This window comes from Dendrobates tinctorius, unplaced genomic scaffold (assembly GCF_039654945.1).
Source record: "Dendrobates tinctorius isolate UK_male_01 unplaced genomic scaffold, ASM3965494v1 ptg000058l, whole genome shotgun sequence".
NCBI classification, from domain to species: domain Eukaryota; kingdom Metazoa; phylum Chordata; class Amphibia; order Anura; family Dendrobatidae; genus Dendrobates; species Dendrobates tinctorius.
Window position 1 is genome coordinate 19541088 of NW_027361726.1, and position 72089 is coordinate 19613176.

The 72089-nt window shown below is 44.0% G+C and overlaps 1 protein-coding gene across 1 annotated transcript; it reads left to right on the forward strand.

Annotated features, from left to right (window-relative positions):
• The first annotated feature begins 13946 nt into the window (after positions 1-13946).
• LOC141092140 (alpha-1-antitrypsin-like) lies at positions 13947-29902 on the forward strand. Its single transcript, XM_073578076.1, has 5 exons — positions 13947-14102; positions 18487-19128; positions 19824-20094; positions 29176-29323; positions 29662-29902. The coding sequence occupies exons 1-5, from the start codon at positions 13991-13993 to the stop codon at positions 29851-29853; spliced, it is 1365 nt and encodes a 454-aa protein (XP_073434177.1). The 5' UTR covers positions 13947-13990; the 3' UTR covers positions 29854-29902.
• Positions 29903-72089: the final 42187 nt, after the last annotated feature.

Sequence of the window (72089 nt, forward strand, 5' to 3'; positions counted from 1 at the left end):
AGGAATGTATTTTTACGTTCATGTCCATATATGAACGTTTGTATAGAATGCTGAGTGAGAATGTCAAAACACCGTCCCTCATAAGGAGTTTTGTAAGCAAATTTTGGTTTCTAAATCCTGCATCTCGTGTTATTGCGTCACAAAAAGATTCTTTGTTTGAATGTGCGCAATCCCTTGATTTTGCCAGAAAACACGAGAATCGTGAGAGGAAAGTAAATTGTGCTAATTTTGTAAAGACAGGCAGAGTAAAATCTTATCAGAAGCCTGTATTAGCAAAGCCTTCTAAAATGAGTTTTCCCCAAAATCAAATCTACGAAGAAAGAAAAAGAAAATCACATGTTTGTTATAAGCCATATGGAATGATGCAAAGGAACACCGAAAAGACACAAATGGAATTAAGAAAAATGATGAGTTCTGATTTTCTTTCTGTAACAAAGATGGCCGAATTTAACAGACAGAAACAGGTGGTGAGTGACATCATGGCCTGTAAACTGAATACTCTGCTCCAAGAATCTATCAGCTTTAAAATGGCAAGAACCTTTCAGGATATTTTTTGCAGACAAATAAGTATGGGTGTAGGAATTGGTTAGAAAAAGTAATATATATTGTGTAACAGTGTTATACAATTAGTGAGTTATATGTAATTATTTTATAGAGTATAATCCTGTAGTTTTATGGTTTGTGGATATATACATAGTCATACAGTATATATAGAGTGTTTGTAGAAGTAGAAATAGTAGAACTGTATTTTTTAATGAAAATTAAAATCTACATCAGTAATAATATTTAGAATTATATGATATTAACCTTATTTTTTATGTTTCCTTAGAATTTTCATTTCAAAGCAGGACTTAATCGGGAAAAATTCTATTCCAAGGATTTATGCCTTTATTTACACAGGAAGTTGCAATAATTGCATGATTTTATATATCTAACCCTTAAAAGGAAATAACTAATTGCATTTCAAAATGTGTTCTGGGTGTGTGCTTTTCTGCATGGTTCGAATGACAACCACAGCAGGGAAATTTGAACCTTGTTCTAATAATACAAGTATACCAGTATACTATGTCCCTGTTCCTTAGGGAAAGAATTTTTAAGGGGGTCTCAACTTTTGCAAACCAATGGAATTTTTTTCTAGGCCTAAATGTCAAGTATAGCTATACATACAACATATATTTATGTCATGTGGAGGAATATTCAAAGAAATATTAAGACTAAATTGAAATAGTTTACAATGCATTGATGATTAGGATAATTTGGGTTAAAACACGTGTATTCATCACACCTTCGTATGTGAGGTATTTGGTTTAAACTACACAGTCTGAGTGACAGTGACTGAGTGTATGAGCAGCTGCTGAGCGAGTAATGTGATACGTTTGTGAGGCCTCAGGATCCTGAATGCATGAGAGAAAGGAAAAAAACCCCAAAAGCTTTTATCTTTAGGAGGAAATATGCAGATCAGTTAAATTATTAGAATATTAAGATACATAATGAAATATTATCTATGCAACATATATTTCTATATTTCTATAGTAATTATTATTTCTTGATTTAGTTAATAGTGGATAAGTGCAAAGTGCAATCGCACATCAAAATGGTTTAAGCAAATTAATTTTTCCAAAGGATAATTTTATGATATTCAAATTAATTTTAATGGTTACACATCTTCAGACAAATAATGGTATAAGCAAGTATAATATTTACACAATTTATAAATTAATTATTTTTAATTTTGGTTTTGATAAATGAATTATTTCATGAAACAATATTTTTTGGTATTAAGGGGGAAAATATGTTTTTGATCCTGACTACATCATCACATTTGATTAATACCTCTTCTTCACACATTTTAATAGGAAAAAAAAATATTAATAAGGTACAATGGTATAAGTATTGGGTATAATAATAAGTATTATAAAGAGTCATTTCCTTACAGTAAGAGGAATATTACATGCAAAGTTGCATGATTTGAATATTTTGATAACACAAGTTTATGACAATTATGAAATAATCCAGATCATGGAAATATTAAGGGTATATGTTACTGAAGACATAACTACTCTGCATCAACATAAAGGCCTTATTCTTATTTTTATTTTTATTCTTATTTTTCATTATTTTTAATTCTTTCACCAATATTTAGTAAAGTAATATCTACTGAGAATATTGCTTCATTAAATATAGCAATTATATGGTTCTATTACTAAGGAAAATGTTTCACTTCTGAGTTATATGCAACAATTCTTTTATTCATTCATTCGCTCACTCATATATTCTTATTTTGGTTCATGGCTATACATTCCTACATATTATTAGTATAATAAATATATTCCTTATTAATAAAGATGAAAACACTGGTTACATAAAACACAGTGACACCTATGGGTTGAAAAAGGTAATTACACCCATGACATAAAAATGTTCTATCACATGAAAAAAATGGATAATAATGTATTATCACTTATTATTGGTTTATTATTTCAAATATTGAAATCCATATACGGTACAAATTCTGATAATAATTATATGGATATTACTGATTGCTATGGTACGCTGTGATATTATAGGATAGGGAAATTACCAGATTTGGTATAGAATAGGGAATGAAGACTTCAAGCAAGATACTGAAATTACGTTAATAAAGACTTTTCATATTAAAATTGATTCTTATCAGTTGCAAGAAGAAGAATGCCGCGATCCGGAAGTCCCAGAAGGTAACAAAGCTATGACTTCTGAGAAATGAACTGTGTTAATTACAAGTGCAGTATCCACCACTGACAGTCACAAGTGCAGTATCCACCACTGACAGTCACGATTAAAGTGTCTAACCTGACAACCAGAGGACGATGATCCTACGATGCTGATGTGAACGGTGTTATCTCGTTCTTATCAAGTTCCAGAAGTTTTCAATCACCTGTAAAGCTTCGATGTAAAGCTGGTGAACAATAAGGTAATTGTCAGGAAGCTACAACCCTGACATATGTCCTGTGCATTAGGACAAGGACTGGTTATGGTGCTATGTTTAGCAAGGAAGAGTCATTTTAACCCTTGCTTTGCTGACCAAAGACGTCACACCTGTTCAAAGACCAGTACCGATGGAGGATTCCAGAATATCCAAGGCGAGCCAATGTAAGCCCAGGTTTTTAAAATGTGACACTGCACAGATATTAAAGCTGCATAGACTTTGTTTTCGTATTAACATTTGAATTTATGAACTTTGATTTTATACACAACACGATTTCTACAACATCTATATGCTAGAGAAAAACTGTGTTTTTAAAAGAACCAAGAAGAAGACAGAAGACATCAAAATGAAGACCAGATGACATCAGATGATGATGACTGGACCTGAGATGCTTCAATTTAGACATAGGGAAGTATAATTATACATATTTTATATGAATATTGTTTACGGCTTACCATAACATGAATTCAATTATGTTATTGAGTACTTATAACGGTAATCTGATATTATTATTATTATTGATATTAAATTATTTTGTCAAAGAAGAAGAAAAGAAGAAAAAAAAAAAAGATCTTGTTATATTTGAGGGTTCCAATTAATGTCTGTCTCCCTCAAAAGGGGGAATTGTTAAATATTAATAATTCGTTAAATATTTCTTATTACACCCAGTTCTGTAGAATGCTTTAGCTTACACGACGTAGGCTATTTTTAAGCTTGGCTCATGGTAGAAATGTCAGCTCACTACATATTTAAGTTTAGCCTTGAGGTAAATGTCAAACTCCATATATACCGAGATCACGTGTTTCAAGAGACGTATATAATTCATGGCTAACTGTAGAGGGTGCTGTCTTCTTCCCTCACCATCATGAGACACAGACGCAAGATGACATAACTCAACAGCTGGTATGTTACTTTAGTACGAAGAAGCCGAACTGAGAGACAGACGCCATTTGCCATGTGAGATCCCGGAGAGAAAGAAGAATACATGCTGCTTTGCTATGAACAATGGACAATATCTCTTCCACCTATTTTTATTCACCTGTTTTTCTGTAATAACCTTCCTTTGATGGAAGAAACCAAATAAACCACTATATTTTTATCTGGTAACTAGTCCTGAGTATTTTACAGGATATGCATTATTTTACAGGGACACGTGTGTTATACTCACGGACATGGAGCATTCTGTGCCTTGCTTTCTGACAGTCACCGGACTCACGCTGTACCTCCCTTTCTTTCTGGTCCCCGTTGTTGGTGACGGGTGATGTCTGGCACTAGCTTGCACTTTGCCGATGTTCTCAGGACTTAGCACTTCTCTCTCTGGCTGCTGCACGGCTGGCTTAGCTCTACTCAGTGTGCATGTCTCAGCTCTATGTACATGGCTTGGCTCTGCATGGCTCTGCACTGTGTATAGGGCACTGCTTGGCTCTGCTTTGCACGGCTCCACAGTGGTCTCTCTCTGGTGAGCTACTGTACATGCTTGGCTCTGCAGGCGACGGGGTCTTCTCTATGTCGCCTGCTACAGCGCCGGCACTCTCTGAGGAAAGGGAAGGTAGAGCCACCACTCATCGCTCTATGTGCTGCTCTGCCCTGGCGCCAAACTCCTCTGTTTTGCGCTCTTTCCCTTTTTATCTCCCCGCTGCTGCGCATGCTTTGTCAGCTCACCCCACTTCCCCGGGTCCGCAGGAAGGTCCTTTTCACAAGTGTTTCCTCTCGGCTGCAGTGAAAGGTTCACCACTAGTGTTGAGCATTCCGATACCGCAAGTATCGGGTATCGGCCGATACTTGCTGTATCGGAATTCCGATACCGACTTCCGATATTTTTTCAATATCGGAATTCGGCATCGGAATCGGAAGTTCAGTTGATTGACAGCCTGACGTCATCATGATGCGCGGTGTGTGCGCATCATGATGCGCCGTCATTTCGGGCCTTCCGGGGGTCTCTGCCGGCCTGCCTGGGGGCTGTGCCGGCCTGCCGGGGGGCTGTGTGGACTGCCCGGGGTCTGTACCGGCCTGCCGGGGGGCTGTGCCGGCCTGCCGGTGGTCTGTGCACCCTGTGGGGGTCTGTACCGGCCTGCCGGGGGGCTGTGCCGGCCTGCCGGTGGTCTGTGCACCCTGTGGGGGTCTGTACCGGCCTGCCGGGGGGCTGTGCCGGCCTGCCGGTGGTCTGTGCACCCTGTGGGGGTCTGTACCGGCCTGCCGGGGGGCTGTGCCGGCCTGCCGGGGGGCTGTGCTGATGTCCGGGGGTCTGTGCAAGCATCGTCCGATGGGACTACAAGTCCCATCTGGCGATGCCTGCTACCATGACAGTGATTGACACATTAGCCAATGATGGGACAGTAGTAGTCCCATCATCCGGCTAATGTGTTAAATGTTAAAAAAAAAAAAAAAAATACTACATACATACTACATGCATGCTACATACATACTACATGCTACATACATACTACATATATACTACATACATGCTACATACATGCTGCATGCTACATACATACTACATGCATGCTACATGCATGCTACATGCATGCTACATGCATGCTACATACATACTACATGCTACATACATACCACATACATACTACATACTACATATATACTACATGCATGCTACATACATACTACATGCTACATACATACCACATACATACTACATACATGCTACATGCTACATACATACTACATATATACTACATACTACATACATACATGCATGCTACATACATACTACATACATACTACATGCATGCTACATACATACTACATGCATGCTACATACATACTACATGCTACATACATACTACATGCTACATACATACCACATACATACTACATACATACATACTACATGCTACATACATACTACATATATACTACATGCATGCTACATACATACTACATACATGCTACATACATACTACATATATACTACATGCATGCTACATACATACTACATACATACTACATGCTACATACATACCACATATATACTACATACATACAATACATTCATACAATACATACATAGACATACAGTACATATAACATAGAGTAACATACTTACCAATACTTGTCACATTGTTCCCCGAAGCCATTGTCTTTTCCAGAATAAATATTAACATAACAAACCACAAAAATACTCACCCACGATCCGAAGCAGTCCACGAGTGTGTCCCACGACGATCTTGGGTAGAGAACTGCAGCATCAGATGATGCTGCCGTTCTCTATGGGCTGCAGGAATCCAATGACGGAAGGTAGGTATCCTTCCGCACTGTATTCCTCCGCCACTTAAAAAAAAAAAAGTCCCTAGTCTCACTTTATGCCATTGCTGTGTGGGAATTTCCATAGATCACCTACTCAGCTATGTGCATCTATGTTCACATCAACTGGGATCTAACACCTCATCATCACCATCCTCTGTGTTATCACATTCCTTGCCCTTGGAGTCACCCTTTTCTCCTTCCTACCCTGACTTCACAGTACCGTCCGCTTGAGCCTCAGATATCCGAGTCGGATCAGGATCACCTCCCCCCAGGGGTTAACGCCTGATGATGAGGGTCAGGATGCTGTTCGGACCCTACATCGTCTTGCCCAGTATCCAAGTGAAAAAAATTTGGGGCATCTGAACAGATTTCCTCCTCTTGACTTTGTGAAGCTTTTGAGTACATTTCTGATGACCATGGCATAGAATGTGTGAACAGCTCTTCAGACTCACCCATCTGTGGTTCTGTACAGTCAGTTGTACGTTTGGAGAGTTGGGATGCGGGTGGAAGCAAGGGGAATTTGGGTGCCACCTCTGTGGACTGTACTGGGTGTGACGTTGAGCTGGAGAAAAAGAAGGATAAGCCACTTGAAGCTGCGCTTGACATCCACTTGAGTACATACTCTTTCTGGGCTTCATCAAGGCATACCGCTGTGCATCTGCCAAAGAAAGGTAGTGGAGTAGCCCGTCCTGTAACAGAAGTTGTCAGTTGTCTTTGCATAGGACATGACGTTGCTTCACTAGTGCTTTCACAAACATTACCACCTATCCCATGTACTCCCTGAATACCAAGCCTAATTCCCCTTTCACCATGGCCTCGCTTTTTCCCAGTCATGTTGCTCAGATAGTGTGGTAGGAGCACAGTATTAGAAACAAAAAATTATATTTTAAACTCTGCACCACCTCTGCAAACAGCTGAATTTCAGCAACAGAAAATTCCAAGTTAAAATATGGCATGCTGTATCATGTTAGTCACAGAAAAAAGAATTGTTTGAGGGTGGATGAGGCCTGTATGACAAAGAAGATATGCTACAAACAATTTCAAAGTCAGATGCCCCCTATTGTATGACGTTAAGAATTTTTGGGTGGCCTCTGGATAAGTCCTCTATAACACACTAGATGCTACAAACTATTTGAAAGTCAGGTCTCTTACTGTATGACACTAGAAACAGAAGAATTTTTTGGTGGCCTTTGGATCAGGTCTATAATAACACAATAGATGCCGCAAACTATTGAAAGTCAGATGTCCCCTTCTTTATGACATTAGGAACACAAGAATTTTTTGGTTGCCTCTGGATCAGGCCTCTATATTACACTAGATGCTACAAACTATTTGAAAGTCAGGTCTCCTACTGTATGACACTAGAAACACAAGAATTTTTTGGTTGCCTCTGGATCAGGCCTCTATAACATACTAGATGTTGCAAACTATTTGAAAGTCAAGTCTCCTACCAAATGACACTAGGAACAGAAGAATTTTTGTGTCCCCTGGATCAGGCCTCTACAGCTTAATGTGAATCCAACAAAATGACAAAGTGTGATATGGCGGGTTGTCTTACTTTTTGCAGATGAAAAATTTTTTTTTTTAATGTGCCTTAGGTCTGCAGACAGCTTCATATCACCACAACACAAAATGATAAGTTGGGATACAGCAGGCTGTTTTACATTTAGCTAGTGAAAAAATAATATTTAGAATGCTAAACTCGTGCATGGAGCACAAAAGAAGTAGTGCACAATGCACTTGTAGGACATGTGCCCTGCTGACTTTGTCTGTGAACCTCAGTAATGGCAAAAAAAATTCTGGAAGGTCAATTTAACAGCCACACTGGACACTAGCTAGCTACACTATCTGACTGATATACAACTGTCTAGCTAACTAGCTAAAATCTTGCAGCTAACAGTGCCAGTATCAGAAGCAGCCTCTCTGTGTTGTTCAACAAAGTGTTAATCCGCACAGCTTGAAAGCTCATTCATTGCACAAATAGCTATATAAGCTGGTACTGCAAATATGCGTATTATGGGAAGTGCTCCATAGACCGGGGTACCACTCCAAAGCAATTAGTCACAGCGGCTACACCAAAAAAGAAAACGGACAGCACTCACCGGTTAAAATCTTCTTTATTCCAGAACCTTTAAAACATCGGCATAGGGAGGATGGGAGCGGGATTGGAAATGACGACAGCCGTTTCACGCTGCAGTAGCGCTTCTACTGGTCACACAGGAGAGTGGGACTGGCCTCACCTCTTAACAGAGGAAGATAACCAAACCCCACCCCCGGTGTTTAAACACATGTGCAGCAGCTATCCATGACAATTAAAATGCTTTTGGAAAAACAAATGCAAAAAACCTCTGCTTTGGAGTGGCACCCCGGTCTATGGAGCACTTCCCATAATACGCATATTTGCAGTACCAGCTTATATAGCTATTTGTGAAATGAATGAGCTTCCCAGCTGTGTGGATTAACACTTTGTTGGAGATACTTTGGACTGTTCTATATATCCAGCACGCATGTGGTGTTCTTGAAGCTTTGCACTTTGCAATACTGCGTTGACAAAATATCTTGGCTGATGGAGTCAGAAGTTGCTCCAGATACAAATGGCTTACAAGCGGGCAGGGAGGATGTGGCAGCTTACTTCAAGGAGTGTGAACAGCATGATGTACTGCAATCACTGAGCACAAAGGCTTTGGAAAGTAAACTGTTCAATCTAAGGGAACCGTTACACTTAGCGATGCACCAGCGATCCCAACAACGATATGGATCGCTGGTGCATCGCTAAGTGGTCGCTAGTGAGCTGCCACACAGGCAGATCTCACCAGCGACATCGCAGGGGTCGGGGGTCGCTACTTACCTGTCAGATGCGGCGATCCTGACGTCCTCCCGCCCGCGTCCACGCGTCGCCACAGGAAGCCCAGCAGGAGGCGCCCGACGAGAAATGGTCCAGGACGTTCTCGCGCGACCAGCGATGAGCAGCGGGGGAGCCGGTCAGAGGTAAGTATCACATGTAGCGATATCGCTAGCAATATCGTTGCTATGTCACAAAATCGGTGACGTTACAGCGATATTGCCAGCGATATCGCAATGTGTAACGGACCCTTAACAGAAAAAGAGGTCAGATTGTTTTGGACTAAGAGCTATCTTAAATCGTATTCGGAAGCTGGCAGAGTTCCACGAGGCTTAAGGATTTTTAAAGAGGCATCACATTTCAGAGATGATCCCCAATTTTTGGCTGAATGGCAAAAAGTATTTTTAGAGTGTTCAGAAAAATTATTGAAATTGGTCTATGAGTTTAATATGAAAAGTTATACTCAATTGGAGTAAAAACCAAGGACGAGGTTAAGTCCAGATTATCAGATCCACAATGGTTATCTCTGACTGAAAAAATGGATACTAAATTAACTACCTTTCAGGTGAAATGTGAAACAAGTTAAAAGGGAGAAATTTATTCGAGACTAGGGATGGGCGAATCCTAAATTACTCGGAATCGCTAGACTCTAACGAGTCCGAGTGCAGGACTCGCTACTCGTTGCGAGTCTAGCGAGTCCAATGTTAATTAATGGGGAAGCGAGTTTGCAGCGATTCCTCTGCTGCTGGACCCGGATTGACTGTCAAAAATGATCCTACAGTGATAGCGAGTTAGCAAAACTCTGAATGCTCTCGGATTTAAACTCTGAAAGCAAAACTCGGATTTAAACTCTGAAAGCAAAACTCTGATTTAAACTCTGAAAGCAAAACTCTGATTTAAACTCTGAAAGCAAAACTCGGATTTAAACTCTGAAAGCAGAAAGCATTGATCTGAGAATCTGAGTAGAATACAAAACGGACCAAAACTAGGATTGCCATTGATTTACTTTGGACTCGTTACTGTGCGAGTAATCGCTTGGAAACTCGCAGAGTACCGAGTCCTGCGAGTCCCCTACTACTCGCAGAGTAACGAGTCCTAACGAGTAGATTCGCCCATCCCTATTCGAGACAAAGGTGATTATGACTCTGACCGGGTTTTCACATGGAATAAAAATAGGAATGAACATGAGAGTGGGAAACCACAAAGGTCTTTTCACTATAAGAGGAACAATAAAAAATATGGAGGCAAGAAATATAGAAATGAATACCTGACAACAGAGTCTGATTCCAGTGTGCAAGAAGAATCCTTTACTTCACCTGGGCCTTCAGTGACTCACTGGCTGATGTAAGGGCGGATGCCCAGATCTTGTGTGACCTAACTGCCCCAGAGGCGGTCCACCCCATAGATGAAGAGTCTTTCAAACCTTTTACAGGGGGGGTGCCATCTACGTTTATGCCCCAGGTGACCCCTGGGAATGTATTTGATTTATTCGAAACACAGGTATTGAAAGATGTTGAATCTATTATATATCCAATTGCTCTGCCTAACTTCACAAATTTAGAGAAATGCGCTCTCTCTGAAATTAGAGAATGGCCTGATGTGGTTGTGAGGAATGCAGACAAGGGCGGTAACGTAGTCTTATTACCAAAAAAGCAGTATTTGGCGGATGCCATGAGACAGTTATCGGATACATCTACTTATCTAAGATTGACACAGGACCCGACAACTAGGTTTAAGAATGAATTGCAGAGTTTTTTACGTAAAAATGTGGAATTGGGTGTGTTGTCTAAGAAAAAGACTGAGAAATTGATACCGGAGTTCCCACGTCGCCCCATTGGTATTATATCCCAAAGGTCCATAAGTCCCTTAATACCCCACCAGGACGCCCCATTGTGTCAGGGATTGGATCCCTCACTGAGCCATTGTCACAGTATATGGATTGGTTGTTGCGCCCTTTGTTGCATGACATTCCTTCTTATATCAAGGATACTGATGAGTTTTTGGGGGTCCTTAGAGGCATTACGTGGCAAACAGGCTTTTCCTTGGTTTCTATCGATGTAGAAAGTCTGTACACAAGGATCCCTCAGGATTTATGTGTAACAGTTTTGAGGAACATTTTGGGGTCATTAAAGAGAAGTGATAGTTTTGTCAATTTTGTATGTGAGGGCATGGACTTCATATTGAAGCATAACGCGTTCAAATTTGAGGACTCCTGGTTTTTACAATGCACTGGGACTGCGATGGGAACTCCGGTCGCTTGTACTTTTGCGAACCTTTTTCTGGCTTTGTTGAAGGAGGAGTATGTGTACAATGTTAGAATCAATTTTTTGAGATGCATCAGACTTTTTGTGCGCTATGTGGACGACATATTTATGATATGGGATAGACCTCGTGAATCATTTGATGAGTTCGTCCAGTATCTCAATGAGTCTATCCAAATGAATATGTCGTTCACATCGAGATACGGAGGTCTAGATCTAGATTTTTTGGACATACAAATTAATGTTGTAGATGATGAGATGTATACCAAAGTATTTCATAAACCATCTGCCACAAATTCTATTCTACGGTTTGATAGTTTCCATCCGCACCACGCAAAACGTTCTCTCCCCTATAGCCAATTATTGAGATTGAAGAGGATCAATAACACGCAGGAGGGTTACACTCAACAAGCGGAGGAGTTGTGTGACAGGTTCCACTGCAGGGGTTATCCCAATGATCTTTTAAATGAGGTTAAGGATAGGGTTAATCAGACAGGAGAGTATAATCGTGGTTCTGCCAACAAACTTGACAAAAGATATGTTTTTTGCTTTAAATTTGGCCCTATGGATGGTATCATACGTTCTGCCATTCGTAGTAATTGGCACATTCTAGAGCGCGACAAGGATATTGTGGAGGTGGTAGAAAGGGGTCCTATTATTTCCAACAGGCACAGTACCACTCTGGGTGACTTAATAGTAAAAAAAATGGATGGTGAAGCAACAAAATAATTGGTTAAGTAAAGGTGTTCCGCGAGGTAATTTCAAGTGCGGACATTGCCCTTTCTGTAATTACCATAATGTAAGTCGAACACTATGTATTGGAGGTGTGTCCCATGTTGTCAAGGATTTTATTACCTGCAAAACGACCCATGTGGTTTATGTGGTTATATGTCGCTGTAAGTCTTTTTATATCGGTAAAACCATTCACCCCCTGTACGTGAGGTTTAGAGAGCACTACAACTCGATCAGGTCAGGTAAGGCATGTTCCACACTTCCGTTTTTGACCATCAGTCAAAATCCGCCAGTTTTTGAAAAAAACGGATCCGCCATTTTTTGGGGCGGATCCGTTTTTTCCCCAATGAGTTGCATTACCGGCGGATCTTGACGGATGGCCATCCGTTGGATCCGTTTTTTTGCGGATCTGCCAAAATGTTTGCGTCCGCCGGCATGCCTAGACGGACCCTGCAACTTTTTTTTGCTGTAGGATCCGCATTTTACAGTGCGCATGCCCGGAGAAAGGAAGTCAGCCGGAAATTTAACCCTGAAATCCTTTCTGGCAGTGGAAAAAAATCTCCCTCTCTCTCTCTCTCCTTTCCGGCCAGCGGTTCCTTTAAAATTCTTCATTCGGCGGATCCGTCAAAAAACGGATCCGGTGGCGTCTGTTTACATCAGTTAAGGACAGATCCGCTTTCCGCCTTTTTGGCAGATTTTAACTGACACAAAAAACTGAAGTGTGAAACAGGCCTAAGGGTGTTCCACGTTTGATTAAACATGTTAGGGAATTCCATGGCGGAAATCCAGAGGCGCTTTCTTTTGCTGGCCTGGAAAGGGTGTCTCTTCCAGCACAAGGAGGAGATCTACATAAGCTTCTGTTAAAAAGAGAGGCCATATGGATTATGCGCATTCGAGCGCAGGAATCCGCTGGTTTAAATGAAAGATTGGACATGGCTATTTTTCTGTAATAAGCCAATTTTATTGTATTTGTGTGTTTTTTGCATTTGTTTTTCCAAAAGCATTTTAATTGTCATGGATAGCTGCTGCACATGTGTTTAAACACCGGGGGTGGGGTTTGGCTATCTTCCTCTGTTAAGAGGTGAGGCCAGTCCCACTCTCCTGTGTGACCAGTAGAAGCGCTACTGCAGCGCGAAACGGCTGTCGTCATTTCCACTCCCGCTCCCATCCTCTCTATGCCGATGTTTTAAAGGTTCTGGAATAAAGAAGATTTTAACCGATGAGTGCCGTCCATTTTCTTTTTTGGTGTACTCTCTGTGTTGTTACAGCATCAAAATGGAAGTAAAACATGAATTCCACTATTTATATGGAGAGGGACATGTGATTTCAGCAGCCAATGACACAAGCCGTTTTGTCAGGACATTGCGCCCTGATTGGCTAGCCGCAATATGCACATCTAAAGTTAAGAAAAAAAATGACTGTTTATAAGAACGCCGCGCCTCTGAGCTCTGCAAACTCCCTCCCCTCATCAAACACGTGCCAAACACTCATGATACACCACCATTATCATTGCTAAAGTGCTGAAAATACATTTGCAGCAATGTAAATATTTTCCCGCACTTTTTACCGAATGTTATTGATTTTTTCCAATTTTATAAAATTTTGCTCATGTTTCCGATCACGAATCCAAATGTGCCATATTCGTGCCGAATTTATGTTTGGTGATCGTTTTCTGAACAAATTCGCTCATCACTAGTTATGTCCAGTGGTAGTAATAGTCATTATTCACATATAACAGCTTATTCTGAACAGTCGCCTAAAGCAGAAGATACTGTTTAAGGATTTTGTAATTTTTTCCTCATCACTTTTGGGCAGAGTTGGCATGCAGCTTATCCTGAGCATCTTGCATCACTGTTTAATCAGTGGAATCAAGGTAACAGGACAAAGATTGCTGCAATCTGATTTATAGACTTTCAACATTGCACACATATGAAAGTAAATATACATATATATATATATATATATATATATATATATATATATATACAGGAAGAGACAGCTTTATGTCTCCACTCATCCCGGAGTGCACCACACGCTGCAGGTGAGTAGTACAGCTCAAACTTCTTCTTAGTCTTCCGTCCTTAGGCTGTGTTCACACACAGCGTTTTTTTTTCAGCGTTTTTTTAGCCGTTTTCCCAATAAAACCGCTAAAAATAAGCTTCCCTTGCATTGCTATGCATTTTGCACTTTTTGTGCATATTGATGCATTTTTTAACGCGAAGAAAACGCTTTGCGGTAAAAAACGCAGCATGCTCATTAATTTCGCAGATTTTTCCGCGTTTCTGGCTATTTCTATGTATCTTGAAAACGTGCGGAAAAAACGCATAAAAAGCGCGGTTTCTGGGAAGGGAGTCAGGTTTTCCAGCAGAAATTTTCTGCTACGTGTGCACTTAGCCTAATTCAAAATATCTCTCCTGGTGCGGACATCTTATCTTTTATCGAAACAATCAAAGCTTATCATATTTTTCGGACTGTAAGATGCACCGGACCATAAGACGCACCACAATTTTCAGAAGGAAAATAGGGAAAAAAATAATAATGTGTCAAATGGGGGTCCGTCTTACAGTCTGAATTCAGCTTACCTGGGAAGGGATCCGGCACAGGTGGAGGATTGGTCACAGGGGTCATTCAGTGGTCCAGGCTCGTGCGGTGGCGGCTCTGTGCTGGGGCAGGTTGGTTGTGCTGGAGCATCTGGGCTGTACTGGGGCAGCTGGGCTGGGCTGTGCTGGGGCAGGTGGGCTGTGCTGGGGCAGCTGGGTTGTGGCAGCTGGGCTGGGCTGGGGCAGCTGTGCTGGGGCTGGGGCAGCTGTGCTGTGCTGGGGCTGCTGGGCTGTGCTGGGGCTGGGGCAGCTGGGCTGTGCTGGGGCTGGAGCAGCTGTGCTGGGGCTGGGGCAGCTGGGCTGGGGCAGGTGGGCTCTGTGGGGTGAGGGTGGCAGCTCTCTGTGCTCCGGTGCAGGCATGCGCAGGTTCAGATCTCGTCCCTAGATCTTGGGGGACGAGATTCAAATCTCGGCAATGAGATCTCGTCCCCCGAGATCTCGGGATGAGATCTGAACCTGCGCATGCGCAGTCCCTGGACCGGCGTCCATGTTCCCAGCGTCCATGTTCCCGGAGGCCACCGCAACATGACGGCGGCCAGCAAGGGATGTGCGGGGGCCTCCGGGCTTGGAGGAAATGCTGGCGGAGCCGCCGCCCCTGCACCGGAGCACAGAGAGCCGCTACCCCTGCACCGGAGCACAGCCCGCTGCCGCCACTGCACTACAGAGCCCCACGGCACCCGCACCAGCCTCCAGCCATGATCGGAGGTTAGTATATTGCGACCATAAGACACACCCCCCACTTTCCCCAAAAATTTTTGAGGAAAAAAGTGCATCTTATGGTCCGAAAAATGCGGTAAGTGTAAAGTATTGGAGCTGTAGAGGATAGTGGCCTGAGCCTCTGATAAAACAGAAGACATATGTGAGACTAATGGTTCTTGGCGACTATGGAATAATCTTACTATTGCTCATTCCTAATTATTGGCCCATGTAATACACATATCTGCGATCACTTGACAGACAATCGTTTTTATCATATTTTTTTGCTGGCATAAAAATAGCACTTATTGGCAAAACATCACACTCCTTCACTTTCTTCCTTTCATTTCCAACCTACTAACCTTCTGTAATATTTCTACTTCATATTCTCTCTTTCCTTTATTCTTCTTCGTGTCTAATTCATCCCCTATTTCTAAATTTCCTCTTCTCTTTCTATCTTTCACCTTCTTTTTTTCTTACTTTTCATCTACTTTGTGTTTCCTCCTAATCTTCATCCTTTAACAATTTTTCCTTTTTTATTTTTTCTTGCCCTCCTTTAAGTTCATTTTTCTATTGCTTGTTTAGTTTCCCCTTTTTTTGCCAATTGTTCTCTTTTATTTCTACCTTTTATTTGTCCTTTTTATTTCCTGCTTATTCTTCTCATTGCTCTTCTCTGCTTCATATTTTTTATTTTTACCTTTTTGTCTTATCTTCTTCCGTGTTTTCCTTCTTTCTTTTCTCCCCCTCCTTTTTTAGTTCTTCATTTTCTTCTTATTTTTCATTCTTTTCTCAATTGTTCTTCTCTTTCTTTATTTACTTTGATTTTTCTATTTTCCTTCTTCTATTTTAAATTTTCATCTCTTCCTATATTCCTGCTTGTCCTCTTTTTTCTTTCATTTTCCTTTCTCCTTTTCCATTTCATCTTCCCTTTTCTCGCCTTGTTCTATTTTTCATTTTCTTCTCTCCATCTTAATTTCTTTACTTTTTTTATTTCGTCTTTCATCTTCCTAATTCTCCTTCTCCTCATTATTCTTCTTTGCTCTCTGATCTTTTATTTTTTTACTTCTGTTACCTCCTTCTTTTCTGCTTTCTTTTCTTCTACTTCTCATTCATCTCATTGCTTTTATTCTTCCTTACCTTCCCTTCTCCTCCTTTCATCTTTCTTTTCTTTTACCTTACATTCCCTAATTCTCCTTGTTCCTATTCTTGACTTTGTCTCCTATTTCTAATTGTCTTTTCTATTTATCCTCCTCCTTATTGTCTATCATCTTAATCTCTTTCTCCTTTTCTTCCATTTTTTCTCTCTAATCTCCTTTCTAGTTTGAGAAGTTGCTGTTGTCTTTCATCTCTGCTGCTGAATCTTTTGCCTTCTCATTGTATTGTTTCTTCTTGGACTTTACCTTACTTTTGTTATCCTGGTGCTAGTGAGCTGATCTTCTTACAGACTTTTTCTCCTCTGTATTTCTTATCCACACTGTATTTTTTAATATATTCTTTATTCTATTTTGTAAGTGAAAAATGTTCAGTAGGAATTGTGGAGTATCTCTGTGCTGCCGCAATGATAAATTCCAGAATAGGCCAAGGATTCAAAGTGGTTTATTCAATGCGTTTCGGGGTTCTTGTGCCCCCTTCTTCAGGAAATATCACACATCATATTGGCATATTCTGGAATTTATCCTTGCGGCAGCGCAGATATATGCCACAATTCCTACTGAACATATGACTGCATCAGGTCGTGGATCGACCTGTGGATCTACAGCAGCTGCCATCTCTACACGCTTGTATCTCATTTTCATCAGGTGAGCAATTGTGGTGCATATAATGTGCTGATTTTTATGATCTTTATCAAGAATGTGGTGCTCAATCACAGGGAAATTATGTAGAGAGGCTCAAGACACTCCCCCAGAAAAAAAGATTATACGTCACGCCTACTTGAAAAGACTGTAGAAATTAGCATTAATTAAAAAGGCCCCAGGATCTCTGGAGCCATATAGAGGATTTTAACAAAAGAAAAATTGGCATACTCAGAGGAGCAATGGGAATAAAATTAGAACAAAAACTGATGGTGACCTGGTGAAAAACGATTTTAAAAAAACCAAAACTTAGTAAAATAATAGCTCAATTAATTTGGTGTGCATCGCCTTTTTCTGAGACGCATACATTTTTTTTAGTTTTCCATTAATGGACGTATGTGTGGGGTTGTATTTTGTCTGGCGAGAACAATTTTTGTGAGGTACATAACTCATTTCATGAGTCCCGTATGACACCCGTAAGCTCTGTGGAATCATGTGGTGCATCTAGGCATCAATAGAGGTTTAAACTAGCGCCATCGAGCCAATTTCTGCTTCCACTCATCATTATTGGCTCCTGGAATTGGGGCTTCCAAGGGCTTCCCAGGGACAGCTACTGTGGAGCGGGGGCGCCACATCCGCTGACAAGTAGGGTGCCAACCTTCGCTGTATAAACAGGTCTTCAGCTTCAAGTACAGCTCAGAGGGATCACTTATCACATTCTCTATCATATATAAGCTATCATAACTATGGATGGCGAGTCACCTACCCATTGATCTTTTAAACACCCGCTTTCCCATTCATCTTCCCTTTTTTCTCAGGCTGACCAATACAATACTGTCTACCCACCCTTGATGGTATGAGTGTATATTAGCCATCACTAATCTATATGGCACTTCAGGACAGATAGGGCCAGTCACTGATGAGCAAGGGTGCCATTCTTGTACAGTTTCATATAGGGTGCCAATCACCGCAAATAGGCCGGTGTACAGGTCAGGGTCTACCTATAGGGTGAACGCAATGTGCACTTTTTAGTATGGTGCTTGTTACTGTAGTTATTGTTTGTCCCTTTTAGCAGCATTTGATTACTAGTTATATTTTAATATCAACATTTTTTCGGGGTTCCTCCATGTTAGCCTTTTTCAAACCGAGCCTTCCATATTTATTTACTCTTGTACGTATCATATTTTGATTGCTTTTTACTACTTTATTTTGGGGTATCAACCGTGACCATAATACAGTAGAAGCTTTGTTCACTAAGCTGTACATCAAGCCCTGAACATAATTAAAGAGAAATATAGTGGTTCACATACTTATAATGAATTATTGTCTTTTTCAGAAAAAATGAAGCGTTTCATCTTCCTTTGTTTCAGCCAAGCTCTGATTTGTGCATTTGTGTGTGGACACCATGGTGGACCACATGATGATGACCATGACCATGATGGCCACCACCACAACAATGAACCAGATGCTATGCCCAAGGTAGCCACAGCAATCTTCGATACATCCTACAAGATGTACTACCAACTGACTGCCACTCACCCTCATGACAACTTGCTCTTTTCTTCATTGAGTATCTCAAAAGCATTTGCTTTACTCTCACTTGGTGCCAAGTCCAAGACCCTCAGTGAGATCCATGAAGGACTTGGTTTCAACAAATCCTCGATATCAGAGGAAATGATCCACAAAGGCTTCCAGAAGCTTCTAAACAACATCAAGCAACCAAAAAGCGGACTTCAGTTGGACAGCATCACCACGCTCTTCATCAATCGTGATCTGACAGTTGAAAAGAAGTTCTCAGACAAGGTCCAAAAATACTACCAATCGGACGTCATGCCCATCAACTTCGCTGAAAATGCAGAAGCCTTACAACAAATCAATAGTTACATGGAGAAGAAAACCAATGGGAAAATTAAAGATCTCTTTGACAATCTTGATCCAATGACATCTGTGGTTATCACCAGCACAATATTCTTCAAAGGTAAGGAGGAACACGATCATCAATTGATTTTAGGAAGTGAATATATCAAATATGGCTGGTATGGGGGTGAAAAGAGAGGGAAGCCCCTATTTCTCCTTAAAACCAAAGCAGGGCTTCATAGGTAGAAAAAGGAGACAAGGGATAGTAGAATTTTTAAAATTTTCTTTTGGTCTCCTCCTCATTAGAGGGGTTTTAGTAATTTATGGAAGTTGAATTTCCTTCACCTTCATCAGCTGAATAAAAGAGGCCAATTTGCTCCATTGAGTGTTGTGTTCTCTTTGTCTACCAGGCATGGTCCTATATATTTTGTACAGACTATTCCTGGTGCTGTAGATCAGTCCCAATCAGGTGATTGAACTGTTGGATGGCGCAGAGCCACTACTAAATGTACAGGACCGTGTCTGGTGAACAATGACTCAGGCTGGAGTGCCGCAGTCTAAAGGAGGGAGGTGGGAGTGAGACCGTTGGAGATCAGATTTAATAAACTATTATGAAGAAAAAGTATTAATTTTATATCATCTGAAAACCTCGATAAAGAAGTGTAAGAGCGGGGTCACTTATCTGTAAGGAAATGTAACAGGTTTCACGTCACCATGATACAAATAGAGAAAGAATGGAAGTTTAAAAACTGCAGATACAGTATGTAACAGATGCTAAATAAGGAATAAGTGAAATACTGGTGGAATTTCTTGTAGGATCCTGGGAACACGCTTTCAACGTAAATAATACCAGAGAAGAAGACTTCCATGTGGATGAGAACACAGTAGTGAAGGTTCCGATGATGAGCAGACGAGGAGAGTATAACACGGGTTATATACCTGAGATTGGATGCACAGTGGTCGAAGTCCCCTACAAAGGAAACACCTCAGCATTTTTTTTGTTACCAGAGATGGGGAAGCTGAATGATGCAGAGAAAGCTTCTGAGAATTTATCAGAAGAGGCATGGAACAAACCAATGAAATTAAAGTAACTATCTATAGGATTTCATTGTACACATTCACTATGTACAGAACTAACTTCATATTATACTCCAGAGCTGTACTCACTATTCTGCTTGTGCAGTCACTGTGTACATACATTACATTACTGATCCTGAGTTACATCCTGTATTATACTCCAGACCTGCACTCACTATTCTGCTGGTGCAGTCACTGTGTACATACATTACATTACTGATCCTGAATTACATCCTGTATTATACCCCAGAGCTGCACTCACTATTCTGCTGGTGCAGTCACTGTGTACAAACATTACATTACTGATCCTGAGTTATCTCCTGTATTATACCCCAGAGCTGCACTCACTATTCTGTTGGTGCAGTCACTGTGTGCATATAATACATTACTGATCCTGTACTGATCCTGAGTTACATCCTACATTATACCCCAGAGCTGCACTCACTATTCTGCTGGTGCAATCACTGTGTACATACATTACATTACTGATCCTGAGTAACTTCCTGTATTATACCCCAGAGCTGCACTCACTTTTCTGCTGGTGCAGTCACTGTGCACATACATTACATTACTGATCTTGAGTTACATCCTGTATTATATCCCAGAGCTGCACTCACTATTCTGCTGGTGCAGTTATTGTGTACATGCATTACACTACTGATCCTGTACTGATCCTCAGGGCTGCCACTAGGAATTTCGGGGCCCCATACTGGCAAAATTTTCGGGGCCCCTTGAAACTCCGCCCAGGCTCTACCCAGCCCCGTCTCCACCCCTCGAACCTTCCAAAGTCCCACCACTCTCTCTTGGAACAACTCCACTTCTGCACCATGTCCTCACAAATCACACATTAACAGTTCCCATCACCACATACATAGCCATCAGCTTTTGTTTTGGCCAAAAGATTTTTTAATCCGCCACCACGACAAAGTAGACTCTTTTGGTCGGGCCCTACTCTACTGTAACTTACTAAACATTTGCTAAAATATCCAATACAATTTCGGAATATTTTTATTTATTTTTCCATTTTTAAAAATTACCAATAATGCCGCATACAAGGGACAAATACCACCGGACCATGACCAGCCACCATATTACCACCACATGGTGAACTAAAATCCCATATACAAGGAACAAATACCATCACGCCATGACCAGACCACATTTTACCACCACATAGTGACCGGGGCCCCACTCCGGGCCCACTCTGCTCATCAGGCCCCATCCAGCAAGGGCAGTAATGCCCTGATAGCGGCCCTGCTTAGGTCAGTGGGTTTGGGAAGGATACTTATATTATAAAGTTTTTGGTAATATTAGGAATTATTAAGGTATATAAAAGAATTGTCCAGCTGAAAAAAGTGTATGGCCGGGGTCACACGAGTGATGATTCTCTCATGTGAGAGAATCAGCTTAATTATGCTACTGACACTCAGCTCAAACTCTCATCCAAGTGTCATCTGATTCTCTTGCATGAAATAATCGGAGCACATTGAGAAGACAGGGAACTTAATTTCTCCATCCTCTCCATTGTCTGAGGTCGTGGATTTAGACTGCACTCAGCTGACAGCTGAGTGCAGCCTGATGGTTCACACGCATCCATAGATTTCAATGGGTCCGTGTGATCCGAATTCCAAAGCCACTCATGGCATGCTGCAGATTATTTTTCCACAGACGAATTCGGTCTGTAGAAAAAATCACAGATCTGCGATGCCCCATAGTGTAACACTGTGCTGAGTGTTATGCAATAAAACATCACATAGCGCTCAGCCATGTTATACGCTTGTGTGAGCGAGGACTAAGACCCTTCATTCCCCCTGCAGGTCTTCTCATCAGCCTCTCATGCTGGAGTCCGGCCTCAGTTACTTTTCTGTAATACTGTGGAATTTTTTCATACTTTTAGGGTGTGTGCACATGTTGCGGATTCTGCTGCGGATTTTTCCACACAAATTTCACTGAATCCGCCAGTAAAATGACCTGCGTTTTACCTGAGGATTTTCTGCAGATTTTGTGCAGATTTCCACAGTGGTTTTACACTTGTGGATTCCTATAATAAAAGAGGTGTAAAAATGCTGCGGATCAGCACAAAGAATTGACATGCTGCAGATTTAGAGCTGCAGCATGTGCACAACAGTTTTGGTTTTAGATAGACTTTTGGGCTATGTGCACACGTAGTGAAACGTACTGTGGATTTTTCTGTGCGGATTTGGAAAAATCCGCAGGTCAAAAGTCCTGCGGTTTACCTGCGGATTAGCCCTGCGGTTTCACACCTCACAATGGAGAAGGTGTGAAACCACTGCGGATTCCGCACAAAGAATTGACATGCTGCGGATTTGAACCCACGGAAAAATCCGCAGCATGCACACAGCGTTTTTCATTTTCCATTGAAAACAATGGTACTGTACGACGCAGCTTAGCTGCGGTTCCAGAGCCAAAACCCCTGCGGATCCGCAGCAGAATCCGCAACCTGTGCACATGGCCTAAGGGTACAACGCAGCAGAATCTGCCATGTGTGCATATACCCTAACTTATACTGTGTTTGTGATTATAGTGTGTGGTTGTGTTACATAACATCTCTGGGAGATGCTATAAATCCTGATGAGCAGTGTCCTGGCCCCCTGTCCCCTCCAGGGGGACTGCTGCCAGCGTCGGACTGGAACACCTTGGGCCCACCAGAGAAAATCATTCTTGGGGCCCACTATGTAGTTGCATAGAGTTGAATACCAGACCACCAATTATGCGGTAAAACACGCTAATATCCGGGTATAATATAAGGTTGTACATGTCTTAATTATGTAGCAGGAGTTGGGGTAGCCCCCTCATAGAATATAAAGCAGCCCCCTCACATAGTATAATGCAGCCATCTTATAGAATATAATGCAGCCATCTCATAGAATATAATACTGCCCCCCTCATAGGGTATAATACTGCCCCCCTCATAGGGAATAATGCACCCCCTCATAGGGTATAATGCACCCCCTCATAGGGTATAATGCACCCCCTCATAGGGTATAATACTGCCCCCCTCATAGGGTATAATACTGCCCCCCTCATAGGGTATAATACTGCCCCCCTCATAGGGAATAATGCACCCCCTCATAGGGTATAATGCACCCCCTCATAGGGTATAATGCACCCCCTCATAGGGTATAATACTGCCCCCCTCATAGGGTATAATACTGCCCCCCTCATAGGGTATAATACTGCCCCCCTCATAGGGAATAATGCACCCCCTCATAGGGAATAATGCACCCCCTCATAGGGTATAATGCCGCCCCCTCATAGGGTATAATACTGCCCCCCTCATAGGGTATAATACTGCCCCCCTCATAGGGTATAATACTGCCCCCCTCATAGGGAATAATGCACCCCCTCATAGGGTATAATACTGCCCCCCTCATAGGGTATAATACTGCCCCCCTCATAGGGAATAATGCACCCCCTCATAGGGTATAATGCTGCCCCCTCATAGGGAATAATACTGCCCCCCTCATAGGGTATAATACTGCCCCCCTCATAGGGAATAATGCACCCCCTCATAGGGTATAATGCACCCCCTCATAGGGAATAATGCTGCCCTCCTCATAGGGTATAATGCTGCCTCCTCATAGGGTATAATGCTGCCCCCTCATAGGGTATAATACTGCCCCCCTCATAGGGAATAATGCACCCCCTCATAGGGTATAATGCTATATAGATATATAGATATAGAGTTAGATAGATATAGATAGAAAGATAGATGTAGAAATAGATAGATATAGAGATAGATAGTAGATAATGGATAGAAAGTAGATAATGGATAGATATAGATAGAAAGATTCATAGAGATAGATAGAGATAGATAGAGATAGATATAAAGATAGATATAGAAAGAAATATAGATAGATAGATAGATAGATAGATAGATAGATCGATAGGTAGATAGATATAGAGATAGATAGAAAATAGATAATGGATAGATAGATAGATAGATAGATAGATAGATAGATAGATAGATAGATAGATAGATAGATATAGAGATAGATAGCTATAGATAGAAAGATATAGAGATAGATAGATATATAGATAGAGATAGATAATAGATAGAGATATACAGATATAATAATAATAATAATAATAAAGACATATATAGATAGATATAGAGATAAATATATATAGATAGATGGCTATAAATAAAAATAGATATAGAGATATATAGAGATAGATAGATATAGAGATAATAGATATAGAGATAGATAGATATAGAGGTAGATATAGAGACAGATAGATATAGAAAGATAGATATAGAGATAGATATAGATATAGAGATAGATATAGAGATAATAGCTAGATATAGAGATATGTATAGAGATAGATAGATATAGAGTTAGAAAGATAGATATAGAGAGATATAGAGATAGATAGAGATAGCTAGATGGATAGATAGATATAGATAATAGAGATAATAGATAGATATAAGAGATAGATATAGAGATAGATGGATAGATCAATAGATAAAGAAAGAGATAGAGATATAGATTGATAGATAATGAGATATAGAGATAGATATAGAGATATAGTGTTAGATAGAAAGATAGATATAGAGATAGATAGATATAGAGATAGATAAAGATAGATAATAAATATAGAGATAACAGATAGATATAGAGATAGAGTAAGATAGAAAGATATAGAGATAGGTAGATATAGATAATAGAGATAGCTAGATAGATAGACATAATAGATAGATATAGATATAGATAGATAGATATAGATAGAAAGATAGATATAGAGATAGATGTAGAGATAGAAAGATAGATATAGAGATAGAGCGATAGATAGAGATAGATATAGATAATAGATAGAGATAAATAGATAGATAGATAGAGAAAGATAGATAGATATAGAGATAGAAAGATAGATAGATATACAGAGAGATAGATATAGAGACAGAGATAAATAGATAGATATAGAGAGATATAGAGAGAAATAGATATAGATATAGAGATAATATATATATAGATAGATATAGATATAGAGAGATAGATACAGAGAAAAGATATAGAGATAAATAGATAAAGATAGATATATAGATATAGAGATAGAAAGATAGATATAGAGATAGAGTGATAGATATACAGAGAGATAGATATAGAGATAGATAGAGATATATAGATAGATAGCTATAGAGATATAGAGATAGATATAGAGAGAAATAGAGATAGATATAGATATAAAGATAGATATAGAGATAGATATAGATATAGAGATAGAGCGATAGATAGCGAGAGATATAGATATAGAGATAGATAGATACAGAGAAAAGATATAGAGATAGATAACAGATAGATAAATAGATAGATAGGTATAGAGATAGATAGATATAGATAATAGATAGAGATAGAAAGATAGATATAAGAGAGATAGAGAGAGAGATATATAGAGATATATAGATAGAGACAGATAGAGAGAGCGAGAGATATAAAAAACAAAACAAAACACAATACTCACCTCTCCTCGCTCCCACGCTGATCCCGGCTTCAGTGTCAGGAGCTGCCCCCTCTGCCAGACACACAGCGGGTGCGCGATGTAGTGACGTCATCGCGCACTGGCTGTGAGCCAGGAGCAGAGAGGACTGAGGGCGGCGCCGGCCCTGATTTACAGCTGTAGTCTGCAGAGCGGCTTACTGGGCTGGGGGCGGGGCCTCTGGGGGTGGAGACTGTGAAATGATATTCACTGCTTCGCAGTGAATATTCATTTCTCTTTAGCAGCGGGGACAGGGGCTCCTGCCTCCTGACACCCGCCCCTGCTCCGCTGGCAGGGGCCCCCATAGCAGCTGCATGGTGTGCGACACACCACTGGCTGGGGGCCCCTGGAGCAGCGGGGGCCCTAGGCAACTGCTGGCCCTGTATGCCAGCAGGTGCCAGGGCCCACCGGAGAATCCTCCGGTTCCCCGGTGGGCCAGTCCGACGCTGACTGCTGCTCACTCAGTGACTCGCTCCAGACTGTGTGATGGGAGAATACTATAACTGCACTGCAGTAAGCCCGCGCTCAGCCAGGATTGGTTGCTGGAAAGTCCCACCCTCGTGTTGCTCAGCACTGGCTGCCTCTCCCAGCTGTCTGTCACAATGACTCCTGCTCCCTCCACACACACAGAACGCCGGTTTATGAAAATTCTGAGCATGGGGCCCCTCCAGCTCCCGGGGCCCCTTACACCAGTAAGGCTAGTAATGCCCTGATGGCGGCCCTGCTGATCCTGATATATATTCTGAAGTATAATCCAGAGCTGCACTCACTATTCTGCTGGTGGAGTCACTGTGTACATACATTACAGATCCTGTATTGATCCTGTACTGATCCTGAGATATATTCTGAAGTATAATCCAGAGATGCACCCACTCTTATGCTGGTGGAGTCACTGCGTACATACATTACTTTTCTGATCCTGTACTGATCCTGACTTACACCCTGCATTATACTATAGAGCTACACTCTCTGTGCTGTTGCTTGGGTCACTGTGTACACAGTTACATTACTGATCCTGAGTTACATTCTGAATTCTGCTCTAGAGCTGCACTTGCTGTTCTCCTGGTGGAGTTACTGTGTACATACATTACATTACTAATCCTGTACTGATCCTTTGTTGCATGCTGTATTATAATACAGTGCTGCACTCACTATTTTGCTGGTGCAGTCACTGTGTGCATACATTACATTACTGATCCTGATGTACTTTCTGTATAGTACTCCAGAGCTGCATTCACGATTCTGCTGGTGGAGTCACTGTGTACATACATTACATTACTGATCCTGTACTGATCCTGAGTTACATCCTGTATAGTACTCCAGAGCTGCACTCACTATTCTGCTGGTGCAGTCGCTGTGTACATACATTACATTACTGATCCTGAGTTACATCCTGTGTTATACTCCAGAACTGCACTCACTATTCTGCTGGTGAAGTCACTGTGCACATAGATTACATTACTTATCCTCTACTGATCCTGAATAACATCATATATTATACTCCAGAGCTGCACTCACTATTCTGCTGTCACGGTGTACATACATTACATTACTGATCCTGAGTTACAACCTGTATTATACTCCAGAGCTGCACTCACTATTCTGCTGGTGGAGTCACTGTGTACATACCTTACATTACTGATCCAGAGTTATGTCCTGTATTATACTCCAGAGCTGCACTCACTATACTGCTGGTGCAATTAATGCGTACATACATTACTTATCGTGTACTGATCCTGAGTTACATCCTGTATTATACTCCAGAGCTGCACTCACTATTCTGCTGGTGGAGTCACTGTGTACATACATTACTGATCCAGATTTATATCCTTTATTATATTCCAGAGCTGCACTCACTATTCTGCTGGTGCAATTAATGTGTACATACATTAGTTATCCTGTACTGATCCTGAGTTACATCCTGTATTACTGCAGAGCTGCACTCTCTAGTCTGCTGGTGCAGTCGCTGTGTACATACATTACATTACTGATCCTGAGTTACATCCTGTATTATACTCCAGAGCTGCACTCACTATTCTACTGGTGCAGTCACTGTGTACATACATTACATTACTGATCCAGAGTTATGTCCTGTATTATACTCCAGAGCCGCACTCACTATTCTGCTGGTGCAATTAATGTGTACATACATTACTGATCCTGAGTTACATCCTGTATTATACTCCAGAGTTGCACTCACTATTCTGCTGGTGCAGTCACTGTGTACAAACGTTACATTACTGATCCTGAGTTACATCCTGTATTATACCCCAGAGCTGCACTCACTATTCTGCTGGTGCATTCACTGTGTACATACATTGCATTACTGATCCTGAGTTACCTCCTGTATTATACTCCAGAGCTGCAGTCACTATTCTGCTGGTGCAGTCACTGTGTACATACATTACATTACTGATCCTGAGTTACATCCTCTATTATACTCCAGAGCTGCACTCACTATTCTGCTGGTGCAATTAATGTGTACATACATTACTAATCCTGTACTGATCCTTAGTTACATACTATATTATAACCCAGAGCTGCACTCACTATTCTGCTGGTGCAGTCACTGTGTACAAATGTTACATTACTGATCCTGAGTTACATCCTGTATTATACCCCAGAGCTGCACTCACTATTCTGCTGGTGCATTCACTGTGTACATACATTACATTACTGATCCAGAGTTATGTCCTGTATTATACTCCAGAGCTGCACTCACTATTCTTCTGGTGCAATTAATGTGTACATACATTACTGATCCTGAGTTACCTCCTGTATTATACTCCAGAGCTGCACCCACTATTCTGCTGGTGTAGTCACTGTGTACATACATTACATTACTGATCCTGAGTTACATCTTGTATTATACTCCAGATATGCTCTCACTATTCTGCTGGTGCAGTCACTGTGTACATACATTACATTACTGATCCTGAGTTACATCCTGTATTATACCCCAGAGCTGCGATCACTATTCTGCTGGTGCAGTCACTGTCTACATACATTACATTACTGATCCTGAGTTACATCCTGTATTATACTCCAGAGCTGCACTCACTATTCTGCTGGTGCAGTCACTGTGTACATACATTACATTACTGATCCTGAGTTACATCCTGTATTATACCCCAGAGCAGCACTCAGTATTCTGCTGGTGCAGTCACTGTATACATACATTACATTACTGATCCTGAGTTACATCCTGGATTATACTCCAGAGCTGCACTTACTATTCTGCTGATGCAGTCACTGTGTACATACATTACTGATCCTGAGTTACATCCTGTATTATACCCCAGAGCTGCACTCACTATTCTGCTGGTGCAGTCACTGTGTACATTACATTACTGATCCTGAGTTAGATCCTGTATTATACTCCAGAGCTGCACTCACAATTCTGCTATTTACAGGCTGTGCCTGGTATGTTATTCATCCTGGGTGCAGGTCAGTTGCTCAGTATGGTTTTGCAGATTAAAATTAACCTGTTATTATTGTAATAGCACAATTAATAATTTATGATTGCAGTGTGAACATGGACTTTTTAGTGAGGCATTTCTATGGCATAATAAGACTTTTTCCCTTGGCACAGAGAGATTATTCTAACAATTCCGAAATGTTCCATTTCTGGAGAATTTGATCTTGTGGAGGTACTAAAACCTTTGGGTATCACAGAGGTATTTTCCGACCACGCTGACCTATCCGGGATTACAGGAGACTCCAGGCTAAAAGTGTCAAAGGTAAAATAAATTTTGGATTTGAGCAGAGAATCATTTTCAGGGGCTGAATCTCCTTAATGAGACCGACTGGAATCACATTGGCTATGCTCCATGAGGAAAATTATGCAGATTAGTTCACCCCTCCAAACATAATTTAGTCAAAAAAGACATTTTTATTAAAATAAATTGTCCAAAGATTTACACATCATTTCTGCTGCAGCACAAGGAAAGGTCAGTTGCCTTCTCTGGTCATTGCAGCTGATTCTTGGGGGACTTGTGGAAGGGATTGTTCCTAATTTGACTATTTAAGAGAGCAGGTTATCTATGTTTTATGACTTTTCTGCTCTCAACCTCCGTAGGCTTTCCATAAAGCCGTGCTGAAAATGGATGAGGAGGGAACAGAAGCCGTTTCTGCTGCCACTGCCATTGCGACAACGAAGCTCGGTCCTCCACTACATGTCACATTTAACCGACCGTTCTTTTTCGCCATCCACAACAAAGATATTTCTAATGATATTTTCAGCGGAAGAATAGTAGACCCAACAAAATAGAATGAGATCCAATGCGTTTGTCACACAATAAAGCGCTGTGTCTACACTCTGTCTGTGCTGTTCTTACTCTAGCCTTGTATTATCAGGGTTACGGCAGCCACACTGATAACATGATGTACATCCCTCCATGACTGTTGCCACCAATCACTGTCTTTAGTTGTCACTCATTATTCATCTGAGTCCACTGATTGACTGCAGTGGTCACTTGGATGTTTGGCAAGTGGCAGCTGCAGGAAGTATGTACATGTGAGCAGGTTGCGGGATGCAGTGATGGACAGGAGGCAGAGCAAGGGTTAACAGATTTATTAGCAGAGGTATACTCCACCCAGGGAGATAATGGGTTAAGCAGGGGACTAAGTAAGGTGATATTAGCATGGTATGGTTAAAGGATGAGGTATAAGGTAAAGCAACTGTTCATGAAAGGGTTAACTTATCAGTCTGCCAGCTTCCTGGCTTCACAGCTGTAGGTTCCAACGGTGACACCCACGCAAGTGGCATGTGATGTCTCCGGTGTTGTCCTGAAGAAGTTGGGGGTCCTGTTCCTGGTGATGACGGTGGGTCCTTGTTGTCCTAAGCGGGGTCCTTGATCCATGATTCGTCGTACGGAATGCAGAGCAATCTGTGTTACCGCCGGAGCGGGACTCAGCTCGGCCATAGCAGGTGGGTGAGGAATTGCACAATTCTAACTGAGTCACCAGACCAGTCTTAGGCTAGTTTCACCCTAGCGTTTCACTGACCTGCGTCGTTCTGCGCACGGCCGCCGCTAAGCTCCGTCCCTGCCACGCCTCCTCCTGTCAGCTCTACCTATGGGCGCAGGCGGCCTGCATGCGGCCTGCGTACCTATCTTTAGCATTGGGTACGCAGGCCGTGCACAGGTATGTGTTTGCTGGCGCATGCATCCTTTTGACGGTGCACCGAGTGCATCAAAATGCAACACGGTACGTTTGGAGCAGGTCGGCGTGATATAGAAGAGTTAATGGTTTGCTTTTATATCCCTTTAAATGCCTTTAAGACTTCAATTGCCTTTTGCCTAATATTGCTAGAATTATTCTTATGTAGACTAGTAGTCTCTGTCTTCAAGGAAACTATACTTGTTATCATATTTGTTCTCAACAATGTGTTCTGGGTATATTGTAAACAAGGTACGACCCTGAGGTGATGGTGGGGGCCAAATGAGCTCCATAGAGTCACATATTGTTGTAAATGGTATAAAAACATGTCTTGTATTTCATTACGTCAGATAAAGTGATTTGACCACGGCTTGTGTGTTGAAGTCTCTTTGTCTCCAAGCGCTTGCAACAGAAAGGGCGAAAAACCTCACAATTCGGACTCACTGGTGATCTGGACAGCTGATGCTTGGTCAGAACAAAAGCAGCTACGACAGGCGCACCGTCAAAAGGACGCTTGCGCCGGCAAACGCATACCTGCGCACGGCCTGCATATCCAATGCTACAGATAGGGTACGCAGGTCGCATGCAGGACGCATGCGCCCATAGGTGGAGCTGACAGGAGTAAGTGCGGCAGGGGGCAGAGCTTACCGGCGGCCTTGCGCAGACCGACACAGGTCAGTGAAACACTAGTGTGAAACTAGCCTTAGGCGACACACGCGCAGCAACCACCGTCTCGGAGAGTCTGCAACTAATGGTCACGGGGGACAACGGGTATATGGCAGATAGCTGTCCACAGTCAGTGCCCCTGGACTCAGGGAATCTGAAGTGCAGGCCTGCGCTATCACAATGCTCGAGGGACGGAGCAACAACCTTCCTCTGCTGCGCGCCCTGTCTTCCAGCCATGTCTCCTCTCCCTTTCCTGAGCACAGTGCCTTTTATTAAAGACCCACCCCCTGCTGTTGAGTTCAAAGGTCGGTCTGGGTCGGAAAGCTTTCCCCGGGCAACAATGGTGATAGCCTCGACAGTTCCGGACCCGGCGCAAGAGAGGTACCCCTGGTCCAGTCCATCTTCTTACATAGACACAGTGGAGGAGTACTGTGGCCAGTAGTCAATAGGTTGAGTACAAGATGTTTTTGTTGGCTTTCATCTTTACCTTGTTAGCAGGGTTAGTTTTACACCAAGTGGGACCTTGGGCAAAATGTATAATCGGGCCCTAAATGCTCACATATTGCACCATCACACTCAAACACTTAGGTTGCATTTACACGCACTGAGTTCAGATCACTGAGCAAGCACAATTGACAATATTTAAGTCATTTGGTCAGTAGCATAGCTACCGGGGGGCAGAGGGGGTAGTTGCCCCAGGCCCCACGCTGTGAGGGGGCCCACCCGAATTTACACTTAACTGTATCTGCGGCAGAGAGGGAGAATCAGTCATCTCCCTGCTCTGCCCCTATGTCCTCTTCTCGGCCACAGGACCTGTGATGAGGTCATAGGAGGGGAGGAGTCGAGGTCACATGATCAGGGGCCTCACTGACTGTATTCACTATGAAGGACTCTGCTGTGCTACTAGGCTTTGCTCCTACTGGCCAGTTTCCTACTCCACACTGATGAGGGGCAATACCCCGAAACAGCTGTCTGTGGATGGATACCATGTTTTGGCATAGGTGGTTTCCTTCTTTGGAGACTGCCCTTCCCGTGGTTGTTCCTTCCCGGGGAAAGACATGGCTAGTCATTGCTTGCATTGAGAAACATGTGATGGTGTCTCCGCGGCTTGTGTTTTGCATGTTTTTACATATTTCCCTTAAGGGATGGGGGCATTGCTCTAGAATCACTGCGTTGAGAAACATGTGATGGTGTCTCCGCAGTGATGGATGCTGATCTCCATGAGTTCATTCATCCTCATTTTTCACAGTCTTCTACTAGGCATTGCTCCTAATGGCCAGCTTCCTACTCCACACTGATGAGGGGCAATACCCCGAAACAGCTGTATGTGGATGGATACCATGTTTTGGCATAGGTGGTTTCCTTCATTGGAGACTGCCCTTCCCGTGGTTGTTCCTTCCCGGGGAAAGACCTGGCTAGTCATTGCTTGCGTTGAGAAACATGTGATGGTGTCTCCGCGGCTTGTGTTTTGCATGTTTTTACATATTTCCCATAAGGGATGGGGGCATTGCTCTAGAATCACTGCGTTGAGAAACATGTGATGGTGTCTCCGCAGTGTTGGATGTTGATCTCCATGAGTTCATTCATCCTCATTTTTCTCTGCTGTGCTGGTTGTCATGGCGCACTGGGATTGGAGCAGTAGCGTAGTTCTAATCTCTTCTGAGTGCACAGGACCGGTGATGAGGTCACAGGAGGGGAGGAGTCGAGGTCACATAATCAGGGGCCTCAGTCTCAGTATATGCAGGACTCTGCTGTGCTGGTTTCTGTGTGGGTCAGGAGGGGTTTACAGGGTGCTTGTAGCAGAGCTGTGTGTGTATGAGGTGTACGGAGCGGAGCCGTGTGTGTACGAGGTGCAAGGAGCCATGTGTGTACGAGGTGTACGGAGCAGAGCCACGTGTGCACGAGGAGTACGAAGTGGAGCCGCATGTATACGAGGTGTACGGAGCGGAGCCTCCTGTGTACGAGGTGTACGGAGCGGAGCTGCGTGTGTACGAGGTGTGCGGAGCCGCGTGTGTACGAGGTGTATGGAGCGGAGCCACGTGTATGCGATGCGTATGGAGTGGAGCCGCGTGTGTGCGAGGTGTACGGAGCAGAGCCGCGTGTGTGCGAGGTGTACGGAGCGGAGCCGTCGTGTGTGCAAGGTGTACGGAGTGGTGCCGTTGTGTGTGCAAGTTGTATGGAGTGGAGCCGCGTGTGTACGAGGTGTACGGAGCAGAGCCGCATGTGTGCGAGGTGTACGGAGCGGAGCCGTGTGTGTATGAGGCATAGAAAGCGGAACCATGTGTGTATGAGGTGTACGGAGCTATGCGTGTAGATGGTGTATGGTGGGGAGCATTCATACCATCCAACCGTCTCAATTTTGAGAGAAAGTCTGCCCCGTTCGGGAGCTTACTTTTCCCGCGGACACAGGAGTACACAGCAGAGCCCCGAGGAGCACTTTAAAATTTGCACGTGACGTTCCACCGAAAGTGACGTGCTGGAAGCTGACCGGAAATGAGGTAATTTCGGGAGGAGATTGTGATGGACCCATGGACGCTCCTCAGGGAATGCTTCAGATCCATCACTGTGTCTTCCAACAGCGCGGACAGCGGGATAGCCTTGGACTTGGGGATGTCGGCCATGTGAGTGGATCATGATATGTCCTGCACTGGGAGACTCAGGTGGACACTGCAATGGGAGCCGGGCTGCTATGGTATCTTTATAGAATCTTTCCTTCTTTCTTTCTCTCTCTGTTTCTTTATCTCTCTGTTCTTTCCTTCTCTCTCTGTTTCTCTCTCTCTGTTCTTTCTTTCTCTCTCTGTTCTTTCTTTCTTTCCCCTCTTCCTTTCTCTCACTCTCTCTTTCTTTCACTCTGTTCTTTCTTTCTTTCACTTCTTTCTTTCTCTCTGTTCTTTCTCTCTCTCTAATCTGTCTTTCTCTCTCTGTTCTTTATTTCTCTCTCTGTTCTTTCTTTCTTTCCCTCTATTCTTTTCTCTCTGTGTTCTTTCTTTCCTCTATTTATCTCTCTCTGTTCTTTCTTTCTATTCTTTCTTTCCCCTCTTTCTTTCTCTCTAATCTTTCTTTTTCTCTCTAATCTTTCTTTCTCTCTCTGTTCTTTCTTTCTCTCTCTGTTCTTTCTTTCTTTCCCCTCTTCCTTTCTCTCGCTCTCTCTTTCTTTCATTCTGTTCTTTCTTTCTTTCACTTCTTTCTTTCTCTCTGTTCTTTCTCTCTCTAATCTTTCTTTCCCTCTCTGTTCTTCCTTTCTCTCTCTTTCTGGTTTTTCTTTCTTTCTGTTCTTTCTCTCTCTGTGTTCTTTCTTTCCTCTTTCTCTCTCTGTTCTTTCTTTCTTTCTTTCTTTTTTTCTTTCTTTCTCTATAATGTAGCCCCCTTCTTATGGTATAATACAGCCCCTCCAAAAAATATAATGTAGCCCCTTCAGAATATAATGCAGCCCCCCTCATAGAGTATCATGCTGCCCCCTCATGGGGTATCATGCTGCCCTCCCTTATATGGGGTATCATGCTGCCCCCCATCATACGGGGTATCATGCTGCCCCCTCTTCATATGGGGTATCATACTACCCCACTCATACAGGGTATCATGCTGCCCCCCATCATACGGGGTATCATGCTGCCCCCTCCTCATACGGGGTATATCATGCTTCCCCCTCATATGGGTATTATGCTGCCCCCCCATACGGGGTAACATAATCATGCAACCAGGACTCACTATATAAATTTTAAAAAAAAACTATACTCACCTCTCCTCCTCACTCCCACGCTGATTTCGGCGGCGGCTCTGCTCTGATGTCAGGAGCTGCACGGCAGTCAGACCGGCACACAGCGGGGACGCGATGAAGTGACGTCATCGCGCACCCGCTGTGTGTCAGAGGAAGAGGGCAATGATGGGAGAGGTTGCGTCATGTGACGCGTTCTCTTCCATTATTGCGACGCGCACTAGGGGGCCGCACTAATGCCGCAATAATAATAATATATATATATATTATTTTTGGCAACAGCGCGGTCGTCTGCTGAGGTTTTCTGGTTAGGGGCCCACTCAGAAGTTTTGCCCCCGCTGAACCAAAACCCTAGCTATGCCTCTGCATTTGGTGATTACTTACCGACTTCTTTATATAAGATGACAAATTTTGGGCAGAGAACGATCACCAGTAGATCAATCTGTCCCCATAAAGTATCATGCTATCAGTAGCACATCGGCAGTTTGCACTGAGCGATGTGCTGATTAGATCAATGGTTTTTGTTCAGCCAAAAACAATCCAGTGGCCCAATGAATGAGCAGCATTTTTCTCATTTGTTGGTCATTTGCTGTCATGTTTACACCTATAAATTCTTGTCTGTACAGTTGGGATTTATAAGTGGATGCTACATACACACACAGTATGTATACCCAATAGAGTTGAGCGAAACGGGTCGAAAAATTTCAAAAGTCGCCGACTTTTGGCAAAGTCGGGTTTCATGAAACGAAACCCGACCCTAGGATGAGGTCGGCCACGAGGTCGGCGACTTACGCGCCAAAGTCGCGTTTCAAAAGTTTGTTTTGCGCTCTTTTTCAGCCAATCAGGATCCACGGACACTGTGGGCAACGTGATGACATAGGCAGGGGTCACCACCATCTTTCAGAAGGGCATGCAAGTGATTGGCTTGCTTTGGTGGGCGTCACAGGGGGTATAAAAGGGCGTGCACGCCGACCGCCATCTTACTTCTGCCGATCTCAGTATAGGGAGAGGTTGCTGCTGATTCTGTAGGGAGAGCGTTAGGCAGGGAAGAAGACAAAAAAACTGCTTCTGCTGCTAGCGATTTGGCCTGCACAACACACCAGTCACTGTGTGTGCAGTGCAAGGGGAGGCTATATAGTGGTGTATCAGTGGTGTTGGTTGTTGGGCTGCCTTCTAAGGCTTCCTGACATTCCTGCATTGCTGTTTACCCACTGCTCCGCAAACTGCTTTTTTAAAAGCAATCCCAATTTTTTTTTTTGTCCTGCTGAGAAGAAAAAAAAACTGCTTCTGCTGCTAGCGATTTGGCCTGTACAACACACCAGTCACTGTGTGTGCAGTGCAAGGGGAGGCTATATAGTGGTGTATCAGTGGTGTTGGTTGTTGGGCTGCCTTCTAAGGCTTCCTGACATTCCTGCATTGCTGTTTACCCACTGTTCCGCAAACTGCTTTTTTAAAAGCAATCCCATTTTTTTTTTGTCCTGCTGAGAAGAAAAAAAAACTGCTTCTGCTGCTAGCGATTTGGCCTGCACAACACACCAGTCACTATGTGTGCAGTGCAAGGGGAGGCTATATTGTGGTCTATCAGTGGTGTTGGTTGTTGGGCTGCCTTTTAAGGCTTCCTGACAGGCTGGCATTGCTGTTTACTCACTGCTCTGCAAACTGCTTTTTTAAAAGCAATCCAATCTCCCTTATCCTCTTGTCACTTTTGTCACAGCTGTGCCATCGAGCCTGTGACATAGCGCTCAGATATCAGTGGGCCTCACACAATCCAAAAGTGTCCAGTGTCCACAAGTGTGTGCAGAAATTCAAAATCTCCTTTATCCTCTAGTCACTTTGGTCTCAGCTGTGCCATCGAGCCTGTCACATAGCGCTCAGATATTCATTGGGCCTCACACAATCCAAAAGTGTCCAGTGTCCACAAGTGTGTGCAGAAATTCAAAATCTCCCTTATCCTCTCGTCACTTTTGTCACAGCTGTGCCATCGAGCCTGTGACATAGCGCTCAGATATCAGTGGGCCTCACACAATCCAAAAGTGTCCAGTGTCCACAAGTGTGTGCAGAAATTCAAAATCTCCCTTATCCTCTAGTCACTTTGGTCACAGCTGTGCCATCGAGCCTGTCACATAGCGCTCAGATATCAGTGAGCCTCACACAATCCAAAAGTGTCCAGTGTCCACAAGTGTCTGCAGAAATTCAAAATCTCCCTTATCCTCTCGTCACTTTTGTCACAGCTGTGCCATCGAGCCTGTCACATAGCGGTCAGATATTCATTGGGCCTCACACAATCCTAAAGTGTCCAGTGTCCACAAGTGTGTGCAGAAATTCAAAATCTCCTTTATCCTCTAGTCACTTTGGTCACAGCTGTGCCATCGAGCCTGTCACATAGCGCTCAGATATTCATTGGGCCTCACACAATCCAAAAGTGTCCGGTGTCCACAAGTGTCTGCAGAAATTCAAAATCTCCCTTATCCTCTAGTCACTTTGGTCACAGCTGTGCCATCGAGCCTGTCACATAGCGCTCAGATATCAGTGGGCCTCACACAATCCAAAAGTGTCCAGTGTCCACAAGTGTGTGCAGAAATTCAAAATCTCCCTTATACTCTCATCACTTTTGTCACAGCTGTGCCATCGAGCCTGTGACATAGCGCTCAGATATCAGTGGGCCTCACACAATCCAAAAGTGTCCAGTGTTCACAAGTGTCTGCAGAAATTCAAAATCTCCCCTGTCCTATAGACACCTTGTACCTTGTTTTACATTACTATATAGTTTGTTGGATTTTGTCTACATTTCTACCAAAAATGAGGAAGGCTGGTGGAAGAGGCCGTGGAATTGGGCGGGGGTTGGCAGCTGGTAATGATGGTGTTGGTGGTGGATCTGATGGTAGTGGCAAGAGCAAAATAGGATCGAATGCAGGAGGTGTTGAGCCTGCGTCATCGTCTGGCTACATAAGGCCTCGAACGCTTAGTTTTCTAGGAGTTGGCAAACCGCTTTTAAAGCCAGAGCATCAGGAAAAAGTTTTGTCTTACATTGCTGACTCAGCCTCCAGCTCTATCGCCTCCCCTTCTTCAGTTGTAAAAAGTAAAAGCACTGAGTCGTCATTGGAGGCTCATGTTCATGAACCACACCTTTCCTTGTGTCCTTCACCCCAACCAAGATTGAAGGATGACGCAGGCCATACTACTGATTACTCCATGGAGCTGTTTTCACATACCATGCCTGGATTATCAAGTGAAATAGTGAATTACCCAGGCCAAGATGAATCTGACATGGAGTGCACTGATGCACAGCCGCTGATGGATGATTCTGCTGGTACATTCACTCAGAGCACTACATTGTCCTCGCAGTGTACAGAGCCAGATTCTGACCCTGATGAGACTCAGGTGCCCCTTCCCGCACACTATACCACCATACACGGTGACACAGAGGAAGGTGCACATGACATAGAAGAGGAGGTGATGGATAACCCAGTTGTTGACCCAGATTGGCATCCATTGGGGGAAGAGGGTGCTGCTTCCAATAGCTCAGATGAGGAGCATCCACAGCAGACATCGACATCGCAACAGCTGTTATCTGGCAGGCCCGGAGCACTCCAAAGACAGGTTCCAAACATCAAAAGAGTTGCTGGACAGCTTGTCCAGAGGGTCAAAAGATCACAGCGTGCTAGGCCGCAAAATGTCTGCCAAAGTAGGAAGAGTGCAGTGTGGCACTTTTTTGACCAAAATCCTCATGATCAGGCCAAGGTTATCTGTAAGAAGTGCACAAAGACCTTTAGCCGAGGGAAAAATCTGAAAAATTTGAATACCAGTTGCATGCTTAGACATTTAACCAGCATGCACTTGCAAGCGTGGACACAACACCAAACCTCAAGTGCCACATGTGCAACTGATCACAACGAAGGTAGTCAGCAACGCTACATTGTTTCCCCCACTGTAAGCCCACCGGTTAGCACAGCAGCAAATGTTGAGGTGTCGTTGCAAGGCCACAGCAGTCAGGGAATCCCACTGTTATATCAACAAAAGACTGATTCTAGGCCATCAGAAAGAACACCAACTCCATCACCATCATCAACCCTCTCTCAGTCCGCCCTGTCCACCGCTACTTCCACCATATGCAGCTCTCAAGTCCAGCTCACCCTCCCAGACACTATGAGTAGGTCAAGAAAGTACTCAGTCTCTCATCCGCGTACACTGGGTTTGAACACCCACATTGCCAAACTAATCTCGTTTGAGATGATGCCCTTTCGGTTGGTGGAAAGCACAGCTTTCCGCGAACTCATGGCCTATGCAGTACCACGCTATGACCTACCCAGTCACCACTTCTTCTCTCGCAAAGCCATCCCAGCCCTCCACCATCATGTGAAAGACCGCATTGTCCATGCACTCAAGCAGTCAGTGAGCGGAAAGGTGCACCTCACAACTGATGCATGGTCCAGTCGGCATGGCCAGGGCCGTTACGTGTCCATCACTGCGCACTGGGTTAATGTGGTGGATGCAGGGTCCACAGGGGACAGCGGTGGTGGGACAGTGCTGCCTAGCCCACGGTATAGGAAACAGTTGGCTGTAGGCGTTCGACCCTCCTCCTCCTCCAGAAGCGAAAGCTCGTCCACAGAGCGCAGTCGTATGAGCACTCCATCTGCAGCTGCCACTGTTGCACACGATGTGTCCCCCTATCGAGCAGCTAGTGGAAAGCGTCAGCAGGCTGTGTTGCAGATGATGTGTTTGGGCAACAGACACACCGCCGAGGTGCTGGCCGAGTACTTGAAGCGACAAACTAAGTCATGGCTGGGCAGTGTACATCTTGAGGCAGGCAAGGTAGTTAGTGATAACAGCCGTAATTTTATGGCAGCCATAGCCCTTTCAAAACTCAGCCATATACCTTGCTTGGCTCACACCTTGAACCTGGTGGTGCAGTGCTTCCTCAAAAATTATCCGGAGTTAACAGCCCTGCTCCAGAAGGTGCGAAGACTGTGCGCGCACATCCGCCGGTCGCCTGTACACTCCGTTCGTATGCAGAAGCTGCAGCGATTGCTCCACCTTCCCAACCACCGCCTCATTATCGACATTGCAACAAGGTGGAACTCCACCCTGCACATGGTGGAGCGGCTGTGCGAGCAGAGGCAGGCCATAATGCATTTGTGGGAGGATACACGGCCAGGCACTTTGAGAGCAGACATGGAGTTGACAGGTGTGCAGTGGTCGAAGCTGAAAGACCTCTGTAAAGTCCTTCAGTGTTTTGAGGAATGCACACGGCTGGTAAGCGCAGACGACGCCATCCTAAGCATGAGCATCCCACTTATGCGTCTGCTCATGCAAACTTTGACGCACCTTAAGGAGCAGGCGTCTGCAGCCAATGTTGATGAGGAGGAAGAGGAGAAGGGAATCCTTGATGACATTCAGCCATTGTCTGCTCAGGGACCTCTCCTGGACGAGGTGGAGGAAGAAGAGGAGGAGGAGGAGGATGATGGGGATCATTACTTAGGGGAGGAGGATGCATCTCGTGGGGCAAGTGAAAATGTTGGCGTGGCAAGGTCTGGTACAGGGTTTGTGCGTGACTGGAGGGATGTGGATTTGCCAGAAAGTGCTCCTCCAACCAGCACTCGCAGTGCATCATTGACACCAGGAACATTGGCCCACATGTCAGATTATGCCTTGCAGATCCTAAAAAGGGACCCCCGCATTGCCAAAATGATGAACGATGACGACTACTGGTTGGCCAGCATCCTGGATCCACGCTATAAAGGCAAATTACAAAACATCATGCCACAGGAGAACCTTGACCTAATATTGGCTAATAAACAAGCAACTCTGGTAAATCGGTTGCTTGAGGCATTCCCAGCACACAGCAGCGGTGATGGTTCTCACACGAGCCGTACGAGCCGGGGGCAGCTTGGCAGAGGTGTTCATGGTGCACACAGCAGAAGTGGCGTTGGAGACAGGGGTTTCATGACAATGTTGTGGACTGATTTTTCAAATACCGCTCACACAACTGGTAATACTGCATCGATGGAAAGTGACAGGAGACAGCAGTTGTCAACTATGGTTACAAACTACTTTTCCTCCCATATCGATGTTCTCCCACACAGGTCATTCCCCTTTGACTATTGGGCCGCTAAACTGGACACCTGGCCTGAATTGGCACAATATGCCTTACAGGAGCTCGCTTGCCCAGCTGCAAGTGTGCTATCGGAAAGAGTCTTCAGTGCAGCTGGATCAATCCTGACAGAAAAAAGGACCCGTCTGTCAACCCAAAATGTGGATGATCTAACCTTCATTAAAATGAACCATGCATGGGTTTCCAAGGATTTTGTCCCACCTTCCCCTGATGACACATAGGGTGACAGAAAAATGGCTTGCTTTGGTCCACCTCTTCCTGGGACTTGACCTATTTCGCCTTTTGCATCAGCTGAATGTCCAACATCAACATATGCCACTTTCTAAAACTCCCTAACTGTGCTGCCTCCCCCCCCCATGGCCGGGGTCACCACCTAGCGCACGACACCGTGCGAGTGCCGTTGCCCTGGACAGGTGGGTAGGCCGACTCTTGGGTGCGGGCACTGGCACAGGGTCCCTCATAGTGCAATCAAGTGTCTCTGACGGTGGTGGTGCACACCCGCCATCAGACACACCGCCGTACTATGAGGGGCCGTGCCAGTACCGACGCCCACGAGTGGGCCCCCCTTGCTTGGGCAGGGCCCCAGCATTTGCAATCTTTACCTCTTCCTGTTCCTCCGCTGTGTAATCTGGGCCGTCAAATCCATACTGTGCCTGACACCGTCTGAGCCTGCCTCCTGATGTACAGACATATATTTTGAATGTGTACGCTATCCATACATGTTATCCGGGGATACGGTACCCTTTCTAACCTTTGTGCAATCACGTGCAATCCATACTGGGCCTAACACCGTCTGAGCCTGCCTCCTGATGTACAGACATATATTTTGAATGTGTACGCTATCCATACATGTTATCCGGGGATACGGTACCCTTTCTAACCTTTGTGCAATCACGTGCAATCCATACTGGGCCTAACACCGTCTGAGCCTGCCTCCTGATGTACAGACATATATTTTGAATGTGTACGCTATCCATACATGTTATCCGGGGATACGGTACCCTTTCTAACCTTTGTGCAATCATGTGCAATCCATACTGGGCCTAACACCGTCTGAGCCTGCCTCCTGATGTATTGACATATATTTTGAATGTGTACGCTATCCATACATGTTATCCGGGGATACGGTACCCTTTCTAACCTTTGTGCAATCATGTGCAATCCATACTGGGCCTAACACCATCTGAGCCTGCCTCCTGATGTACAGACATATATTTTGAATGTGTACGCTATCCATACATGTTATCCGGGGATACGGTACCCTTTCTCACCTTTGTGCAATCACGTGCAATCCATACTGGGCCTAACACCGTCTGAGCCTGCCTCCTGATGTATAGACATATATTTTGAATGTGTACGCTATCCATACATGTTATCCGGGGATACGGTACCCTTTCTAACCTTTGTGCAATCACGTGCAATCCATACTGGGCCTAACACCGTCTGAGCCTGCCTCCTGATGTACAGACATATATTTTCAATGTGTACGCTATCCATACATGTTATCCGGGGATACGGTACCCTTTCTAACCTTTGTGCAATCACGTGCAATCCATACTGGGCCTAACACCGTCTGAGCCTGCCTCCTGATGTACAGACATATATTTTGAATGTGTACACTATCCATACATGTTATCCGGGGATACGGTACCCTTTCTAACCTTTGTGCAATCACGTGAAATCCATACTGGGCCTAACACCGTCTGAGCCTGCCTCCTGATATATAGACATATATTTTGAATGTGTACGCTATCCATACATGTTATCCGGGGATACGGTACCCTTTCTAACCTTTGTGCAATCACGTGCAATCCATACTGGGCCTAACACCGTCTGAGCCTGCCTCCTGATGTATAGACATATATTTTGAATGTGTACGCTATCCATACATGTTATCCGGGGATACGGTACCCTTTCTAACCTTTGTGCAATCACGTGCAATCCATACTGTGCCTGACACCGTCTGAGCCTGCCTCCTGATGTACAGACATATATTTTGAATGTGTACGCTATCCATACATGTTATCCGGAGATACGGTACCCTTTCTAACCTTTGTGCAATCACGTGCAATCCATACTGGGCCTAACACCGTCTGAGCCTGCCTCCTGATGTACAGACATATATTTTGAATGTGTACGCTATCCATACATGTTATCCGGGGATACGGTACCCTTTCTAACCTTTGTGCAATCACGTGCAATCCATACTGGGCGTGAGAACGGCTGGCGAGCTGTTAAGCAAGCTACAGCACCTGTGGTTTGCACACGTAAGTTTTTCATTTTTTCAGGAATGACGGTTAGGCCTAATTCCGGAACTGCGGTTGACCTGCACTTACTGGGAAATCATTGTTCGCGGGTAATAATTGTCATCAGTGATCCCCATCACTAACGTTGTTCAGCGGGTTATCTGCACCTGTAAGCGACAAACGCTGGCCTTTTCAGTGTAGCGCACATGCAGCCACGGACATGTAATGGCATGACACACCAGTTATTGGCCAATCTCATGTGCCAGAGCCTCACGTGTCCCTCTAGTAAGCCGGACTCGGACCGCGGGGCATGACGGAGTCTCGTTCGTTAACGGAATTAAGCTTGCAATGTGTGCATCTGTTCTGTAGCTGGCATGGTTGAGGTTTCCCAGGTGGAGTCGAATTTAACCGTAGGCTCCACTCCTGGTGGTGCCCTTCTGGACATTCCTTTAAGGTTCAGCTTTGCAACCATACTGCCCACGTAAAACAAACACTTTGCCTTCATGAACGCTGTTTGGAGGGTCATGACTCGTGGGAATAACGCCGCCCAATCAGTTAACCTGCTAGAGAGATTGTTCGTTGCTCCCAAGCATGACATCACACTCCCTAGGAAGAAGGTAATGCCACTGTGGCGACCGTACTCCTGGGGGCGACACAAGTGCACTGATGCCCAGCCACTGCTCGATGAATCTGCTGGTACATTGACCCAGACCACTACATTCCCCTCGCACTCTACACGGCCTGAATCTGACCCTGATGAAACTCAGGTTACCCTTCCCATATACAGTTCCATCTTACACGGTGACAAAGAGGAAGCTGCAGATGAAAGTGCAGGTTCGGCCCACCCGCCATCAGACACACCACCGTACTATCAGGGGCCCTGTGCCAGTGCCGTCGCCAACGAGTGGGCCCCCCCTGCTTGCTCAGGATCACAGCACTTGCAAAGTTGAAATACTGTGCAGTGAGATGGAAGATGGGGACGACGAGGAGTCCAGACAAGTACAGGGATTCCCTAGCGAGGAGACTTATTTGATTGTTTTCAATGTTGGGACAGCAATTTTTGGGGAGCAGTGTACTCTGGAGAATGATAGATGGTGCCCACCATACACTGGAACATTCCAAAGGTGGACATCAGACACTGGAGCAGCATTTACAGGGCCCATTATACCCTAGAGCATTAGAAATGGGGCCCATTATGTTTGAAGCATTATTTGTGCCCATAAGACAGTGGAGCTTCATCCATGGGGACCAACATATACTGTAGCATTATGTGGAGCTCATCATATACTGTTTCAAACATTATATGGGACCAATGATTCTGTATGGAGAAATAGATGGGCCTCGTCATGAGATGTAAAAAGTGAAGTATTTTTCATTGTACTATACCGCTATTTCTCTGCCGTATCGGAGCATGATGAGTTGTGGTATTATGTGTTAAAGGGGCGCTCTTTCGCCCAGGGCACATGAAAACCTGGAGCCAGCCCTACCCCCCCACAACTTTAGCCAAATAACCCCCATTTTTCAGTGCGTAACTTGTATTATGACGTTAATTAAGGTTGACAAGCTTAAGTAAGAAGAATTGATGCTTTTGGCATTCAAATGGGCACTGTAGGTGTGTTTCCTGTCCTCCTCTCACTGCCAACTTTTATTCCCCATTGACTTACATTGGGTTTCGTGTTTCGGGATGACCCCGACTTTTCCCTATAATCGGACTATCTTGCTCGACCCGACTTTTGGAAAAGTCGGGTTTCACGAAACGAAACGCGACCCTAAAAAAACAAAAGTCGCTCAACTCTAATATTAACGTATTGGGGGCCTTTTAGGCCCCCATGCACATAATGTAGAAAAACACACTTAAATAACTTTCACAAGTTTATTTCAAAATTGCGCAATAAAATATGAATAGTGGACAACATTTTAATTATAATTTTTCACAGAAAACACCAAAAAATCTTTTTTTTCCCAAATTTCACACAAAGACATGAAAACACAGAAAAACGCATAGAAATCTATAGCAAACTAGCTGCAGCTACATTTTTATTCTAACTTTCTTTTCTATTATATTAGTCTTCCAAACAATTCTGACATGTTGTTTTTTCAGAAGTGTGTTCTTTGCAAACAGTTTTCTTACAAGTGGAACAATATCGCTCAGTTTTCCTCTCTATGTTTCTTGGACACATGAAACAAAGCTTTCATTTTCTTTCTCCTGGCTCTGGAATAATCTGAAACTGTACGCCACACCGTTTCATTGCTTCTTTAGTTTGCTTTGGCAAGCATTTCAAGTCGCTTCGCTCTATCATGTGAGGCATTACAAGTTCATTTTATCTACACCTCCTTTTGTTGCATTGTAATGCAGGATGATTTCTGGTTTCAATTTTTTGTCATTGCTGTCAACACTGCGATCGTGATGCATGGTACTGAGCAAAATTACAGATTTCTCCTTCTTCGCCTCGTAAGATACCAAAGTCGCTTTGTTATTGAATCCAAAGACACAAGTGCTCGCTGACAATTGTGTTTCAGTGCTGCTGGAATTTCTCGTCTGTTTTGCTTTAGTACCAACAAGTGTAATAGCTTTTGCAAGCAGAAAATTGCCTAGTTCAACATTGGTGAAATAATTGTCCATGGTAATGTTTCTACCTGAATTGAATATTGGAACAGCAAGAGTTTTGACTATTTCAGACCCCAGATCCTTATGTACTGGTGCACCAACCTCTTTGCCACAGTAGATTACGCCATTTATGCCATAATAATTTGCAGAATCACACATCCAGAAGATTTTGATTCCGTACTTGGCTGTCTTGCTGGGCATGTATTGTATGAACTTGCAGCGTCCTCTGAGCGGTACAAGTTGCTCATCTAATGTAACATTAGTACTAGGATTGTAAAGTTTTGTGCAATTTTTGATAAATATGTTCCAGATATAACTGATAGGGGCTAATTTGTCTGTTTCAAACCTCGCTGCACAAGTTCGCTTATCATCAAAGCGAATGATTCTTCTAATTTCCTCATATCTGCCCACTGACATTGTCGCCTTATAGTGTGGATCAGAAAGTGGGTCCAGAAATAATTCTCGTATTGGGACATGTTATTATCCACACCCTGGCCCCTCCACCAGCATTACTGAGTACAAATAAAGTAACTTGAGACACAAACACTACTGAGAACATGATAAAAATAGCGGGGGCCTAAAAGGCCCCCTATTCGTACAGATGTAGTTTTCACCAAACAAGCATTGTTACACCATAATGCCTATGAAAAAAATGATCTGAACAACTGGATATTATCAACAACGACATACTTGAGGAATACCTGGAGTTTCAAAATTCTAACTAAAGTAATTTTGCAGATAATAGCAAAAATGTAAGCATGGGAGCCTAAAAGGCCCCCAATATGCGTTCTAGGGTTAACAGCATTTCATTAATAGTTATATTTTAATATCAACATTTTTTCGGGGTTCCTCCATGTTAGCCTTTTTCAAACCGAGCCTTCCCTATTTATTTACTCTTGTACATATCATATTTTGATTGCTTTTTACTACAATATTTTGGGGTATCAGCCGTGACTATAATACAGTAGGTGCTTTGTTCACCAAGCTGTACATCAAGCCCTGAACATAATTAAAGAGAAATATAGTGGTTCACATACTTATAATGAATTATTGTCTTTTTCAGAGAAAATGAAGCTTTTCATCTTCCTGTGTTTCATCCAAGTTTTGCTTTGTGCATTTGTGTGTGGACACCATGGTGGACCACATGGTGATGACCATGACCACGATGGCCACCACCACAACAATTAACCAGATGCTATGCCCAAGGTAACCACAGCAATCTTCGATACATCCTACAAGATGTACTACCAACAGACTGACACTCACGCTCTTGACAACTTGCTCTTATCTCCATTGAGTATCGCAAAAGCATTTGCTTTACTCTCACTTGGTGCCAAGTCCAAGACCCTCATTGAGATCCATGAAGGATTTGGTTTCAACAAATCCTTGATATCAGAGGAAATGATCCACAAAGGCTTCCGTAAGCTTCTAAACATCATCAAGCAACCGAAAAGCGGACTTCAGTTGGACAGCATCACCGTGCTCTTTGTAGTAAGGTGACGAGCTGGGAGGTAGTCCTCTTACCGCCGCGAACAGACTGAGACAGAGACTGAAGTGCGTCCAACAGGTCCTCTTTATTGGCCGTCCTCTTGATGACCGCAGCAACATAAAGCAGCAGCTAGACAAGGTTGTAGATAAAGAGGGGCTTAATGAACTTAATCTATTCTTTAACAGATTTAATCACACACTGGCTGCTCCTGCCTCTGCATACCATTCACACCTCTCTGCTACAATAACCTCACCCCTGCTGCAACTTGTCAACTGAGCCAGGGTCTGTTCTTCACAAGTACCCAGGTTGCAAAAGAACTGGATAAGATCAAAGTTTTGAAGGCTGCAGGTCCTGACGGCATCAGTGCAAGGCTAATCAAAACCTGCGGGCACCAGCTGAGTGAGATCATTACATATCTGTTCAATATGAGCCTGAGAATAGGTATAGTACCACAACTGTGGAAATTATCGTGTGTGGAACCAGTTCCGAAGAAACCTTATCCGAAAGACCATAATAACTATAGACCTGTAGCATTGACTTCACACCTTATGAAAGTACTAGAGAGATTGGTTCTCAAACATCTCCATCCTCTAGTGAGCTCGGATATGGACCCTCTCCAGTTTGCCTACAGGCCGGGCATTGGTGTGGATGATGCCATTATCCACCTTCTAGATAGAACTCTCTCTCACCTGGAGAAACCTGGGAACACTGTGAGAATAATGTTCTTCGATTTCTCTAGTGCTTTTAATACCATACAGCCAGGTCTACTGAGAGACAAGCTGGGCCTTGTTGGCGTGGACCTCCAACTCTCCACCTGGATCCTTAACTACCTCACAAACCGACCTCAGTTTGTAAAGGTTTGGGACAGTGTGTCAGACACGGTGATCTGCAATACAGGGGCACCTCAAGGTACAGTTCTTGCCCCTTTTCTCTTCACACTGTACACTGCGGATTTTAAGTGCAACTCATCTAGCTGCTACTTGCAGAAGTATTCTGATGACTCTGCAATAGTAGGTCTTATCACAGGAGGAGATGAAAGAGAGTACAGAGATACTAACCAAGCTTTTGTGGAGTGGTGTCAGAGGAACCACCTTAGGATTAATTCCGGGAAGACCAAGGAATTGGTGGATAACTTTCACAAGGGAAAAAATCCACCAGTAGTGGTGAACATTCAGGGAAATGACATTGAGATAGTCGACACCTATAAGTACCTTGGTGTGATCCTCAATAATAAGCTTGACTGGGCCCATCACTTGGATACAGTGTACAGGAAGGGCCACAGTAGGCTTTATCTACTCAGAATGCTGAGAGACTTCGGAGTTAGGGGGGCACTCCTTGCATCCTTCTTCAACTCTGTTGTGGCATCAGTCATCTTCTTTGGTGTGGCGTGCTGGGGTAGTGGCATATCAACCAGGGACAGGAATAGGCTGGACAAACTGATTAGAAGGGCCAGCTCTGTCCTGGGATGCCCCCTTGATCCAGTTCAGGAAGTAGGCGACAGGAGGATACTGGCCAAGGTGAGCTACATGGTGCAGAATGATTTCCATCCCATGCATGAGACCGTGACAAAGATGTGCAGTACTGTCAGTGACCGGCTACTTCATCCTAAATGTGAGAGGGAGCGTTATCGAAAGTCCTTCCTTCCTGCTGCAGTTAGGCTGTATAACCAGCACTGTCCAAAACGGAGAACGACCCAAACAGTGAACTGATAGATTCAAAGTTGTGATAGTCCGGTTATATCTTTTTTTTTTTTTCGTATATGTACCTACCTACAATGTAATGCCTTTATGCATCTGTATCTGTACTTGTTCCTGCCTTGCTGCTGTAATGCTCTGAATTTCCCCATGGTGGGAAGATTAAAGGATTATCTTAGACACTCTCCGCACACAGGCCCGGGTACCTTCGCTTCCCCCTTACTTCGGTATGACGGCCCTCGTGGCTCTTTCACCTCAGCTGCCCTAGGCCTACCACTACAGCGCTTCGCCTGCCCGAGTCCATCCGTATTGTGGTACCCCCAGGCTCTCTCACTCTGCGGCCTCTCTTGTCTCTCTGTCTGTGGCTTCTCCTGTCCCTCCGTCTGCGGCTTCTCTTGTCAGGGCCACCCCCCTGACTATCTCAGATGGCAGTCCCTTCTGGAGCTTCACCACTGTGCTCTTCCTCAGGTCTACTCTTCTCCTCAGCTCCTCTCCCTGAACTGACTGCTTCTAGAACTCTCTACCTGCTTTTTATCCCCCTCCTTGAGGATTCCTCCCATAGTTCTGGTAACCCAGCCCCCATGACTGTGCGGTTTCATAGCCATAAGCTGATGTTAAATCCATTTCTCACAATTCTCTCTACTCCCATCTTGTGGCCAAACTGTAGTACTATACCCCTCTTTCCCTTCTCCAGCTGTCTCCCATCTATAAATGCAACAGTCCATCTAAAGCACACTACACCTTTACCTTCCCACTGCAGACAGGTACATACGTCAGTCCACCTCCCCTACACTCTCCCTTCCTTTGACCATTGTCATCCTCAACAATCTCGTTTCCCTTTGTTTGTCGTTCTGAAGCTTTGCTGTTATGATTAAGTGACCGTAGGAGGCAGACACAAAAATAGAAGCTACGTCCAGAAAACCAGAGGAGTTGGCAACTATCCGATTGCAGACCCCTGAACCTATCAACACAACTAGCAGTAGCCGTGGGGGGTTCCTACGGTGCCCTAGACCCCTCGATCACAGCCGGAGGACTATATAGCCTAAAGATAGAAAGGGAAATCTAAACTGCCCCAGAGCAGACCCCAAAGTAAAAGGCAGCCCCCAACATATAGTGACGGTGAAGCAAATGAAAAAACACCAACACAGATAGAAAGATAGGCTGAGCAAACGTTGGGGCCCAAGCTAATCTAAACAGGACAGGAAAGGAAAGCTGCTGTCTGCAATCGGCAAAAACCCTTTCAAAAACATAGGCCAGCAAGCTGAAATGGAAAAAGACCCTGAAGCAACTAAGCGTCAAAACTAAATCAGCACTCTGGTATTTTCAGGAGACAGAGCTAAGGAGTTCAGCTCACCCCAGCAGGGAATGGCTGAAATCCAGAAAAAACAAAGCAAGGCACAAATGCAAAAAGCAAGGAAGAAAACTTAGCTTTAGCAGAGCAGGAATTCAGACTGGACTCCAAGGATACCACAGAGAAATCACCCGCAGGGAGAATGGGCGTAGGCCGCCTTATATCCAGTCTGTGACTCCACTCAGCCAGTCATCATCATTAATCTCAGGTGTCTGATAATCAGACTCACTACCTCTCCTTACCAGAAGAGGGAGTTCCTCACAATGAACTCACAATAGTACCTCCCCCTTGAGGAGGGGTCACCGAACCCTCAACCACGCCACCAGGGCGATCAGGGTGTGCCTGATGAAAGGCACGCACCAATCTTTTGGCATGAGCATCAGAGGCAGAGACCCAGGAATTATCCTCCTGACCACAACCCTTCCACTTAACCAAATACTGGAGTCTCCGTCTAGCCAGACGAGAATCCAGTACTTTCTCTACCTCATATTCAATGTTACCTTCAAACAATACAGGGTCTGGAGGTGCCACTCCCGGAACAACAGGTTCAACAAACCTCTTCAACAAAGACTTATGAAACACATTATGGATTTTAAATGTGACAGGAAGAGCCAAACGAAAAGAGACCGGATTAATAATCTCCAAAATCTTGTAAGGTCCAATAAATCTAGGCTTAAACTTAGGAGAAGCCACCTTCATAGCAATATTTTTTGATGATAACCACACCATCTCACCAACCTTAAACTGGGGACCAATGGTCCTATGTCGGTTGGAAAACTGCTGGGCCTTTTCCTGGGAGAGAGATAACTTATCCACCACTTGGTCCCAGATCTGGTGCATTCTCTCCACCACAGTGTCAACACCTGGGCAGGCAGACGGCTCCACCTGCCCTGAAGAAAATCGAGGGTGAAACCCAAAGTTACAAAAAAAAGGTGACATCAAAGTGGCAGAACTAGCTCTATTATTTAAAGCAAATTCGGCCAAGGGTAAAAATGAAACCCAATCATCCTGATCAGCGGAAATAAAACATCTCAAATATGACTCCAAGGTCTGGTTTGTTCTCTCTGTCTGCCCATTGGTCTGAGGGTGAAAGGCAGAGGAGAAGGACAACTGAATTCCCAGCTTGGAACAGAAAGTTCTCCAAAATCTAGACACAAACTGAACTCCTCTGTCAGACACAATGTTCTCAGGAATCCCGTGCAAGCGAACCACCTGTTGCAAAAACAGGGGCACCAACTCAGAGGAAGACGGCAACTTAGGGAGTGGTGTGGTACAAGATGAACCATCTTAGAGAACCTATCACAAATCACCCAAATAACAGTCATCCTTTGAGAGACAGGCATATCAGAGATGAAATCCATTGAAATATGGGTCCATGGCCTCTTGGGGACAGGCAAAGGCATCAACAACCCACTAGAGCGGGAGCATGATTTAGACCGGGAGCACGTCCCACAGGACTGCACAAAATTCCTGACATCACGAGACAAGGAGGGCCACCAAAAAGACCGACTCACAAGATCTCTAGTACCAAAAATACCTGGATGACCAGCCAAAGCAGAGCAATGAACTTCAGACATCACTCTCTTCTTCCACTGGTCAGGAACATACAACTTTCCACTGGGACAACGCTCAGGCTTGTCTCTCTGGAACTCTTCCAGAGCACGTCTCAAATCGGGCGAGATGGCAGAAAGAACTACCCCTTCGCCTAAGATGGTAGCAGGTTTGGTCACCACAGGAGAATCAGCAAAGAAACTCCTAGAGAGTGCGTCTGCCTTGACATTCTTAGTTCCAGGAAGAAAAGAAACCACAAAATCAAAACGTGTAAAAAACAAGGCCCACCTAGCCTGTCTAGGGTTCAAGCGCTTAGCCGACTCTAGATAAATCAAATTCTTGTGGTCGGTGAGGACCACGACTTGATGCTTAGCTCCCTCCAACCAATGTCTCCACTCCTCAAATGCCCATTTCATGGCCAACAGTTCCCGATTCCCCACATCATAGTTACGTTCAGATGGAGAGAACTTTCGGGAAAAGAAAGCGCAGGGATTCATTTTAGATGTTACAGGATCCTTTTGGGACAAAACAGCTCCTGCACCAATCTCAGAAGCATCCACCTCTACCTGGAACGGAAGTGAGACATCAGGTTGCCGCAAAACCGGGGCGGAGGTGAATCTTCGCTTCAACTCCTGAAAGGAAGAAACAGCCTACGGAGACCAATTTAACACATCAGCACCCTTCTTAGTCAAATCAGTCAATGGCTTGGCAATACTAGAAAATTTTGCTATAAATTTCTGATAAAAATTAGCAAAACCCAAAAACTTCTGGAGGGCCTTCAAAGAAGTGGGCTGAACCCAATCATAAATGGCCTGTACCTTGGCTGGATCCATTTCAATAGTTGACGGAGACAAAATAAATCCCAAAAATGAAATCCTCTGTACTCCAAAAAGGCATTTAGATCCCTTGACATACAGGGAATTCTCCCTCAAGATCCGGAACACAGTCCGAACATGTTCCACATGAGAATCCCAATCCTTGGAGAAGATCAAAATATCATCCAGATAGATAATCAAAAATTTATCGACAAAATCTCGGAAAATATCGTTCATGAAGCACTGGAAGACAGAAGGGGCATTAGTGAGCCCAAAAGGCATCACCAGGTACTCAAAATGTCCCTCCAGAGTATTAAACGCCGTCTTCCATTCATCCCCATGCTTAATGCGAATAAGATTATACGCCCCCCTGAGGTCAAGCTTGGTAAACCAGCAAGCACCTTTAACTCTGGAGAATAGATCCGAAATCAGGGGTAACGGATACTGATATTTAACAGTAATCTTGTTGAGGGCACGATAATCAATACAAGGTCTTAATGATCCATCCTTTTTGGCTACAAAAAAAACCCCGGCACCTAAGGGTGACGAGGATGGTCTAATATGACCCTTCTCCAATGCCTCCTTAATATAGGATCGCATAGCCTCATGCTCGGGTACAGATAAATTGAAGAGCCGACCCTTGGGGAATTTACACCCCGGGATCAGTTCAATTGCACAGTCATAACACCTATGAGGAGGCAGAGACGCAGACTCATTCTCACTAAATACATCATAAAAGTCCGCCAAATAATCAGGAACATCATGTGACTGAGGAGAGGTGGAAAACACCGGAGCCTCACTAAAGGCACACCGACAACCCCAACTCACCACAGACACAGATTTCCAATCCAAAACTGGATTATGAATTTGTAACCAGGGAAACCCCAGAACAATGGTATCATGCAGATTATGCAACACCAAAAATCTGCAATTTTCTTGATGGTCTGGGGCGACCCGCATTACCACCTGGGTCCAAAACTGAGGTTTTTCTTTAGCAAAGGAGTAGCATCAACCCCCCTCAAAGGGATAGGCGTCCGCAGAGGTGTCATAGGAAATCCACAACGTTTAGCAAAATCCAAGTCCATTAGGTTTAGGGCTGCTCCCGAATCCACAAAAGCCTTGGCGGAAAATGTGGACAGGGAGCAGATCAGAGTGATAGCCAGAAGAAACTTAGGTTGAACACCACCAACAGAAAACGTGTGTGCAAAGCGTTTCTCTCGTTTAGGACAGACAGAAATAATATGTGAGGCATCTCCACAGAAAAAACACAACTTATTACGCCTTCTGAACTCCTGATGCTGCTCTCTGGAGAAAACTCTATCACATTGCATAGGTTCAGTCATTTGTTCAACAGGTGGCAACACCTCTCGTGCAGTTTTGCGTTCACGCAAACGCCGATCAACCTGAATGGCTAATGACATAGAATCGTCAAGACCAGAGGGAACAGGAAATCCCACCATAGTATCTTTTACGGCTTCTGACAAACCCTTCCGAAAGAGAGCAGCCAAGGCATTATCATTCCAAGTAGTAAGTACCGCCCACTTTCGGAATTTTTGACAGTACAATTCTGCAGAATCTCGACCCTGATTCAATGCCAGCAGGGTCTTTTCAGCCTGATCAATGGCATTAGGTTCGTCATATAACAAGCCCAAGGCTTGAAAAAATGCGTACACATTAGTCAGAATAGGATCATCTGGCTTCAAAGAAAACGCCCAATCCTGGGGGTCGCCACGCAGCAAAGAGATGACAATTTTAACCTGCTGCACGGAGCTCCCTGACGAGTTAGGCTTCAAGGCAAAAAATAATTTACAATTATTTTTGAAATTCAAAAATTTAGACCGATCCCCAAAAAATACATCAGGTGTAGGAATCTTTGGTTCAGCAGCATGTGAATGAGCAAGGTAGATGGAAATTCCCCGCACTTCCGCAGTGAGCTGCTCCACACGATCAGACAATTGCTTTATCTCCATTGAGAGAAAAAAAATTCCCCCTACGGCCTCAGAGATATAGAGGAAAAAATATACACACTTTTTTTTTTTTTTTTTTTTTTACAATTCTTTCCTGCTATTGAGTACCCTAGGATCTGCGGTCTGGCGGGTGATTCTGTTATGATTAAGTGACCGTAGGAGGCAGACACAAAAATAGAAGCTACGTCCAGAAAACCAGAGGAGTTGACAACTATCCGATTGCAGACCCCTGAACCTATCAACACAACTATCAGCAGCCGTGGGGGGTTCCTACGGTGCCCTAGACCCCTCGATCACAGCCGGAGGACTATATAGCCTAAAGATAGAAAGGGAAATCTAAACTGCCCCAGAGCAGACCCCAAAGTAAAAGGCAGCCCCCAACATATAATGACGGTGAAGCAAGATGAAAAAACACCAACACAGATAGAAAGATAGGCTGAGCAAACGTTGGGGCCCAAGCTAATCTAAACAGGACAGGAAAGGAAAGCTGCTGTCTGCAATCGGCAAAAACCCTTTCAAAAACATAGGCCAGCAAGCTGAAATGGAAAAAGACCCTGAAGCAACTAAGCGTCAAAACTAAATCAGCACTCTGGTATTTTCAGGAGACAGAGCTAAGGAGTTCAGCTCACCCCAGCAGGGAATGGCTGAAATCCAGAAAAAACAAAACAAGGCACAAATGCAAAAAGCAAGGAAGAAAACTTAGCTTTACCAGAGCAGGAATTCAGACTGGACTCCAAGGATACCACAGAGAAATCACCCGCAGGGAGAATGGGCGTAGGCCGCCTTATATCCAGTCTGTGACTCCACTCAGCCAGTCATCATCATTAATCTCAGGTGTCTGATAATCAGACTCACTACCTCTCCTTACCAGAAGAGGGAGTTCCTCGGGCCTCAGTGATGAAGGGGAAAATGAACTCACAACACTTTGCCATCGTTCTTCTGTCTAGCCGTTTGTCTATGGGTGCATTCCTCCCACTTCTCTCACATTCAGCAAGTTATTATAATTTGGGGTGCAATGACCGAGACTGTAGCCTACAAGGTCACAGACCGCTTCCCTCCTTTGCTTTGGGGAGTTTATGGTACTGGGGACTTGACCTAGGGACCACTGTCTGCTTCTATTCCACTCGTCTCTTTGTCCTTTCAAAGTAAATAGGTCACACTTAGTACCAGGGACCTGTTGAACATTTTCATTTTTGTCATACATATGACATTTCAACAACTATCTATAGTTTTATCCATGCCATGTTTAATACTACCATGGTTACCTTTTTTTGTGTTTTGAATCTTTATCAAGTAAAACATAACACATTTTTTTTAAATAAAATAAGTCATAAACATTGGTGCTCCCCTTCCTTTGAAGAGAGCACTCCCCTATATGCATCCCTGCCACAACAGGAGCGGGCATATTCTACCCATTTTGGCGACGTCGAAATGTTCCCAGGATGTGCAACAGTGCACAACAGTCCCGGCAGTCCTTTGATAAAGATACTCCGGGCCACCTCCTGGCGGCCGATATTTCGCCAACAGCAGGGAACTCCACAGACGTGAAGTCCCCGGGATGCCTGAAGTGTTCTGGGCCTCAAGTGTCCCTGATGCCCGAGACCCAGGATTCCTCTTCTCTTTTATGGGGGCTCATACCCCTCGGAGTAAGCGATGACTGCCACCGCATAGTATCTGCAGGGGCAGTACTCTTTGCAGTAGGAGACCCGGTCTCCCTCCCGCAGGGCCCGCCCATGTCTGATGGGGGTCACATTGAGGTAGACTTTGTGGACGGTGGCAAGGTCCCGGATGAACCCATAGCCTTTCACAGTGTTGGTATGCACGAGCTGCCCGTATGATCGAGGGGTAGCCATTGCTGCCTCCCCCTTCTCGTGCAGCAGCGCCCATACCTCCCGCTCTTTGTCCTTTTCTGCTCAATGACCTCCGCAACCCATGCGGAGGGTCCGGTGTTGGCCGCAGAGTCCAGCGGGCGGGCCACGGTCGAGGTCGAGAGCGGGGCAGAGGCGGCCGCAGATGCCAGCGGACCAGCTGCAGCTGGGGCCGGGCAAAGGGCAGGGGCAGCCGCGAGTTCCGGTGAGTAGGCCACAACCGTAGCCTGGAGCAGCATAGAGGCGGCCGCAGGCATTGGGGAGCAGGCCGCAACCAGAGTCAAGGACGGGGCAGAGGCAGCCACAGACATTGGCAGGTAGACCGCGGAGTAGGCCACAGCCGGGACCAAGGCGGCCGCGGGCATCGGCGAGTAGGCCGCAGACAAGGCTGCGGATGAAGTAGTGGCGGCCACGGATGCCGGCGAGTAGACCACGGAGGCTGGCAGCCAGGTCACCGCGGCGATCTGGAGCGAGGCCTGAGTGGCGGCAGGCCTCGGGGTAGCTCAGGGCCATGGGTGGAAGCGGTAATCGGCCCGGCGGAGGCCGCAGAGCAATCAGGAATCGGGGTCGCTGGAGGGCGGGAGGCCACGTGGGGAGGCCGAGTGGCGAGAGCTGCCTGCGGTGCCGCCGGCTGAGCCGGGGAGAACACTTACCTTCCCCGATGCTGCGGCCCCTGACAGGCCATCCCGCAGCTCCTCCCGCAGCCGATGATCTTCACCCCGCCGTCTGGCAGGGCAGGCCTCCAGGCCCTGTGGTTTTGTGGGGAGATTCCGTGAAGATTCCTCCAGTGGCTGTTCCAGCAGGGTCCGGGTTCACTCCTCTTCCCTGGCAGGCATCCGAGGTACCGAGAGTGGCTCCCAGGGGCAGGTCTCCCAACGGGACTTGATCTCCTGATGCCACCTCCATTCAAGGCGTCCGAGGCCACGGCAGCTGCAGCGTCGCATCTCGTCTGAGTTCCAGAAGCTCAATTGCGCCAAGCAGCCGCACCCAGTGTTAGGAATCTGAGTTCTGCCATACCTATGCAGAAACCCAGGTCCTCACATTTATCTCCAGAGGCTAAGTCCTTTGTGCCAGCGTCTGAGCATGCTCACAGGACGAGCTCCTATTGGAGTTCGGGAGTCAGGTGCTCAGGTCCTGCTCTGAATCCTATTGGCTCCTATTGGAGTTCTGGAGATTTCCGGCAGGTCCCGTACGCTATAAAAAGCGCGCATGGCTGTTCCGCCATGCACTAGTATAGTCATATTTGCTGCTGTATGTTTGTTGATGGATGCATGGACTGGTGAATGACTCATTTGAAACCCCCATTCCTTGGTTATTACAAATGTGTGAGAGTTTGAGTTAGAGCCAGTACTAGCGCCAGTGCGCCATTGCTCCAGCGCTCAGCAGCTAGCGTCAGCTTGCGCCTGCTTGACAGCAGCGTTTCTACAGCGGCTTAGTTAATGCCACGCTGCAGTAGCAGCTCTAGGTGCGTTCGCACTTGCAACGCCCTATTTCCCAGATGTACACTGTAGGTAGACGGAGTTGGTGCCGTCAGCTAGGGCCGCTCCTGTGACCAGATACCGCGTCTGTGTCGCTGCGCTCCTGTGACATTCAAACAGACTTAGCATTGTTGCACATGTGTTTATGCTTGCAGCTCTGTGTGTGTAACAGAGCTTGTGTATACTTGCAGCTCTGTGTGTGTAACAGAGCTTGTGTATACTTGCAGCTCTGTGTGTGTAACAGAGCTTGTGAATGCTTGCAGCTCTGTGTGTGTAACAGGCTCTGTGTATGCTTGCAGCTCTGTGTGTGTAACAGAGCTTGCGTACGCTTGCAGCTCTGTGAGTGAAACAGAGCTCGCTGCAGCCTTATCTGTTCATGTGCTCTGTCAGTGCAACAGAGCTTCTCCAGTGCTCTCGGGTGAAGTCTTAACCCTGTGCACTCTACCGCCAGATACCTCTGCCACCACCTAGCAGCGGTCTTACCATCTACCGCACGGTGGACCCCGAGCGGTGAACGCACTTTATTTATAATTTTATTTAGTGCGTTCCACCGCTCCTAACACCCAGCCTCTCCACCTGGGCCACTCCTGTTCTTGGGTGGGGCATTAATCGGCCTCTCCACTCATATTCCAGGGTAAAGCAAAAGGGGGCGGCCGTCTCCAGGGACCGGCCATCTCCCGCTCCCCCCAGGGGCGGGTTCAACATAGTCCCAGATTGTCCAATGTTGCTGCAAACTCCTGTGCGTCTTTTTGGCGCTGAAATGCCACAGCCATTTTGACAAGGCCTTTTCCGCTCCGAATCCGCCTGATGGAAACCAGCAATCCGGAACACAGTCCAGGTTTGCCTTCCACAGGGAAAAAAAATCTTCAACCCGTACAGCTTGGATCCTTGGAATCTTCGGTGCAGGCTCGCCACTGAAGTTGGAGTATTGGCAGCGGCAATCCTGCCGACTACACCAAATGTAGTAAGGTGACTGGCTGGGGGGTGGTCCTCTTACCACCGCGAACAGACTGAGCTGGAGACTGAAATGCATCCAACAGGTCCTCTTTATTGGCCATTCTCTTGATGACCGCAGCAATATACTGCAGCAGCTAGACACTCTCTGCACACAGGCCCGGGTACCTTTGCTTCCTCCTTACTTCTGTATGACGGCCCTCACGGCTCTTTCACTGAAGCTGCCCTAGGCCTACCACTACAGCGCTTCACCTGCCCGAGTCCATCCATCTTGTGATACCCCCAGGCTCTATCAGTCTGCGGCCTCTCTTGTCTCTCCGTCTACGGCTTCTCTTGTCAGGGCCACCCCCCTGACTGTCTCAGATGTCAGTCCCTTCTGGAGGTTCACCACTGTATTTCTCTTCCTCAGGTCTACTCTTCTCCTCAGCTCCTCTCCCTGAACTGACTGCTTCTAGAACTCTCTACCTGCTTTCTATCCCCCTCCTTGAGGATTCCTCCCAGAGTTCTGGTAACCTCGCCCCCCATGACTGTGCGGTTTTGTAGCAAGCTGATGTTAAGTCCATTTCTCACAATTCTCTCTACTCTCATCTTGTGGCCAAACTGTAGTACTACACCCCTTTTTCCCTTCTCCAGCTGTCTCCAATCTATAAATGCAACAGTCCACCTAAAGCACACTACACCTTTACCTTCCCACTGCAGACAGGTCCGTACGTCAGTCCACCTCCCCTACACTCTTAATCAATCCCAAGCTGAAACTTCCAAAAGAAGTTCGAAGACGACGTCCAAAAATACTACCAATCGGACGTCATGCCCATCAACTTCGCCGAAAATGCAGAAGTCTTTCAACAAATCAAGTTACGTGGAGAAGAAAATCAATGGGAAAATTAAAGATCTCTTGGGCAATCTTGATCCAATGACAGCTCTGGTTATCACCAGCACAATATTCTTCAAAGGTAAGGAGGAAAGCAATCATCAATTGATTTTAGGAAGTGAATATACCTAATATGGCTGGTATGGGGGTCAAAAGATAGCAAAGCCCCTATTTCTCCTTGTTAAATATTATTAGTTATGGATTTATATATATTAGTTATGGAGTTGTATTCTTATTACACTGAGTTCTGTACTGAACATTGCCTTCCACTGACACTGCATGTGCTATTTTAGCAAGTGGTAAATGTCAGCTCCACTACATATTTAAGTTTAGCTCATGGTAAAAGTTAGACTCCATATATACACAGATCACGTGCTTTAAGAGACGTATAAAATTCATGGCTAACTCTAGAGGTGGGGCTCTCTCCTTCCCTATCACCATGAAACACATTCGAGGAGTCATCCATGCTCGGACATGACATTACGAACAGCTGGTATGTAACTTTGCTATTTGAGAAGCCGAACAGAGCCAGACGCCATTTTGCCATTTGCCATCCCAGAGAAAGAAGGTTATAAACTTTGCTATGAACAAATAGGTGCACGATTATAAAGAGATGTCTATTTTTATGTTCTTCTGTAATAATCTTTTCTTTGATGGAAGAATCCAAATAAACCACTATATTTTTAACTGGTAACTAGTCCTGAGTATTTTACAAGAATAAGCATTTTTTACATTGGAGAGCCAGCCAGATTTGAATTTTTGTACTTTTTTGCGGATTTCCCTCAACTTGCCCAAAAGGGGGATTGAACTTTGCTAACGTCATATGTGCAAGTTATCAGGAACTCCACTACTCACAAGAATCAGACAGAACATAGAAGTGAGGACTAAGAATTGCCAGATGGATTGAGAAGTACTACAAGTGCCAGATGTGCTGAAGCCAGACGTGTGAAGACAAGAGCCCAGCTTTGTCCATCAAAGGAACAAGCGGAGATATTTCAAGGTAAGAAAAATAAAATGGATTTCATTACTTCTTTTGCTAAGCAGAGTAAATTGAAATTAAAGTCTGTAGACAAGTCTAATTCAGAAGTATTATGGCTTAGTTTATATGCAGAATGTGAAAAGGAAAATCTGAAGATAGATTCTAAGCTGGTAACCTTGAATAGAGAAAGAGATAAGTTGAAAAATATTCTACAGATGGTACATATATTTCATAGATCTGTGTCAGAGAAATCCAAAAATGATTGTGTAGAGGATAGTGATATTCCCGAGATTCAGTGTAATGTGGAGAAACAGTTACAAGTAGCAGCAGCCATTCAAGGTGACCTTGCAGACGTGAAACAAGGTGGAGAAGTAGGAGGAGACTTCAGAACTGACGTAGAGGACATACAAGGGAAAGACGGACCACTAAAAATAGACAACTCACAGGCCCAACTCCGAAGTAAAGTAAGGAAAAGTTTGCTAAAAATATGCAAAATCATTCCTGCATATGATAACAAAATCCATGTTTTTAGAAACTCTGAGGTTTTTGAAAGCTGTGTTGACAAATTTGAGTTATCTAACGAGGAGAAGAATCAGTTGTTCAAAATGTGGATCCCTGTAAATTTTGCTAGGAGATTATCTTTAAAGATATCTGGTGAAACACATGAGAACTTAAATGATAAAGACAGATTAAAAATTCTTATTTTTTGTGCATCAAATGAAAATTATCCAGATATTGATATTCTTCAAAAATTAAGGATTGGTCGGAAGGAATGTACTTTCACGTTTATGTCCATATATGACCGTCTGTACAAAATGCTGAGTGAGAATGTCAAAACACAGTCCCTCATAAGGAGTTTTGTAAACAAATTTTGGTTTTTAAATCCTGCATCTCGTGTTATTGCGTCACGAAAAGATTCTTTATTTGAATGTGCGCAATCCCTTGATTTTGCCAGAAAACACAAGAATCGTGAAAGGAAAGGAAATCGTGCTAATTTTGTGAAGACAGGCAGAGTAAAATCTTATCAGAAGCCTGTATTAGCAAAGCCTTCTAAAATGAGTTTTCCCCAAAATCAAATCTATGAAGAACGAAGAAAATCACATGTTTGTTTTAAGCCATATGGAATGATGCAAAGGATCACCGAAAAGACACAGATTGAGTTAAGGAAAATTCAAAGTTCTGATCTTTCTTCTGTAAAAAAGATGGCCGAATTTGACAGACAGAAGCAGGTGGTGAGTGACATCATTGACTTTGAGCTGAAGGGTCCATCGGAGCAGCTCAGAAAATCTGTTAACTTCAAAGTAGCAAGAATATTTAAAGACATCTTTTACAGGGAAAGAGTGGGTGTAGGAATTGGCTAAAAAAGTAATTATATGTTGTGTAAAAGTGTTAGACAGTGTATTAGTCAGTTATATGTAATTATTTTATAGAGTATAATTCTATAGTTCTATAGTTTTGTAGATATACATATTCATACAGTATATATCAAGTGTTTGTAGAAGTAGAGATTGTAGAACTGTATTTTTTACTGAAAATTAAAATCTACTCCAGTAATAAAATTTAGAATTATGAATATGATATTAACCTTTTCTTTTATTTTTCCTTAGAATTTTCATTTCAAAGCAGGACTTAATCGGGAAAAATTCTCTTACAAGGATTTATGTCTTTATTTACACAGGAAGTTGCAATAATTGCATGATTTTATATATCTAACACTTAAATAATATGCATATAGCTAACAATTTAAAATCTGTGTGTGTGCCTTTACTGCTTGGCATGAATGACAACCACAGCATGTGAAATTTGAACTTTGTTCTAATAATAAGTATACCAGTATACTATGTCCCTGTTCATTAGGAAAAGAATTTTCAAGGGGTCTCAGCTTTTGCAAATCAAAGGAATTTTTTTTTCTCCTAGGCCTAAAGTTTCAAGTATAGCTATATAATATATATTTATGCTATGTGTATTTGGGGAATATTCAAAGAAATATTAAGATACTAAACTTAATAACTTACAATGCGCATTGATTGATAATTAGGATAATTTGGGTTAAAATACGTGTATTCATCACACCTCTGTATGTGGGATAATTTGGTTTAACCCCTTCACCCCCCAAGGGTGGTTTGCACGTTCATGACCGGGCCAATTTTTACAATTCTGACCACTGTACCTTTATGAGGTCATAACTCTGGAACGCTTCCATGGATCCCGGTGATTCTGACATTGTTTTCTCGAGACATATTGTACTTCATGTTAGTGGTAAAATTTCATTCAAATAACTTGCGTTTATTTGTGAGAAAAATGGAAATTTGGTGAAAATTTTGAAAATTTCGCAATTTTCCAACTTTCAATTTTTATGCCCTTAAATCACAGAGATACGGCACAAAATAAACTTGATAACTAACATTTCCCACATGTTTACTTTACATCAGCACAATTTTGGAACCAAAATTTTTTTTTGTTAGGAAGTTATAAGGGTTAAAAGTTGACCAGCGATTTCTCATTTTTACAACACATTTGAAGCCACTTTGAGGGGTCTATATGATAGAAAATACCCAAAAGTGACACCATTCTAAAAACTGCACCCCATAAGGTGCTCAAAATCACATTCAAGAAGTTTATTAACCCTTTAGGTGCGTCACAGGAATTTTTTTGAATATTTAAAAAAAATGAACATCTTTTTTTCATAAAAAAAATACTTCAGGTTCAATTTTTTTTATTTTACCAGGGGTAACAGGAGAAATTGGACTGTAAAAGTTATTGTGCAATTTGTCCTGAGTACGCTGATACCTGATATGTGGGGGGAACGACTGTTTCGGCGCATGGCAGAGCTCAGAATGGAGGGAGCGCCGTTTGACTTTTTCAATGCAAAATTGGCTGGAATTCAGATTGGACGCCATGTCACGTTTGGAGAGTCCCTGATGTACCTAAACAGTGGAAAACCCCTACAAGTGACCTCATTTTGGAAACTAGACCCCCCAACGAACTTATCTAGATATGTGGTGAGAACTTTGAACCCACAAGGGCTTTACAGAAGTTTATAACGTACAGCGGTACAATTAAAAAATCATATTTTTTCCACAAAAATGATCTTTTCACCCCAATTTTTATTTTCCCAAGGGTAACAGGACCCTAAAAGTTATTGTGCAATTTGTCCTGAGTACGCTGATACCCCACATGTGGGGGTAAACCACTATTTGGGCGCATGGCAGAGCTCGGAAGGGAAGCAGCGCCATTTGACGTTTTTGGCTGAAATTGAGATCGGACACCATGTCGCGTTTGGAAAACTCCTGATGTACCAAAACAGTGGAAACCCCCCACAAATGACACCATTTTGGAAACTAGACCCCCTAAGGAACTTATCTAGATGTGTGGTGAGAACTTTGAACCCCCATGGGCTTCACAGAAGTTTATAACATAAAGCCGTACAATTAAAAAATCATATTTTTTCCACAAAAATGATCTTTTCACCCTCAATTCTTATTTTTCCAAGGGTATCAGGACCCTAAAAGTTATTGTGCAATTTGTCCTGAGTACGCTGATACCCCACATGTGGGGGTAAACCACTATTTGGGTGCATGGCAGAGCTCGGAAGGGAAGCAGCGCCATTTGACGTTTTTGACTGGAATTGAGATCGGACACCATGTCGCAATTGGAAAACCCCTGATGTACCTAAACAGTGGAACCCCCCACAAATGACACCATTTTGTAAACTAGACCCCCCAAGGAACTTATCTAGATGTGTGGTGAGCACTTTAACCCCCCAGTGCTTCACAGAAGTTTATAACGCCCGGGCGTGAAAATAAAAAATTCGTATTTTTTCCACAAACATGATCTTTTAGTCACCATTTTTTTATTTTCCCAAGGGTACCAGGAGAAATTGAACCCCAAAAGTTGTTGTCCAATTTGTCCTGAGTACGCTGACACCCTATATGTGGGAGAAAACTACTGTATGGACACACGTCAGGGCTCGGAAGGAAAGTAGTGATGTTTTGGAATGCAGACTTTGATGGAATTGTCTGCGGGTGTCATGTTGCCTTTGGAGAGCCCCTAATGTACCTAAACAGTGGAACCCCCCCACAAATTACCCAATTTTGGAAACGAGACCCCCTAAGGAACTTGTCTAGGTGTGTGGTGAGCACTTTTAACCCCCAAGGGCTTCACAGAAGTTTATAATGCCCGGGCATGAAAATAAAAAAAATCGTATTTTTTCCACAAACATGATCAATTAGTCCCCAATTTTTTCATTTTCCCAAGGGTAACAGGAGAAATTGGACCCCAAAAGTTGTTGTCCAATTTGTCCTGAGTACGCTGACACCCCATATGTGGGAGAAAACTACTGTATGGACACACGTCGGGGCTCGGAAGGGAAGCAGTGACGTTTTGGAATGCAGACTTTGTGTCATGTCGGACACTGTTCACACCAGGGTGTCCGGCAGACAGCGGTAATACCCTGTTGGGTATTCTGTTCCAGTCGGGATAGGGTTTACCAGGTTGTCATGCTGGCTGAGGGCTGGGCCACGCCCTTGGTTTTTAAATAGTTCGTCCTGACTATGGGCGTCGCCGACTATAGCTTTAGCCTAGTGCTAGCAATACCGGTCAGCAGTGGTGGTGTTGGAGCGTCTGATATCTGGTGCAGTATATCCCTCAGTGGTTCTTTCTCCAATCTGTTATATATATATTTGGTTGCCCTTGCACATTATTGTATTCCCTTATGTATTAACTGTGTGGTGTTTCTTTTACCCCTGTCCATACGTATTTGTGGGGTCTGGTGTCTGGTCCCCTCACTGGGTGGAGGGTGGTGGGTTCAGCTTAGGGCTGGACAGGAGACAGGGACAGGGTGGAGGCTCAGGCAGGCACACCTTCAGTGTAAACCCTGGGTAGAGGGACAGACAGGGTTCCCCTAGTCTGAGGGACATCGCAGGGGTCCCGGGGTTTTTGCCTAAAGTAACCTAGGCATACCATGACATTATAGTCGGCCCAAATAATAAGGTGAGAGAAAAAAAAAAAAAAAAGGTATAGATAGGGAATATAGGGGTTACTTACTATGGATCCTATACTTTCCCTAACCAAGCAGCTGGAGGCTCTATCCATACAGGTCACTGAACTCAGGGGGGCGGTCCAGCAACAAGGCCTGTCAGCTCCTGCAGTACCTGCTGAGGCTGCAGCCAGGGCAGCTGAGCCCAAGTTTCCCCTTCCTGAACGATTTGCTGGTGATCGTGGTAAGTTCACGGTGTTTCGTGAATCATGCAAATTGTATTTCCGTATGCGTCCACATTCCTCAGGTAATGAGGCTCAACGCGTGGGCTTGGTGATTTCTTTGCTGAGTGGTGACCCACAGGCCTGGGCCTTTTCACTCCCTTCAGACTCACAGGCATTTGAATCTGTAGATTTTTTTTTCTCTGCTCTGGGTTTGATCTATGACGATCCGGATAGATTAAACTTAGCAGAGTCTAAGATACGCTCACTGCTACAGGGTGATCGACCAGCTGAGGATTACTGCACGGAATTCCGGCGCTGGGCGGTGGACACGCAGTGGAATGACCCTGCGCTTAGAAGTCAATTTTTGCATGGGGTTTCTGGAAGGGTTAAACAGACTCTCCTAATGTACGAGACTCCCGCCTCTCTGGAGGCTGCCATGGCACTTGTAGTACGCATAGACCGACGTCTCCGTCAGGGGGCACTGGTTTCGTTGCGTCCGGGAGGTGGGGGAGTGGTCGGTGAGGTTGCCGCGGGTGAATCCGTGGAACCCATGCAGATCGCTGGTATAGCACAGTCACCGAGTAACAAGCCTAAACGTCCTTGGCACAGAAGGCAGGGGCTCTGTTTTTTTTGTGGCAAAGGAGGACATTTTATTAACGCTTGCCCCCTGGTACCTAAGAAGGGCGCGCCGGCGGAAAACTGATAGGCTCAGAGGGTTTGGAGGAGTCTAGTCTGAGCCTTTGTGTATCCTCCGTCATGGTTTCCCAGTGTATGCTCCCTGCTAGGGTGGTACTTGGGGGGCAAATGCTCTCTATTACAGTATTTATTGATAGTGGCTCAGCTGCCAATCTCATTGATGAGAGGTTCGCGCATACAGCGGGATTTCCGGTGGAGAAATTGCCGAACCCCATCCGGGTGGTTACCATCAATGCTTCCCCGTTGTCTCAAGGGGAGATCACAGAGTGTGTGTTGGATATACAACTCCACATCAGAGTATTACACTCAGAGCGGGTAACTTGTAAGGTGCTTAGTAACTTACCGGCTCAGATGGTTCTGGGCTTTCCATGGTTGTCAATGCATAATCCTGTTATTGATTGGAAGACCCAGGACATAATTCAGTGGAGCAGGGAGTGTCAGGAGAGGTGCCTGGCTACATGTATTTCCGCTTTGACCCCCAGTATCCCGGAGCCGTTGCTGGATTATGCGGATGTATTTTCTGAGAAGGGTTGTTCGGAACTACCACCGCATCGCCCCTATGACTGTGCTATTAGGTTGAAACCAGGGGCCAAGTTACCTAAAGCTAGAATGTTTAATATCTCAGGTCCCGAGAGGCTAGCTCTCAAGGAATACATTGCGGATAGCCTGAGCAAGGGTCATATTAGACCTTCCTCTTCTCCTCTGGCTGCTGGCTTCTTCTTTGTTAAAAAGAAGGATGGCGGTTTACGCCCGTGTCTGGATTTCAGAGAACTCAACCAGATTACGGTCCGTGATCCTTACCCTATGCCACTTATACCCGATTTATTCAACCAAGTGGTTGGTGCCAGGTGGTTCTCCAAACTGGACCTCAGGGGGGCGTACAATCTTATAAGAGTCCGTCAGGGGGATGAGTGGAAGACAGCGTTCAATACCCCTGATTTTCATAAGGGTAACAGGAGAAATTGGACCCCAAAAATTGTTTTGCAATTTGTCCTGAGTATGCTGATACCCTACATGTGAGGGTAAAACACTGTTTGGGCATATGGCAGAGCTTGGAAGGGAAGGAGCACCATTTGACTTTTTCAACTCAGAATTGGCTGGAATTGAGATCAGACGCCATGTTGCATTTGGAGAGCCCCTGATGTGCCCAAACAGTGGAAACCCCCAATTCTAACTCCAACCCGAACCCCAACACACCCCAAAGGTTGTGTGCATACGCTGCGGATTTTGCTGCAGTTCCGCAGCGGTTTTGGCCGCTGCGGACCCGCAGCAGTTTCTGCTGCGGTGTACAGTACCATGATTCCTTATGGGAATCAAAAACTGCAATGCAGACGGTGCGGAATTTTCCGCGCGGATTATCTGTGGTTTTCAATCCGCAGAAAGAATTCACATGTCAATTCTTTCTGCGGATTCCGCTGTGGTTTGCCATCTCCTCCATTGAGGAGATGAAAAACCGCAGGGCAAAACCGCAGAGCAATCCGCAGGTGAAACCGCAGGTCTTTTGACCTGCGGTTTCACCTGCGGATTTTACAAAATCCGCGCGGATGAATCCGCACCTAATCCACAGCGTGTGCACACAGCCTAACCCTAATCTCAGCCTTAACCCTAACCCTAACCCTAGCCTTAACCCTAGCCCTAACCCTACCCTAACCCTACCCTAACCCTAGCCCTAGCCCTAACCCTAGCCCTAACCCTAACCCTAATGGAAAAATGGAAATAAATACATTTTTTTATTTTATTATTTTTCCCTAACTAAGGGGGTGATAACGGGGGGTTTGATTTACTATTTATGGCGGTTTTTATATTTGGCAGCTGTCGCACGCTAAAAGACGCTTTTTATTGTAAAAATAGTTTTTGCATCACCACATATTGAGAGCTATAATTTTTCCGTATTTTGACACACCGAGTCATGTGAGGTCTTATTTATTGCGGGATGAGTTGACGTTTTTATTGGTTCCATTTTCGGGCACGTGACATTTTTTGATCGCTTTTTAATTCCAATTTTTGGGACGCAGAATGAACAAAAACCAGTGTTTCATGAATTTCTTTTGGGGGGTGCGTTTACACCGTTCCGCGTGCGGTAAAATTGATAAAGCGGTTTTATTCTTCGGGTCAGTACGGTTACAGCGATACCTCATTTAGGTCGTTTTTTTATGTTTTGTCGGTTTTATGCAATGAAAACTATTTTATATAAAAAATAATTATTTTTGCATCGCTTTATTCTGCGAGCTATAACTTTTTTATTTTTTGGCTGATAATGCTGTGTGGCGGCTCGTTTTTTGCGGGACAAGATGACGTTTTCAGCGGTACCATGGATATTTATATGCGTCTTTTTGATCGTGCGTTATTACACTTTTTGTTTGGCGGTATGATAATAAATCATTATTTTTTGCTTTGTTTTTATTTTTATTTTTTAAGGGGTTCACTAAAGGGGTTAACTAATGGGACAGTTTTATAGGGCGGGTCGTTACGGACGCGGTGATACCTAATATGTGTACTTTTATTGTTTTTTTTTATTATTTCCAAAAAATGGATTTATTGGGGGAATTTTTTTTTTTTTTCTAATTTATTTGGCGATTTTTTTTAAATTATTTTAACACTTTTTTTATTTTTTTTAACTTTATTAAATAGTCCCAGGTGGGACATCACTGTCCTGTGACAGATCGCTGATCTGTCACATCACAGATCACTGTGACAGATCAGCGATCTGTCACAGGCAGTGCAGAAGACTTCCTCATGCCTGCGCTTTGCAGGCACTGAGGAAGCCAGCTTCCTGCAGGCCCCCGAAGGCCCCTGTCGCCATCTTGGATTAGGGGGCCTGGCGGAAAGGAGCCCCCCGCAGCAGCGCTGCACATTGCGCTGCCGTGGGGGGCTCATGTTTGATCGCGGTGTGCAAGGGGTTAACGTGTCGGGGTCGGTCCGTGACCGCCCCTGACACATTGTGCCGGGTGTCAGCTGTGATAATCAGCTGACACCCGGCCGCGATTAGCGGCGCTCACCACGTGGGCGCCGCTGATCGCGGTAGACGTACTATCCCGTCCATGGGCATAGGGGCCCGGGTCCCATGGACGGGATAGTACGTCGGATGTCAGAAAGGGGTTAAACTTATATGTGACACAGTCTGAGTGACAGATGAAAGATGCGTGTATGAGCAGCTGCTTAGGAGTAATGTGATACGTTTGTTGTGTGAGGCCTCAGGATTCTGAATGCAAGAGAGAAAAAAAAAAAAAAAAAAGCCTTTATCTTTAGAAGAAATATGCAGATCAGTTAAATTATTAGAATATTAAGGCATAATGAAATATCTACACAACATATATTTCTATTTTTCTATAGTAATTATTATTTCTTGATTTAGTTAATTGTGAATAAGTGCAATCGCACATCAAAATGGTTTATGAAGAAAATCTACATTTAAATTAATTTTATGATATTCAAATTAATTTTAATGGTTACACATCTTCAGACAAATAATGGTATAAGCAAGTATAATATTTACACAATTTATAAATTAATTATTTTAATTTTGGTTTTGATAAATGAATTATTTCAGAAAACAATATTTTTTGGTATTAAGGGGGAAAATATGTTTTTGATCCTGACTACATCATCACATTTGATTAATACCTCTTCTTCACACATTTTAATAAAAAAGAAATATTAATAAGGTACAATGGTATAAGTATTGGGTATAATAACATTGAGTATTATAAAGAGTCATTTCTTTACATTAAGAAGAGTATTAGATGCAAAGTTGCATAATTTGAATATTTTGGTAACACAAGTTTATGACAATTATGAAATAATCCAGATCATGGAAATATTAAGGGTATATGTTACTGAAGACATAACTACTCTGCATCAACATAAAGGCCTTATTTTTATTTTTATTTTTATTCTTATTTTTAATTTTCAATTTTTTATTCTATTTTTATTTTTATTCTTAAATTTTTATTTTTTCTGTCAATCAATATTTAATAAAGTAATATCTACTATAACTATAGAATATTGCTCATTAAATATAGTGATGATATGGTTCCATTACAAAGGAAAATGTTTCAATTCTGAGTTATGTGCAATAATTCTTTCATTCATCCATTCATTCATTCGCTCACTCATATATTCTTATTTTGGTTCATGGCTTTACATTCCTACATATTATTAGTATAATAAATATATTCCTTATTAATAAAGATGAAAACACTGGTTACATAAAACACAGTGACACCTATGGGTTGAAAAAGGTAATTACACCTATGACATAAAAAATGTTCTATCACATGAAGAATATGGATAATAATGTATTATCACTTATTATTGGTTTATTATTTCAAACATTGAAATCCATATATGGTACAAATTCTGATAATAATTATATGGATATTACTGACTGCTATGGTACGCTGTGATATTATAGGTTAGGAAAATTACCAGATTTGGTATAGAATAGGGAATGAAGACTTCAAGCAAGATACTGAAATCACGTTAATAAAGACTTTTTATATTTCTAAATTGATTCTTACCAGTTGCAAGAAGTAGAATGCCGCTATCCAGAAGTCCCAGAAGGTAACAAAGCTATGATTACTGAGTAATAGACTGTGTCAATTACAAGTGCAGTATCCACCACTGAGAGTCAGAAGTGCAGTATCCACCACTGACAGTCACAAGTGCAGTATCCACCACTGACAGCCACAAGTGCAGTATCCACCACTGACAGTCACAAGTGCAGTATCCACCACTGACAGCCACAAGTGCAGTATCCACCACTGACAGTTACAATTAAAGTGTCTAACCTGACAACCAGAGGACGATGATCCTATGATGCTGATGTGAACTGTGTTATCACGTTCTTACCAAGTTCCAGAGGTTTCCAATCACCTGAAAAGCTGGTGAACAATGAAGGTAATTGTCAGGAAGCTACAACCCTGACATATGTCCTGTGCATTAGAACTGAGGACTGGTTATGGTGCTATGTTTAGCAAGGAAGAGTCATTTTTTTTTATTTTTTTTTATTATTTTTAACCCTTGCTTTGCTGACCAAAGACGTCACACCTGTTCAAAGACCAGTGCCGATGGAGGATTCCAGA

Bases quoted from the DNA above. Each gene is read 5' to 3' on its own strand.
- LOC141092140 (XM_073578076.1), top strand. From the start codon at position 13,991: ATGAAAGTAAATATACATATATATATATATATATATATATATATATAT. The intron at 14,103-18,486 runs GTGAGTAGTACA...TGTCTTTTTCAG, and splicing joins GAGTGCACCACACGCTGCAG to AAAAAATGAAGCGTTTCATC. The intron at 29,324-29,661 runs GTAAAATAAATT...CAACCTCCGTAG, and splicing joins CCAGGCTAAAAGTGTCAAAG to GCTTTCCATAAAGCCGTGCT.